Raw genomic sequence first — 72,089 nt, forward strand, 5'->3', positions numbered from 1 at the left:
TGGCGATGATGATGTCATAAGGGTCGTCATGGCGACGGTAATGTCATAACGGTCATCATGGCGATGATGATGTCATAATAGTCGTCATGGCGACGATGATGTCATAATGGTCGTCATGGCGATAATGATGTCATAATGGTTGTCATGGCGACGATTATGTCATAATGGTCGTCATGGCAACGATGATGTCATAATGGTCGTCATGGCGATGGTGATGTCATAATGGTCGTCATTGTGAGGATGATGTCATAATGGTCGACATGGCGACGATGATGTCATAAGGGTCGTCATGGCGACGATAATGTCATAACGATCATCATGGCGATGATGTCATAATGTTCGTCATGGCAACGGTGGTGTCATAATGGTCGTCATGGCGATGTTGATGTCATAATGGTTGTCATGGCGACGATTATGTCATAATGGTCGTCATGGCAACGATGATGTCATAATGGTCGTCATGGCAACGTTGATGTCATAATGGTCATCATGGCGATGGTGATGTCATAATGGTCGTCATGGCAACGGTGATGTCATAATGGTCGTCATGCCAACGATGATGTCATGATGTCATAATGGTCGTCATGGCGACGAAGATGTCATAATGGTTGTCATGGCGACTGTGATTTAATAATGGTCATAATGGCTATGATGATGTCATAATGGTCGTCATGGAGAGGGTGATGTCATAATGGTCACCATGGCGACGATGGTGTCATAATGGTTGTCATGGCGACGATGATGTCATAATGGTCATCATGGCGACGATGATATCATATTGGTTGTCATGGCGATGATGATGTCATAATGGTTGCCATGGCGACAATGATGTCATAAGGGTCGTCATGGTGACGATATTGTCATAACGGTCATCATGGCGATGATGATGTCATAATGGTCGCCATGGCGACGATGATGTCATAATGGTCGTCATGGCGATTGTGATGTCATAATGGTTGTCATGGCGACAATGATGTCATAATGGTCGTCATGACGACGATGATGTCATAATGGTCGTCATGGCAACGGTGATGTCATAATGGTCGTCATGGCAACGGTGATGTCATAATGGTCGTCATGGCGATAATGATGTCATAATGGTTGTCAAGGCGACGATTATGTCATAATGGTCGTCATGGCAACGATGATGTCATAATGGTCGTCATGGCGATGGTGATGTCATAATTGTCGTCATTGTAACGATGATGTCATAATGGTCGCCATGGCGACGATGATGTCATAAGGGTCGTCATGGCGACGATAATGTCATAACGGTCATCATGGCGATGATGTCATAATGTTCGTCATGGCAACGGTGGTGTCATAATGGTCGTCATGGCGAAGGTGATGTCATAATGGTTGTCATGGCGACGATTATGTCATAATGGTCGTCATGGCAACGATGATGTTATAATGGTCGTCATGGCAACGTTGATGTCATAATGGTCATCATGGCGATGGTGATGTCATAATGGTCGCCATGGCAACGGTGATGTCATAATGGTCGTCATGGCAACGATGATGTCATGATGTCATAATGGTCATTATGGCGACAAAGATGTCATAATGGTTGTCATGGCGACTGTGATTTAATAATGGTCATAATGGCTATGATGATATGATGATGTCATAATGGTCGTCATGGAGACGGTGATGTCATAATTGTCACCATGGCGATGATGATGTCATAATGGTTGCCATGGCGACGATGATGTCATAAGGGTCGTCATGGCGACAATAATGTCAAAATGGTCATCATGGCGATGATGATGTCATAATGGTCGTCATGGCGTTGATAATGTCATAATGGTCGTCATGGCGACGATGATGTCATAAAGGTCGTCATGGCAACGGTGGTGTCATAATGGTCATCATGGTCGTCATGGCGATGGTGATGTCATAATGGTTGTCATGGCGACGATTATGTCATAATGGTCGTCATGGCAATGATGATGTCATAATAGTCGTCATGGCAACGTTGATGTCATAATGGTCATCATGGCGATGGTGATGTCATAATGGTCATCATGGCAACGGTAATGTCATAATGGTCGTCATGGCAAAGATGATGTCATGATGTCATAATGGTCGTCATGGCGACGAAGATGTCATAATGGTTGTCATGGCGACTGTGATTTAATAATGGTCATGATGATTTCATAATGGTCGTCATGGCGACGCTGATGTCATAATGGTCGCCATGGTGACGACGATGTCAAAATGGTCGTCATGGCGGTTGTGATGTCATAATGGTTGTCATGGCGACGATGATGTCATAATGGTCGTCATGGCGACGATGATGTCATAATGGTCATCATGGCAATGGTGATGTCATAATGGTCGTCATGGCAACGGTGATGTCATGATGTAATAATGGTCATCATGGCGACGAAGATGTCATAATGGTTGTCATGGCGACTGTGATTTAACAATGGTCATAATGGCTATGATGATATGATGATGTCATAATGGTCGTCATGGAGACGGTGATGTCATAATTGTCACCATGGCGATGATGATGTCATAATGGTTGCCATGGCGACGATGATGTCATAAGGGTCGTCATGGCGACAATAATGTCAAAATGGTCATCATGGCGATGATGATGTCATAATGGTCGTCATGGCGTTGATGATGTCATAATGGTCATCATGGCGACGATGATGTCATAAAGGTCGTCATGGCAACGGTGGTGTCATAATGGTCATCATGGTCGTCATGGCGATTGTGATGTCATAATGGTTGTCATGGCGACGATTATGTCATAATGGTCGTCATGGCAATGATGATGTCATAATAGTCGTCATGGCAACGTTGATGTCATAATGGTCATCATGGCGATGGTGATGTCATAATGGTCATCATGGCAACGGTAATGTCATAATGGTCGTCATGGCAAAGATGATGTCATGATGTCATAATGGTCGTCATGGCGACGAAGATGTCATAATGGTTGTCATGGCGACTGTGATTTAATAATGGTCATGATGATTTCATAATGGTCGTCATGGCGACGCTGATGTCATAATGGTCGCCATGGTGACGACGATGTCAAAATGGTCGTCATGGCGGTTGTGATGTCATAATGGTTGTCATGGCGACGATGATGTCATAATGGTCGTCATGGCGACGATGATGTCATAATGGTCATCATGGCATCGGTGATGTCATAATGGTCGTCATGGCAACGGTGATGTCATGATGTAATAATGGTCATCATGGCGACGAAGATGTCATAATGGTTGTCATGGCGACTATGATTTAATAATGGTCGCAATGGCTACGATGATGAAATAATGGTTGTCATGGCGACGGTGATGTCATAATGGTCGCCATGGCGCCGATGATGTCATCATGGTTGTCATGGCGACGATGATGACATAATGGTCATCATGGCGACGATGATATCATATTGGTTGTCATGGCGATGATGATGTCATAATGGTCGCCATGGCGACGATGATGTCTTAAGGGTCGTCATGGCGACGATAATGTCATAACGGTCATCATGGCGATGATGATGTCATAATGTTCGTCATTGCGACGGTGATGTCATAATGGTTGTCATGGCGACGATGATGTTATAATGGTCGTCATGGCGACGAGGATGTCATAATGGTCGTCATGGCAACGGTAATGTCATAATGGTCATCATGGCAACGTTGATGTCATGATGTCATAATGGTCGTCATGGCGACGAAGATGTCATAATGGTTGTCATGGCGACTGTGATTTAATAATGGTCATAATGGCTACGATGATGTCATAATGGTCGTCATGGCGACGGTGATGTCATAATGGTCGCCATGGCGACGATGATGTCATAATGGTTGTCATGTCGACGATGATGTCATAATGGTCATCATGGCGGGGATGATATCACATTGGTTGTCATGGCGATGATGATGTCATAATGGTTGCCATGGCGATGTCAAAAGGGTCGTCATGGCGACGATAATGTCATATCGGTCATCATGGCGATGATGATGTCATAATGGTCATCATGGCGACGATGATGTCATAATGGTAGTCATGGCGACGAAGATGTCATAATGGTCATCATGGCAACCGTGGTGTCATAATGGTCGCCATGGCGACGATGATGTCATAAGGGTCGTCATGGCGACGGTAATGTCATAACGGTCATCATGGCGATGATGATGTCATAATGGTCGTCATGGCGACGATGATGTCATAATGGTCGTCATGGCGATAATGATGTCATAATGGTTGTCAATGCGACGATTATGTCATAATGGTCGTCATGGCAACGATGATGTCATAATGGTCGTCATGGCGATGGTCATGTCATAATTGTCGTCATTGTGACGATGATGTCATAATGGTCGCCATGGTGACGATGATGTCATAAGGGTCGTCATGGCGACGATAATGTCATAACGGTCATCATGGCGATGATGTCATAATGTTCGTCATGGCAACGGTGGTGTCATAATGGTCGTCATGGCGAAGGTGATGTCATAATGGTTGTCATGGCGACGATTATGTCATAATGGTCGTCATGGCAACGATGATGTTATAATGGTCGTCATGGCAACGTTGATGTCATAAGGGTCTTCATGGTGACGATATTGTCATAATGGTCGCCATGGCGATGATGATGTCATAATGGTTGCCATGGCGACGATGATGTCATAAGGGTCTTCATGGTGACGATATTGTCATAATGGTCGCCATGGCGACGATGATGTCATAATGGTCGTCATGGCGATTGTGATGTCATAATGGTTGTCATTGCGACAATGATGTCATAAAGGTCGTCATGACGACGATGATGTCATAATGGTCGTCATGGAAACGGTGATGTCATAATGGTCGTCATTTCAACGGTGATGTCATGATGTCATGATGGTCATCATGGCGACGGTGATGCCATGATGGTTGTCATGGCGACGATGAAGACTTAATGGTCATCATGGCAACGATGATATCATATTGGTTGTCATGGCGATGATGATGTCATAATCGTCGCCATGGTGACGATGATGTCATAAGGGTCGTCATGGCAACGATATTGTCATAACGGTCATCATGGCAATGATGATGTCATAATGGTCGTCATGGCGACGGTGATGTCATAATGGTTGTCATGGCGACGGTGATGTCATAATGATCGCCATGGGGACGATGATGTCATAAGGGTCGTCATGGCGACGATAATGTCATAACGATCATCATGGCGATGATGATGTCATAATGGTCGTCATGGCGACGGTGATGTCATAATGGTTGTCATGGCGACTATGATGTCATAATGGTCGTCATGGCGACGATGATGTCATAAGGGTCGTCATGGCAACGGTGATGTCATAATGGTCGTCATGGCAACGGTGATGTCATGATGTCATAATGGTCGTCATGGCGACGAAGATGTCATAATGGTTGTCATGGCGACTGTGATTTAATAATGGTCGTAATGGCTACGATGATGTCATAATGGTCGTCATGGCAACGGTGGTGTCATAATGGTTGCCATGGCGACAATGATGTCATAATGGTTGTCATGGAGACGATGATAACATAATGGTCATCATGGCGATGATGATGTCATAATGGTCGTCATGGCGACGATGATGTCATAATGGTCATCATGGCAACGGTGGTGTCATAATAGTCGCCATGGCGACGATGATGTCATAAGGGTCGTCATGGCGACGGTAATGTCATAACGGTCATCATGGCGATGATGATGTCATAATGGTCGTCATGGCGACGATGATGTCATAATGGTCGTCATGGCGATAATGATGTCATAATGGTTGTCATGGCGACGATTATGTCATATTGGTCGTCATGGCAACGATGATGTCATAATGGTAGTCATGGCGATGGTGATGTCATAATGGTCGTCATTGTGAGGATGATGTCATAATGGTCGACATGGCGACGATGATGTCATAAAGGTCGTCATGGCGACGATAATGTCATAACGATCATCATGGCGATGATGTCATAATGTTCGTCATGGCAACGGTGGTGTCATAATGGTCTTCATGGCGATGTTGATGTCATAATGGTTGTCATGGCGACGATTATGTCATAATGGTCGTCATGGCGACGATTATGTCATAATAGTCGTCATGGCAACGATGATGTCATAATGGTCGTCATGGCAACGTTGATGTCATAATGGTCATCATGGCGATGGTGATGTCATAATGGTCGTCATGGCAACGGTGATGTCATAATGGTCGTCATGGCAACGATGATGTCATGATGTCATAATGGTCGTCACGGCGACGAAGATGTCATAATGGTTGTCATGGCGACTGTGATTTAATAATGGTCATAATGGCTATGATGATGTCATAATGGTTGTCATGGAGACGGTGATGTGATAATGGTCACTATGGCGACGATGGTGTCATAATGGTTGTCATGGCGACGATGATGTCATAATGGTCATCATGGCGACGATATCATATTGGTTGTCATGGCGATGATGATGTCATAATGGTTGCCATGGCGACAATGATGTCATAAGGGTCGTCATGGTGACGATATTGTCATAACGGTCATCATGGCGATGATGATGTCATAATGGTCGCCATGGCGACGATGATGTCATAATGGTCGTCATGGCGATTGTGATGTCATAATGGTTGTCATGGTGACAATGATGTCATAATGGTCGTCATGACGACGATGATGTCATAATGGTCGTCATGGCAACGGTGATGTCATAATGGTCGTCATGGCAACGGTGATGTCATAATGGTCGTCATGGCGATAATGATGTCATAATGGTTGTCAAGGCGACGATTATGTCATAATGGTCGTCATGGCAACGATGATGTCATAATGGTAGTCATGGCGATGGTGATGTCATAATTGTCGTCATTGTAACGATGATGTCATAATGGTCGCCATGGCAACGATGATGTCATAAGGGTCGTCATGGCGACGATAATGTCATAACGGTCCTCATGGCGATGATGTCATAATGTTCGTCATGGCAACGGTGGTGTCATAATGGTCGTCATGGCGAAGGTGATGTCATAATAGTTGTCATGGCGATGATTATGTCATAATGGTCGTCATGGCAACGATGATGTTATAATGGTCGTCATGGCAACGTTGATGTCATAATGGTCATCATGGCGATGGTGATGTCATAATGGTCGTCATGGCAACGGTGATGTCATAATGGTCGTCATGGCAACGATGATGTCATGATGTCATAATGGTCATCATGGCGACGAAGATGTCATAATGGTTGTCATGGCGACTGTGATTTAATAATGGTCATAATGGCTATGATGATATGATGATGTCATAATGGTCGTCATGGAGACGGTGATGTCATAATGGTCACCATGGCGACGATGATGTCATAATGGTTGTCATGGCGACGATGATGTCATAATGGTCATCATGGCGACGATGATATCATATTGGTTGTCATGGCGATGATGATGTCATAATGGTTGCCATGGCGACGATGATGTCATAAGGGTCGTCATGGTGACGATATTGTCATAATGGTCGCCATGGCGACGATGATGTCATAATGGTCGTCATGGCGATTGTGATGTCATAATGATTGTCATGGCAACGGTGATGTCATAATGGTCGTCATTTCAACGGTGATGTCATGATGTCATGATGGTCATCATGGCGACGGTGATGCCATAATAGTTGTCATGGCGACGATGAAGACTTAATGGTCATCATGGCAACTATGATATCATATTGGTTGTCATGGCGATGATGATGTCATTATCGTCGCCATGGTGACGATGATGTCATAAGGGTCGTCATGGCAACGATATTGTCATAACGGACATCATGGCAATGATGATGTCATAATGGTCGTCAAGGCGACGGTGATGTCATAATGGTTGTCATGGCGACGGTGATGTCATAATGATCGCCATGGGGACGATGATGTCATAAGGGTCGTCATGGCGACGATAATGTCATAACGCTCATCATGGCGATGATGATGTCATAATGGTCGTCATGGCGACGGTGATGTCATAATGGTTGTCATGGCGACAATGATGTCATAATGGTCGTCATGGCGACGATGATGTCATAATGGTCGTCATGGCAACGGTGATGTCATGATGTCATAATGGTCGTCATGGCGACGAAGATGTCATAATGGTTGTCATGGCGACTGTGATTTAATAATGGTCGTAATGGCTACGATGATGTCATAATGGTCGTCATGGCAACGGTGGTGTCATAATGGTTGCCATGGCGACAATGATTTCATAATGGTTGTCATGGAGACGATCATAACATAATGGTCATCATGGCGATGATGATGTCATAATGGTCGCCATGGCGACGATGATGTCATAAGGGTCGTCATGGCAACGATATTGTCATAACGGTCATCATGGCAATGATGATGTCATAATGGTCGTCATGGCGACGGTGATGTCATAATGGTTGTCATGGCGACGGTGATGTCATAATGATCGCCATGGGGACGATGATGTCATAAGGGTCGTCATGGCGACGATAATGTCATAACGCTCATCATGGCGATGATGATGTCATAATGGTCGTCATGGCGACGGTGATGTCATAATGGTTGTCATGGCGACGATGATGTCATAAGGGTCGTCATGGCAACGGTAATGTCATAACGGTCATGATGGTGATGATGATGTCATAATGGTCGTCATGGCGACGATGATGTCATAATGGTCGTCATGGCGATAATGATGTCATAATGGTTGTCATGGCGACGATTATGTCATAATGGTCGTCATGGCGACGGTGATGTCATAATGGTTGTCATGGCGACGGTGATGTCATAATGATCGCCATGGGGACGATGATGTCATAAGGGTCGTCATGGCGACGATAATGTCATAACGATCATCATGGCGATGATGATGTCATAATGGTCGTCATGGCGACGGTGATGTCATAATGGTTGTCATGGCGACAATGATGTCATAATGGTCATCATGGCGACGATGATGTCATAATGGTCGTCATGGCAACGGTGATGTCATGATGTCATAATGGTCGTCATAGCGACAAAGATGTCATAATGGTTGTCATGGCGACTGTGATTTAATAATGGTCGTAATGGCTACGATGATGTCATAATGGTCGTCATGGCAACGGTGGTGTCATAATGGTTGCCATGGCGACAATGATTTCATAATGGTTGTCATGGAGACGATGATAACATAATGGTCATCATGGCGATGATGATGTCATAATGGTCGTCATGGCAACGGTGGTGTCATTATGGTCGCCATGGCGACGATGATGTCATAAGGGTCGTCATGGCAACGGTAATGTCATAACGGTCATGATGGCGATGATGATGTCATAATGGTCATCATGGCGACGATGATGTCATAATGGTCGTCATGGCGATAATGATGTCATAATGGTTGCCATGGCGACGATTATGTCATAATGGTCGTCATGGCAACGATGATGTCATAATGGTCGCCATGGCGATGGGGATGTCATAATGGTCGTCATTGTGAGGATGATGTCATAATGGTCGACATGGCGACGATGTTGTCATAAGGGTCGTCATGGCGACGATGATCACATAATGGTTGTCATGGCGACGATGATGACATAATGGTCATCATGGCGACGATGATATCATATTGGTTATCGTGTCGATGTTGATGTCATAATGGTCGTCATGGCGACGATGATGTCATAATGGTCGTCATGGCAACGGTAATGTCATAATGGTCATCATGGCAACGTTGATGTCATGATGTCATAATGGTTGTCATGGCGACTGTGATTTAATAATCGTCGTAATGGCTACGATGATGTCATAATGGTCGTCATGGCGACGATGATGTCATAATGGTCGCCATGGCGACGATGATGTCATAATGGTTGTCATGTCGACGATGATTTCATAATGGTCATCATGGCGGCGATGATATCACATTGGTTGTCATGGCGATGATGATGTCATAATGGTTGCCATGGCGACGGTGATGTCATAATGGCCATCATGGCAACGGTGATGTCATAATGGTCGTCATGACGACGATGATGTCATAATGGTCGTCATGGCAACGGTGATGTCATAATGGTCGTCATGGCAACGGTGATGTCATGATGTCATAATGGTCATCATGGCGACGATGATGCCATAATGGTTGTCATGGCGACGATGAAGACTTAATGGTCATCATGGCAACGATGATATCATATTGGATGTCATGGCGATGATGATGTCATAATCGTCGCAATGGTGACTATGATGTCATATGGGTCGTCATGGCAACGATATTGTCATAACGGTCATCATGGCGATGATGATGTCATAATGGTCGTCATGGCAACGGTGATGTCATAATGGTTGTCATGGCGACAGTGATGTCATAATGGTCGCCATGGGGACGATGATGTCATAAGAGTCGTCATGGCGACGATAATGTCATAACGGTCATCATGGCGATGATGATGTCATAATGTTCGTCATGGCGACGGTGATGTCATAATGGTCGCCATGGTGACGATGATGTCATAATGGTCGTCATGGCGATTGTGACTTCATAATGGTTGTCATGGCGATGATGATGTCATAATGGTCGTCATGGCAACGTTGATGTCATGATGTCATAATGGTCGTCATGGCAACGAAGATGTCATAATGATTGTCATACCGACTGTGATTTAATAATGGTCGTAATGGCTACGATGATGTCATAATGGTCGTCATGGCGACGGTGATGTCATAATGGTCGCCATGGCGACGATGATGTCATAATGGTTGTCATGTCGACGATGATGTCATAATGGTCATCATGGCGGCGATGATATCACATTGGTTGTCATGGCGATGATGATGTCATAATGGTTGCCATGGCGATGATGATGTCAAAAGGGTCGTCATGGCGACGATAATGTCATATCGGTCATCATGGCGATGATGATGTCATAATGGTCGTCATGGCGATGATGATGTCATAATGGTAGTCATGGCGACGATGATGTCATAATGGTCATCATGGCAACGGTGGTGTCAAAATGGTTGCCATGGCGACAATGATGTCATAATGGTTGTCATGGCGACGATGATAACATAATGGTCATCATGGCGATGATGATGTCATAATGGTTGTCATGGCGACTATGATGTCATAATGGTCATCATGGCAACGGTGGTGTCATAATGGTCGCCATGGCGACGATGATGTCATAAGGGTTGTCATGGCGACGGTAATGTCATAACGGTCATCATGGCGATGATGATGTCATAATGGTCGTCATGGCGACGATGATGTCATAATGGTCGTCATGGCGATAATGATGTCATAATGGTTGTCATGGCGACGATTATGTCATAATGGTCGTCATGGCAACGATGATGTCATAACGGTTGTCATAGCGATGGTGATGTCATAATGGTCGTCATTGTGACGATGATGTCATAATGGTCACCATGGCGACGATGATGTCATAAGGGTCGTCATGGCGACGATAATGTCATAACGGTCATCATGGCGATGATGTCATAATGTTCGTCATGGCAACGGTGGTGTCATAATGGTCGTCATGGCGATGGTGATGTCATAATGGTTGTCATGGCGACGATTATGTCATAATGGTCGTCATGGCAACGATGATGTCATAGTGGTCGTCATGGCAACTTTGATGTGATAATGGTCATCATGGCGATGATGATGTCATAATGGTCGTCATGGTGACGATGATGTCATAATTGTCGTCATGGCGATGGTGATGTCATAATGGTTGTCATGGCGACGATTATGTCATAATGGTTGTCATGGCAACGATGATGTCATAGTGGTCGTCATGGCAACTTTGATGTGATAATGGTCATCATGGCGATGGTGATGTCATAATGGTCGTCATGGCAACAGTGATGTCATAATGGTCATCATGTCAATGATAATGTAATGATGTCATAATGGTCGTCATGGCGACAAAGATGTCAATATTGTCACCATGGCGACGATGATGTCATAATGTTTGTCATGGCGACGATGATGTCATAATGGTCATCATGGCGACGATGATGTCATATTGGTTGTCATGGCGATGATGTCATAATGGTTGCCATGGCGACGATGATGTCATAAGGGTCGTCATGGTGACGATATTGTCATAACGGTCATCATGGTGATGATGTCATAATGGTCGCCATGGCGACGATGATGTCATAATGGTCGTCATGGCGATTGTGATGTCATAATGGTTGTCATGGCGACAATGATGTCATAATGGTCGTCATGGCGACAATGATGTCATAACGGTCGTCATAGCGATGGTGATGTTATAATGGTCGTCATTGTGACGATGATGTCATAATGGTCACCATGGCGACGATGATGTCATAAGGGTCGTCATGGCGACGATAATGTCATAACGGTCATCATGGCGATGATGTCATAATGTTCGTCATGGCAACGGTGGTGTCATAATGGTCGTCATGGCGATGGTGATGTCATAATGGTTGTCATGGCGACGATTATGTCATAATGGTCGTCATGGCAACGATGATGTCATAGTGGTCGTCATGGCAACTTTGATGTGATAATGGTCATCATGGCGATGATGATGTCATAATGGTCGTCATGGTGACGATGATGTCATAATTGTCGTCATGGCGATGGTGATGTCATAATGGTTGTCATGGCGACGATTATGTCATAATGGTCGTCATGGCAACGATGATATCATAACGGTCGTCATAGCGATGGTGATGTCATAATGGTCGTCATTGTGACGATGATGTCATAATGGTCGTCATGGCGACAATGATGTCATAATGGTCGTCATGGCGATAATGATGTCATAATGGTTGTCATGGCGACGATTATGTCATAATGGTCGTCATGGCAACGATGATGTGATAATGGTCGTCATGGCGATGGTGTTGTCATAATGGTCGTCATTGTGAGGATGATGTCATAATGTTCGTCAGGGCAACGGTGGTGTCATAATGGTCGTCATGGCGATGGTGATGTCATAATGGTTGTCATGGCGACGATTATGTCATAATGGTCGTCATGGCAACGGTAATGTCATAATGGTCATCATGGCAACGTTGATGTCATGATGTCATAATGGTTGTCATGGCGACTGTGATTTAATAATTGTCGTAATGGCTACGATGATGTCATAATGGTCGTCATGGCGACGATGATGTCATAATGGTCGCCATGGCGACGATGATGTCATAATGGTTGTCATGTCGACGATGATTTCATAATGGTCATCATGGCGGCGATGATATCACATTGGTTGTCATGGCGATGATGATGTCATAATGGTTGCCATGGCGACGGTGATGTCATAATGGCCGTCATGGCAACGGTGATGTCATAATGGTCGTCATGACGACGATGATGTCATAATGGTCGTCATGGCAACGGTGATGTCATAATGGTCGTCATGGCAACGGTGATGTCATGATGTCATAATGGTCATCATGGCGACGATGATATCATATTGGATGTCATGGCGATGATGAAGACTTAATGGTCATCATGGCAACGATGATATCATATTGGATGTCATGGCGATGATGATGTCATAATCGTCGCCATGGTGACTATGATGTCATATGGGTCGTCATGGCAACGATATTGTCATAACGGTCATCATGGCGATGATGATGTCATAATGGTCGTCATGGCGACGGTGATGTCATAATGGTTGTCATGGCGACGGTGATGTCATAATGGTCGCCATGGGGACGATGATGTCATAAGGGTCAACATGGCGACGATAATGTCATAACGGTCATCATGGCGATGATGATGTCATAATGTTCGTCATGGCGACGGTGAAGTCATAATGGTCGCCATGGTGACGATGATGTCATAATGGTCGACATGGCGATTGTGACTTCATAATGGTTGTCATGGCGATGATGATGTCATAATGGTCATCATGGGAACGTTGATGTCATGATGTCATAATGGTCGTCATGGCGACGAAGATGTCATAATGATTGTCATACCGACTGTGATTTAATAATGGTCGTAATGGCTACGATGATGTCATAATGGTCGTCATGGCGACGGTGATGTCATAATGGTCGCCATGGCGACGATGATGTCATAATGGTTGTCATGTCGACGATGATGTCATAATGGTCATCATGGCGGTGATGATATCACATTGGTTGTCATGGCGATGATGATGTCATAATGGTTGCCATGGCGATGATGATGTCAAAAGGGTCGTCATGGCGACGATAATGTCATATCGGTCATCATGGCGATGATGATGTCATAATGGTCGTCATGGCGATGATGATGTCATAATGGTAGTCATGGCGACGATGATGTCATAATGGTCATCATGGCAACGGTGGTGTCAAAATGGTTGCCATGGCGACAATGATGTCATAATGGTTGTCATGGCGACGATGATAACATAATGGTCATCATGGCGATGATGATGTCATAATGGTTGTCATGGCGACTATGATGTCATAATGGTCATCATGGCAACGGTGGTGTCATAATGGTCGTCATGGCGATGATGATGTCATAAGGGTCGTCATGGCGATAATGATGTCATAATGGTTGTCATGGCGACGATTATGTCATAATGGTCGTCATGGCAACGATGATGTCATAACGGTCGTCATAGCGATGGTGATGTCATAATGGTCGTCATTGTGACGATGATGTCATAATGGTCGCCATGGCGACGATGATGTCATAAGGGTCGCCATGGTGACGATAATGTCATAAGGGTCATCATGGCGATGATGTCATAATGTTCGTCATGGCAACGGTGGTGTCATAATGGTCGTCATGGCGATGGTGATGTCATAATGGTTGTCATGGCGACGATTATGTCATAATGGTCGTCATGGCAACGATGATGTCATAGTGGTCGTCATGGCAACTTTGATGTGATAATGGTCATCATGGCGATGATGATGTCATAATGGTCGTCATGGTGACGATGATGTCATAATTGTCGTCATGGCGATGGTGATGTCATAATGGTTGTCATGGCGACAATTATGTCATAATGGTCGTCATGGCAACGATGATGTCATAACGGTCGTCATAGCGATGGTGATGTCATAATGGTCGTCATTGTGACGATGATGTCATAATGGTCGCCATGGCGACGATGATGTCATAAGGGTCGTCATGGCGACGATAATGTCATAAAGGTCATCATGGCGATGATGTCATAATGTTCGTCATGGCAACGGTGGTGTCATAATGGTCGTCATGGCGATGGTGATGTCATAATGGTTGTCATGGCGACGATTATGTCATAATGGTCGTCATGGCAACAATGATGTCATAGTGGTCGTCATGGCAACTTTGATGTGATAATGGTCATCATGGCGATGGTGATGTCATAATGGTCGTCATGGCAACAGTGATGTCCTAATGGTCATCATGTCAATGATAATGTAATGATGTCATAATGGTCGTCATGGCGACAAAGATGTCAATATGGTCACCATGGCGACGATGATGTCATAATGTTTGTCATGGCGACGATGATGTCATAATGGTCATCATGGCGACGATGATATCATATTGGTTGTCATGGCGATGATGTCATAATGGTTGCCATGGCGACGATGATGTCATAAGGGTCGTCATGGTGACGATATTGTCATAACGGTCATCATGGTGATGATGTCATAATGGTCGCCATGGCGACGATGATGTCATAATGGTCGTCATGGCGATTGTGATGTCATAATGGTTGTCATGGCGACAATGATGTCATAATGGTCGTCATGGCGACAATGATGTCATAATGGTCGTCATGGCAACGGTGATGTCATAATGGTCGTCATGGCAACGGTGATGTCATAATGGTCGTCAATGCAATGGTGATGTCATGATGTCATAATGGTCATCATGGCGACGATGATGTCATAATGGTCGCCATGGCAACGATGATGCCATAATGGTTGTCATGGCGACGATGATGACATTATGGTCATCATGGCAACGATGATATCATATTGGTTGTCATGGCGATGATGATGTCATAATCGTCGCCATGGTGACGATGATGTCATAAGGGTCGTCATGGCAACGATAATGTCATAACGGTCTTCATGGCGATGATGATGTCATAATGGTCGTCATGGCGACGATGATGTCATAATGGTCATCATGGCAACGGTGGTGTCATAATGGTCGCCATGGCGACGATGATGTCATAAGGGTCGTCATGGCGACGATAATGTCATAACGGTCATCATGGCGATGATGATGTCATAATAGTCGTCATGGCGACAATGATGTCATAATAGTCGTCATGGCGATAATGATGTCATAATGGTTGTCATGGCGACGATTATGTCATAATGGTCATCATGGCAACGTTGATGTCATAATGGTCATCATGGCGATGGTGATGTCATAATGGTCGTCATGGCAACGGTGATGTCATAATGGTCGTCATGGCAACGATAATGTCATGATGTCATAATGGTCGTCATGGCGACGAAGACGTCATAATGGTTGTCATGGCGACTGTGATTTAATAATGGTCATAATGGCTATGATGATGTCATAATGGTCGTCATGGCAACGATGATATCATAACGGTCGTCATAGCGATGGTGATGTCATAATGGTCGTCATTGTGACGATGATGTCATAATGGTCGCCATGGCGACGATGATGTCATAAGGGTCGTCATGGCGACGATAATGTCATAACGGTCATCATGGCGATGATGTCATAATGTTCGTCATGGCAACGGTGGTGTCATAATGGTCGTCATGGCGATGGTGATGTCATAATGGTTGTCATGGCGACGATTATGTCATAATGGTTGTCATGGCAACGATGATGTCATAGTGGTCGTCATGGCAACTTTGATGTGATAATGGTCATCATGGCGATGGTGATGTCATAATGGTCGTCATGGCAACAGTGATGTCATAATGGTCATCATGTCAATGATAATGTAATGATGTCATAATGGTCGTCATGGCGACAAAGATGTCAATATGGTCACCATGGCGACGATGATGTCATAATGTTTGTCATGGCGACGATGATGTCATAATGGTCATCATGGCGACGATGATATCATATTGGTTGTCATGGCGATGATGTCATAATGGTTGCCATGGCGACGATGATGTCATAAGGGTCGTCATGGTGACGATATTGTCATAACGGTCATCATGGTGATGATGTCATAATGTTCGCCATGGCGACGATGATGTCATAATGGTCGTCATGGCGATTGTGATGTCATAATGGTTGTCATGGCGACAATGATGTCATAATGGTCGTCATGGCGACAATGATGTCATAACGGTCGTCATAGCGATGGTGATGTCATAATGGTCGTCATTGTGACGATGAAGTCATAATGGTCACCATGGCGACGATGATGTCATAAGGGTCGTCATGGCGACGATAATGTCATAACGGTCATCATGGCGATGATGTCATAATGTTCGTCATGGCAACGGTGGTGTCATAATGGTCGTCATGGCGATGGTGATGTCATAATGGTTGTCATGGCGACGATTATGTCATAATGGTCGTCATGGCAACGATGATGTCATAGTGGTCGTCATGGCAACTTTGATGTGATAATGGTCATCATGGCGATGATGATGTCATAATGGTCGTCATGGTGACGATGATGTCATAATTGTCGTCATGGCGATGGTGATGTCATAATGGTTGTCATGGCGACGATTATGTCATAATGGTCGTCATGGCAACGATGATATCATAACGGTCGTCATAGCGATGGTGATGTCATAATGGTCGTCATTGTGACGATGATGTCATAATGGTCGCCATGGCGACGATGATGTCATAAGGGTCGTCATGGCGACGATAATGTCATAACGGTCATCATGGCGATGATGTCATAATGTTCGTCATGGCAACGGTGGTGTCATAATGGTCGTCATGGCGATGGTGATGTCATAATGGTTGTCATGGCGACGATTATGTCATAATGGTTGTCATGGCAACGATGATGTCATAGTGGTCGTCATGGCAACTTTGATGTGATAATGGTCATCATGGCGATGGTGATGTCATAATGGTCGTCATGGCAACAGTGATGTCATAATGGTCATCATGTCAATGATAATGTAATGATGTCATAATGGTCGTCATGGCGACAAAGATGTCAATATGGTCACCATGGCGACGATGATGTCATAATGTTTGTCATGGCGACGATGATGTCATAATGGTCATCATGGCGACGATGATATCATATTGGTTGTCATGGCGATGATGTCATAATGGTTGCCATGGCGACGATGATGTCATAAGGGTGGTCATGGTGACGATATTGTCATAACGGTCATCATGGTGATGATGTCATAATGGTCGCCATGGCGACGATGATGTCATAATGGTCGTCATGGCGATTGTGATGTCATAATGGTTGTCATGGCGACAATGATGTCATAATGGTCGTCATGGCGACAATGATGTCATAATGGTCGTCATGGCAACGGTGATGTCATAATGGTCGTCATGGCAACGGTGATGTCATAATGGTCGTCATGGCAATGGTGATGTCATGATGTCATAATGGTCATCATGGCGACGATGATGTCATAATGGTCGCCATGGCAACGATGATGCCATAATGGTTGTCATGGCAACGATGATGACATTATGGTCATCATGGCAACGATGATATCATATTGGTTGTCATGGCGATGATGATGTCATAATCGTCGCCATGGTGACGATGATGTCATAAGGGTCGTCATGGCAACGATAATGTCATAACGGTCTTCATGGCGATGATGATGTCATAATGGTCGTCATGGCGACGATGATGTCATAATGGTCATCATGGCAACGGTGGTGTCATAATGGTCGCCATGGCGACGATGATGTCATAAGGGTTGTCATGGCGACGGTAATGTCATAACGGTCATCATGGCGATGATGATGTCATAATGGTCGTCATGGCGACAATGATGTCATAATGGTCGTCATGGCGATAATGATGTCATAATGGTTGTCATGGCGACGATTATGTCATAATGGTCGTCATGGCAACGATGATGTCATAATGGTCGTCATGGCGATGGTGTTGTCATAATGGTCGTCATTGTGAGGATGATGTCATAATGTTCGTCAGGGCAACGGTGGTGTCATAATGGTCGTCATGGCGATGGTGATGTCATAATGGTTGTCATGGCAACGATGATGTCATAATGGTCGTCATGGCAACGTTGATGTCATAATGGTCATCATGGCGATGGTGATGTGATAATGGTCGTCATGGCAACGGTAATGTCATAATGCTCGTCATGGCAACGATGATGTCATGATGTCATAATGGTCATCATGGCGACGAAGATGTCATAATGGTTGTCATGGCGACTGTGATTTAATAATGGTCATAATGGCTATGATGATGTCATAATGGTCGTCATGGAGACGGTGATGTCATAATGGTCACCATGGCGACGATGGTGTCATAATGGTTGTCATGGCGACGATGATGTCATAATGGTTGCCATGGCGACAATGATGTCATAAGGGTCGTCATGGTGACGATATTGTCATAACGGTCATCATGGCGATGATGATGTCATAATGGTCGCCATGGCGACGATGATGTCATAATGGTCGTCATGGCGATTGTGATGTCATAATGGTTGTCATGGCGACAATGATGTCATAATGGTCGTCATGACGACGATGAAGTCATAATGGTCGTCATGGCAACGGTGATGTCATAATGGTCGTCATGGCAACGGCGATGTCATAATGGTCGTCATGGCGATAATGATGTCATAATGGTTGTCAAGGCGACGATTATGTCATAATGGTCGTCATGGCAACGATGATGTCATAATGGTCGTCATGGCGACGGTGATGTCATAATGGTTGTCATGGCGACAATGATGTCATAATGGTCGTCATGGCGACGATGATGTCATAAGGGTCGTCATGGCAACGGTGATGTCATAATGGTCGTCATGGCAACGGTGATGTCATGATGTCATAATGGTCGTCATGGCGACGAAGATGTCATAATGGTTGTCATGGCGACTGTGATTTAATAATGGTCGTAATGGCTACGATGATGTCATAATGGTCGTCATGGCAACGGTGGTGTCATAATGGTTGCCATGGCGACAATGATGTCATAATGGTTGTCATGGAGACGATGATAACATAATGGTCATCATGGCGATGATGTCATAATGTTCGTCATGGCAACGGTGGTGTCATAATGGTCGTCATGGCGATGTTGATGTCATAATGGTTGTCATGGCGACGATTATGTCATAATGGTCGTCATGGCAACGATGATGTCATAATGGTCGTCATGGCAACGTTGATGTCATAATGGTCATCATGGCGATGGTGATGTCATAATGGTCGTCATGGCAACGGTGATGTCATAATGGTCGTCATGGCAACGATGATGTCATGATGTCATAATGGTCATCATGGCGACGAAGATGTCATAATGGTTGTCATGGCGACTGTGATTTAATAATGGTCATAATGGCTATGATGATATGAAGATGTCATAATGGTCGTCATGGCGACTGTGATTTAATAATGGTCATAATGGCTATGATGATGTCATAATGGTCGTCATGGAGAGGGTGATGTCATAATGGTCACCATGGCGACGATGGTGTCATAATGGTTGTCATGGCGACGATGATGTCATAATGGTCATCATGGCGACGATGATATCATATTGGTTGTCATGGCGATGATGATGTCATAATGGTTGCCATGGCGACAATGATGTCATAAGGGTCGTCATGGTGACGATATTGTCATAACGGTCATCATGGCGATGATGATGTCATAATGGTCGCCATGGCGACGATGATGTCATAATGGTCGTCATGGCGATTGTGATGTCATAATGGTTGTCATGGCGACAATGATGTCATAATGGTCGTCATGACGACGATGATGTCATAATGGTCGTCATGGCAACGGTGATGTCATAATGGTCGTCATGGCAACGGTGATGTCATAATGGTCGTCATGGCGATAATGATGTCATAATGTTTGTCAAGGCGACGATTATGTCATAATGGTCGTCATGGCAACGATGATGTCATAATGGTCGTCATGGCGATGGTGATGTCATAATTGTCGTCATTGTAACGATGATGTCATAAGGGTCGTCATGGCGACGATAATGTCATAACGGTCATCATGGCGATGATGTCATAATGTTCGTCATGGCAACGGTGGTGTCATAATGGTCGTCATGGCGAAAGTGATGTCATAATGGTCATCATGGCGACGATGATGTCATAATGGTCGCCATGGCAACGATGATGCCATAATGGTTGTCATGGCAACGATGATGACATTATGGTCATCATGGCAACGATGATATCATATTGGTTGTCATGGCGATGATGATGTCATAATCGTCGCCATGGTGACGATGATGTCATAAGGGTCGTCATGGCAACGATAATGTCATAACGGTCTTCATGGCGATGATGATGTCATAATGGTCGTCATGGCGACGATGATGTCATAATGGTCATCACGGCAACGGTGGTGTCATAATGGTCGCCATGGCGACGATGATGTCATAAGGGTTGTCATGGCGACGGTAATGTCATAACGGTCATCATGGCGATGATGAAGTCATAATGGTCGTCATGGCAACGGTGATGTCATAATGGTCGTCATGGCAACGGCGATGTCATAATGGTCGTCATGGCGATAATGATGTCATAATGGTTGTCAAGGCGACGATTATGTCATAATGGTCGTCATGGCAACGATGATGTCATAATGGTCGTCATGGCGACGGTGAAGTCATAATGGTTGTCATGGCGACAATGATGTCATAATGGTCGTCATGGCGACGATGATGTCATAAGGGTCGTCATGGCAACGGTGATGTCATAATGGTCGTCATGGCAACGGTGATGTCATGATGTCATAATGGTCGTCATGGCGACGAAGATGTCATATTGGTTGTCATGGCGACTGTGATTTAATAATGGTCGCAATGGCTACGTTGATGTCATAATGGTCGTCATGGCAACGGTGGTGTCATAATGGTTGCCATGGCGACAATGATGTCATGATGGTTGTCATGGAGACGATGATAACATAATGGTCATCATGGCGATGATGTCATAATGTTCGTCATGGCAACGGTGGTGTCATAATGGTCGTCATGGCGATGGTGATGTCATAATGGTTGTCATGGCGACGATTATGTCATAATGGTTGTCATGGCAACGATGATGTCATAGTGGTCGTCATGGCAACTTTGATGTGATAATGGTCATCATGGCGATGGTGATGTCATAATGGTCGTCATGGCAACAGTGATGTCATAATGGTCATCATGTCAATGATAATGTAATGATGTCATAATGGTCGTCATGGCGACAAAGATGTCAATATGGTCACCATGGCGACGATGATGTCATAATGTTTGTCATGGCGACTATGATGTCATAATGGTCATGATGGCGACGATGATATCATATTGGTTGTCATGGCGATGATGTCATAATGGTTGCCATGGCGACGATGATGTCATAAGGGTCGTCATGGTGACGATATTGTCATAACGGTCATCATGGTGATGATGTCATAATGGTCGCCATGGCGACGATGATGTCATAATGGTCGTCATGGCGATTGTGATGTCATAATGGTTGTCATGGCGACAATGATGTCATAATGGTCGTCATGGCGACAATGATGTCATAACGGTCGTCATAGCGATGGTGATGTCATAATGGTCGTCATTGTGACGATGATGTCATAATGGTCACCATGGCGACGATGATGTCATAAGGGTCGTCATGGCGACGATAATGTCATAACGGTCATCATAGCGATGATGTCATAATGTTCGTCATGGCAACGGTGGTGTCATAATGGTCGTCATGGCGATGGTGATGTCATAATGGTTGTCATGGCGACGATTATGTCATAATGGTCGTCATGGCAACGATGATGTCATAGTGGTCGTCATGGCAACTTTGATGTGATAATGGTCATCATGGCGATGATGATGTCATAATGGTCGTCATGGTGACGATGATGTCATAATTGTCGTCATGGCGATGGTGATGTCATAATGGTTGTCATGGCGACGATTATGTCATAATGGTCGTCATGGCAACGATGATATCATAACGGTCGTCATAGCGATGGTGATGTCATAATGGTCGTCATTGTGACGATGATGTCATAATGGTCGCCATGGCGACGATGATGTCATAAGGGTCGTCATGGCGACGATAATGTCATAACGGTCATCATGGCGATGATGTCATAATGTTCGTCATGGCAACGGTGGTGTCATAATGGTCGTCATGGCGATGGTGATGTCATAATGGTTGTCATGGCGACGATTATGTCATAATGGTCGTCATGGCAACGATGATGTCATAGTGGTCGTCATGGCAACTTTGATGTGATAATGGTCATCATGGCGATGGTGATGTCATAATGGTCGTCATGGCAACAGTGATGTCATAATGGTCATCATGTCAATGATAATGTAATGATGTCATAATGGTCGTCATGGCGACAAAGATGTCAATATGGTCACCATGGCGACGATGATGTCATAATGTTTGTCATGGCGACGATGATGTCATAATGGTCATCATGGCGACGATGATATCATATTGGTTGTCATGGCGATGATGTCATAATGGTTGCCATGGCGACGATGATGTCATAAGGGTGGTCATGGTGACGATATTGTCATAACGGTCATCATGGTGATGATGTCATAATGGTCGCCATGGCGACGATGATGTCATAATGGTCGTCATGGCGATTGTGATGTCATAATGGTTGTCATGGCGACAATGATGTCATAATGGTCGTCATGGCGACAATGATGTCATAATGGTCGTCATGGCAACGGTGATGTCATAATGGTCGTCATGGCAACGGTGATGTCATAATGGTCGTCATGGCAATGGTGATGTCATGATGTCATAATGGTCATCATGGCGACGATGATGTCATAATGGTCGCCATGGCAACGATGATGCCATAATGGTCGTCATGGCAACGGTGATGTCATAATGGTCGTCATGGCGATAATGATGTCATAATGTTTGTCAAGGCGACGATTATGTCATAATGGTCGTCATGGCAACGATGATGTCATAATGGTCGTCATGGCGATGGTGATGTCATAATTGTCGTCATTGTAACGATGATGTCATAATGGTCGCCATGGCGACGATGATGTCATAAGGGTCGTCATGGCGACGATAATGTCATAACGGTCATCATGGCGATGATGTCATAATGTTCGTCATGGCAACGGTGGTGTCATAATGGTCGTCATGGCGAAGGTGATGTCATAATGGTTGTCATGGCGACGATTATGTCATAATGGTCGTCATGGCAACGATGATGTTATAATGGTCGTCATGGCAACGTTGATGTCATAATGGTCATCATGGCGATGGTGATGTCATAATGGTCGTCATGGCAACGGTGATGTCATAATGGTCGTCATGGCAACGATGATGTCATGATGTCATAATGGTCATCATGGCGACGAAGATGTCATAATGGTTGTCATGGCGACTGTGATTTAATAATGGTCATAATGGCTATGATGATATGATGATGTCATAATGGTCGTCATGGAGACGGTGATGTCATAATTGTCACCATGGCGATGATGATGTCATAATGGTTGCCATGGCGACGATGATGTCATAAGGGTCGTCATGGCGACAATAATGTCAAAATGGTCATCATGGCGATGATGATGTCATAATGGTCGTCATGGCGTTGATGATGTCATAATGGTCGTCATGGCGACGATGATGTCATAAAGGTCGTTATGGCAACGGTGGTGTCATAATGGTCATCATGGTCGTCATGGCGATGGTGATGTCATAATGGTTGTCATGGCGACGATTATGTCATAATGGTCGTCATGGCAATGATGATGTCATAATAGTCGTCATGGCAACGTTGATGTCATAATGGTCATCATGGCGATGGTGATGTCATAATGGTCATCATGGCGACGATGATGTCATAATGGTCGACATGGCAACGATGATGCCATAATGGTTGTCATGGCAACGATGATGACATTATGGTCATCATGGCAACGATGATATCATATTGGTTGTCATGGCGATGATGATGTCATAATCGTCGCCATGGTGACGATGATGTCATAAGGGTCGTCATGGCAACGATAATGTCATAACGGTCTTCATGGCGATGATGATGTCATAATGGTCGTCATGGCGACGATGATGTCATAATGGTCATCATGGCAACGGTGGTGTCATAATGGTCGCCATGGCGACGATGATGTCATAAGGGTTGTCATGGCGACGGTAATGTCATAACGGTCATCATGGCGATGATGATGTCATAATGGTCGTCATGGCGACAATGATGTCATAATGGTCGTCATGGCGATAATGATGTCATAATGGTTGTCATGGCGACGATTATGTCATAATGGTCGTCATGGCAACGATGATGTCATAATGGTCGTCATGGCGATGGTGTTGTCATAATGGTCGTCATTGTGAGGATGATGTCATAATGTTCGTCAGGGCAACGGTGGTGTCATAATGGTCGTCATGGCGATGGTGATGTCATAATGGTTGTCATGGCAACGATGATGTCATAATGGTCGTCATGGCAACGTTGATGTCATAATGGTCATCATGGCGATGGTGATGTGATAATGGTCGTCATGGCAACGGTAATGTCATAATGCTCGTCATGGCAACGATGATGTCATGATGTCATAATGGTCATCATGGCGACGAAGATGTCATAATGGTTGTCATGGCGACTGTGATTTAATAATGGTCATAATGGCTATGATGATGTCATAATGGTCGTCATGGAGACGGTGATGTCATAATGGTCACCATGGCGACGATGGTGTCATAATGGTTGTCATGGCGACGATGATGTCATAATGGTTGCCATGGCGACAATGATGTCATAAGGGTCGTCATGGTGACGATATTGTCATAACGGTCATCATGGCGATGATGATGTCATAATGGTCGCCATGGCGACGATGATGTCATAATGGTCGTCATGGCGATTGTGATGTCATAATGGTTGTCATGGCGACAATGATGTCATAATGGTCGTCATGACGACGATGATGTCATAATGGTCGTCATGGCAACGGTGATGTCATAATGGTCGTCATGGCAACGGCGATGTCATAATGGTCGTCATGGCGATAATGATGTCATAATGGTTGTCAAGGCGACGATTATGTCATAATGGTCGTCATGGCAACGATGATGTCATAATGGTCGTCATGGCGACGGTGATGTCATAATGGTTGTCATGGCGACAATGATGTCATAATGGTCGTCATGGCGACGATGATGTCATAAGGGTCGTCATGGCAACGGTGATGTCATAATGGTCGTCATGGCAACGGTGATGTCATGATGTCATAATGGTCGTCATGGCGACGAAGATGTCATAATGGTTGTCATGGCGACTGTGATTTAATAATGGTCGTAATGGCTACGATGATGTCATAATGGTCGTCATGGCAACGGTGGTGTCATAATGGTTGCCATGGCGACAATGATGTCATAATGGTTGTCATGGAGACGATGATAACATAATGGTCATCATGGCGATGATGATGTCATAAGGGTCGTCATGGCGACGGTAATGTCATAACGGTCATCATGGCGATGATGATGTCTTAATAGTCGTCATGGCGACGATGATGTCATAATGGTCGTCATGGCGATGGTGATGTCATAATGGTCGTCATTGTGAGGATGATGTCATAATGGTCGACATGGCGACGATGATGTCATAAGGGTCGTCATGGCGACGATAATGTCATAACGATCATCATGGCGATGATGTCATAATGTTCGTCATGGCAACGGTGGTGTCATAATGGTCGTCATGGCGATGTTGATGTCATAATGGTTGTCATGGCGACGATTATGTCATAATGGTCGTCATGGCAACGATGATGTCATAATGGTCGTCATGGCAACGTTGATGTCATAATGGTCATCATGGCGATGGTGATGTCATAATGGTCGTCATGGCAACGGTGATGTCATAATGGTCGTCATGCCAACGATGATGTCATGATTTCATAATGGCCGTCATGGCGACGAAGATGTCATAATGGTTGTCATGGCGACTGTGATTTAATAATGGTCATAATGGCTATGATGATGTCATAATGGTCGTCATGGAGAGGGTGATGTCATAATGGTCACCATGGCGACGATGGTATCATAATGGTTGTCATGGCGACGATGATGTCATAATGGTCATCATGGCGACGATGATATCATATTGGTTGTCATGGCGATGATGATGTCATAATGGTTGCCATGGCGACAATGATGTCATAAGGGTCGTCATGGTGACGATATTGTCATAACGGTCATCATGGCGATGATGATGTCATAATGGTCGCCATGGCGACGATGATGTCATAATGGTCGTCATGGCGATTGTGATGTCATAATGGTTGTCATGGCGACAATGATGTCATAATGGTCGTCATGACGACGATGATGTCATAATGGTCGTCATGGCAACGGTGAAGTCATAATGGTCGTCATGGCAACGGTGATGTCATAATGGTCGTCATGGCGATAATTATGTCATAATGGTTGTCAAGGCGACGATTATGTCATAATGGTCGTCATGGCAACGATGATGTCATAATGGTCGTCATGGCGATGGTGATGTCATAATTGTCGTCATTGTAACGATGATGTCATAATGGTCGCCATGGCGACGATGATGTCATAAGGGTCGTCATGGCGACGATAATGTCATAACGGTCATCATGGCGATGATGTCATAATGTTCATCATGGCAACGGTGGTGTCATAATGGTCGTCATGGTGAAGGTGATGTCATAATGGTTGTCATGGCGACGATTATGTCATAATGGTCGTCATGGCAACGATGATGTTATAATGGTCGTCATGGCAACGTTGATGTCATAATGGTCATCATGGCGATGGTGATGTCATAATGGTCGTCATGGCAACGGTGATGTCATAATGGTCGTCATGGCAACGATGATGTCATGATGTCATAATGGTCATCATGGCGACGAAGATGTCATAATGGTTGTCATGGCGACTGTGATTTAATAATGGTCATAATGGCTATGATGATATGATGATGTCATAATGGTCGTCATGGAGACGGTGATGTCATAATTGTCACCATGGCGATGATGATGTCATAATGGTTGCCATGGCGACGATGATGTCATAAGGGTCGTCATGGCGACAATAATGTCAAAATGGTCATCATGGCGATGATGATGTCATAATGGTCGTCATGGCGTTGATGATGTCATAATGGTCGTCATGGCGACGATGATGTCATAAAGGTCGTTATGGCAACGGTGGTGTCATAATGGTCATCATGGTCGTCATGGCGATGGTGATGTCATAATGGTTGTCATGGCGACGATTATGTCATAATGGTCGTCATGGCAATGATGATGTCATAATAGTCCTCATGGCAACGTTGATGTCATAATGGTCATCATGGCGATGGTGATGTCATAATGGTCATCATGGCAACGGTAATGTCATAATGGTCGTCATGGCAAAGATGATGTCATGATGTCATAATGGTCGTCATGGCGACGAAGATGTCATAATGGTTGTCATGGCGACTGTGATTTAATAATGGTCATGATGATTTCATAATGGTCGTCATGGCGACGCTGATGTCATAATGGTCGCCATGGTGACGACGATGTCAAAATGGTCGTCATGGCGATTGTGATGTCATAATGGTTGTCATGGCGACGATGATGTTATAATGGTCGTCATGGCGACGATGATGTCATAATGGTCATCATGGCAATGGTGATGTCATAATGGTCGTCATGGCAACGGTGATGTCATGATGTAATAATGGTCATCATGGCGACGAAGATGTCATAATGGTTGTCATGGCGACTATGATTTAATAATGGTCGCAATGGCTACGATGATGAAATAATGGTTGTCATGGCGACGGTGATGTCATAATGGTCGCCATGGCGCCGATGATGTCATCATGGTTGTCATGGCGACGATGATGACATAATGGTCATCATGGCGACGATGATATCATATTGGTTGTCATGGCGATGATGATGTCATAATGGTCGCCATGGCGACGATGATGTCTTAAGGGTCGTCATGGCGACGATAATGTCATAACGGTCATCATGGCGATGATGATGTCATAATGTTCGTCATTGCGACGGTGATGTCATAATGGTTGTCATGGCGACGATGATGTTATAATGGTCGTCATGGCGACGAGGATGTCATAATGGTCGTCATGGCAATGGTAATGTCATAATGGTCATCATGGCAACGTTGATGTCATGATGTCATAATGGTCGTCATGGCGACGAAGATGCCATAATGGTTGTCATGGCGACTGTGATTTAATAATGGTCGTAATGGCTACGATGATGTCATAATGGTCGTCATGGCGACGGTGATGTCATAATGGTCGCCATGGCGACGATGATGTCATAATGGTTGTCATGTCGACGATGATGTCATAATGGTCATCATGGCGGCGATGATATCACATTGGTTGTCATGGCGATGATGATGTCATAATGGTTGCCATGGCGATGTCAAAAGGGTCGTCATGGCGACGATAATGTCATATCGGTCATCATGGCGATGATGATGTCATAATGGTCGTCATGGCGACGATGATGTCATAATGATAGTCATGGCGACGAAGATGTCATAATGGTCATCATGGCAACCGTGGTGTCATAATGGTCGCCATGGCGACGATGATGTCATAAGGGTCGTCATGGCGACGGTAATGTCATAACGGTCATCATGGCGATGATGATGTCATAATGGTCGTCATGGCGACGATGATGTCATAATGGTCGTCATGGCGATAATGATGTCATAATGGTTGTCAATGCGACGATTATGTCATAATGGTCGTCATGGCAACGATGATGTCATAATGGTCGTCATGGCGATGGTCATGTCATAATTGTCGTCATTGTGACGATGATGTCATAATGGTCGCAATGGTGACGATGATGTCATAAGGGTCGTCATGGCGACGATAATGTCATAACGGTCATCATGGCGATGATGTCATAATGTTCGTCATGGCAACGGTGGTGTCATAATGGTCGTCATGGCGAAGGTGATGTCATAATGGTTGTCATGGCGACGATTATGTCATAATGGTCGTCATGGCAACGATGATGTTATAATGGTCGTCATGGCAACGTTGATGTCATAAGGGTCTTCATGGTGACGATATTGTCATAATGGTCGCCATGGCGACGATGATGTCATAATGGTTGTCATGGCGACGATGATGTCATAATGGTCATCATGGCGACGATGATATCATATTGGTTGTCATGGCGATGATGATGTCATAATGGTTGCCATGGCGACGATGATGTCATAAGGGTCTTCATGGTGACGATATTGTCATAATGGTCGCCATGGCGACGATGATGTCATAATGGTCGTCATGGCGATTGTGATGTCATAATGGTTGTCATGGAGACAATGATGTCATAATGGTCGTCATGACGACGATGATGTCATAATGGTCGTTATGGCAACGGTGATGTCATAATGGTCGTCATTTCAACGGTGATGTCATGATGTCATGATGGTCATCATGGCGACGGTGATGCCATGATGGTTGTCATGGCGACGATGAAGACTTAATGGTCATCATGGCAACGATGATATCATATTGGTTGTCATGGCGATGATGATGTCATAATCGTCGCCATGGTGAAGATGATGTCATAAGGGTCGTCATGGCAACGATATTGTCATAACGGTCATCATGGCAATGATGATGTCATAATGGTCGTCATGGCGACGGTGATGTCATAATGGTTGTCATGGCGACGGTGATGTCATAATGATCGCCATGGGGACGATGATGTCATAAGGGTCGTCATGGCGACGATAATGTCATAACGATCATCATGGCGATGATGATGTCATAATGTTCGTCATGGCGACGGTGATGTCATAATGGTCGCCATGGTGACGATGATGTCATAATGGTCGTCATGGCGATTGTGACTTCATAATGGTTGTCATGGCGATGATGATGTCATAATGGTCATCATGGCAATGTTGATGTCATGATGTCATAATGGTCGTCATGGCGACGAAGATGTCATAATGATTGTCATACCAACTGTGATTTAATAATGGTCGTAATGGCTACGATGATGTCATAATGGTCGTCATGGCGACGGTGATGTCATAATGGTCGCCATGGCGACGATGATGTCATAATGGTTGTCATGTCGACGATGATGTCATAATGGTCATCATGGCGGCGATGATATCACATTGGTTGTCATGGCGATGATGATGTCATAATGGTTGCCATGGCGATGATGATGTCAAAAGGGTCGTCATGGCGAAGATAATGTCATATCGGTCATCATGGCGATGATGATGTCATAATGGTCGTCATGGCGATGATGATGTCATAATGGTAGTCATGGCGACGATGATGTCATAATGGTCATCATGGCAACGGTGGTGTCAAAATGGTTGCCATGGCGACAATAATGTCATAATGGTTGTCATGGCGACGATGATAACATAATGGTCATCATGGCGATGATGATGTCATAATGGTTGTCATGGCGACTATGATGTCATAATGGTCATCATGGCAACGGTGGTGTCATAATGGTCGCCATGGCGACGATGATGTCATAAGGGTCGTCATGGCGACGGTAATGTCATAACGGTCATCATGGCGATGATGATGTCATAATGGTCGTCATGGCGACGATGATGTCATAATGGTCGTCATGGCGATAATGATGTCATAATGGTTGTCATGGCGACGATTATGTCATAATGGTCGTCATGGCAACGATGATGTCATAACGGTCGTCATAGCGATGGTGATGTCATAATGGTCGTCATTGTGACGATGATGTCATAATGGTCACCATGGCGACGATGATGTCATAAGGGTCGTCATGGCGACGATAATGTCATAACGGTCATCATGGCGATGATGTCATAATGTTCGTCATGGCAACGGTGGTGTCATAATGGTCGTCATGGCGATGGTGATGTCATAATGGTTGTCATGGCGACGATTATGTCATAATGGTCGTCATGGCAACGATGATGTCATAGTGGTCGTCATGGCAACTTTGATGTGATAATGGTCATCATGGCGATGATGATGTCATAATGGTCGTCATGGCGATGGTGATGTCATAATGGTTGTCATGGCGACGATTATGTCATAATGGTCGTCATGGCAACGATGATATCATAACGGTCGTCATAGCGATGGTGATGTCATAATGGTCGTCATTGTGACGATGATGTCATAATGGTCGCCATGGCGACGATGATGTCATAAGGGTCGTCATGGCGACGATAATGTCATAACGGTCATCATGGCGATGATGTCATAATGTTCGTCATGGCAACGGTGGTGTCATAATGGTCGTCATGGCGATGGTGATGTCATAATGGTTGTCATGGCGACGATTATGTCATAATGGTCGTCATGGCAACGATGATGTCATAGTGGTCGTCATGGCAACTTTGATGTGATAATGGTCATCATGGCGATGGTGATGTCATAATGGTCGTCATGGCAACAGTGATGTCATAATGGTCATCATGTCAATGATAATGTAATGATGTCATAATGGTCGTCATGGCGACAAAGATGTCAATATGGTCACCATGGCGACGATGATGTCATAATGTTTGTCATGGCGACGATGATGTCATAATGGTCATCATGGCGACGATGATATCATATTGGTTGTCATGGCGATGATGTCATAATGGTTGCCATGGCGACGATGATGTCATAAGGGTCGTCATGGTGACGATATTGTCATAACGGTCATCATGGTGATGATGTCATAATGGTCGCCATGGCGACGATGATGTCATAATGGTCGTCATGGCGATTGTGATGTCATAATGGTTGACATGGCGACAATGATGTCATAATGGTCGTCATGGCGACAATGATGTCATAATGGTCGTCATGGCAACGGTGATGTCATAATGGTCGTCATGGCAACGGTGATGTCATAATGGTCGTCATGGCAATGGTGATGTCATGATGTCATAATGGTCATCATGGCGACGATGATGTCATAATGGTCGCCATGGCAACGATGATGCCATAATGGTTGTCATGGCGACGATGATGACATTATGGTCATCATGGCAACGATGATATCATATTGGTTGTCATGGCGATGATGATGTCATAATCGTCGCCATGGTGACGATGATGTCATAAGGGTCGTCATGGCAACGATAATGTCATAACGGTCTTCATGGCGATGATGATGTCATAATGGTCGTCATGGCGATGATGATGTCATAATGGTCATCATGGCAACGGTGGTGTCATAATGGTCGCCATGGCGACGATGATGTCATAAGGGTTGTCATGGCGACGGTAATGTCATAACGGTCATCATGGCGATGATGATGTCATAATGGTCGTCATGGCGACAATGATGTCATAATGGTCGTCATGGCAACGATGATATCATAACGGTCGTCATAGCGATGGTGATGTCATAATGGTCGTCATTGTGACGATGATGTCATAATGGTCGCCATGGCGACGATGATGTCATAAGGGTCGTCATGGCGACGATAATGTCATAACGGTCATCATGGCGATGATGTCATAATGTTCGTCATGGCAACGGTGGTGTCATAATGGTCGTCATGGCGATGGTGATGTCATAATGGTTGTCATGGCGACGATTATGTCATAATGGTCATCATGGCAACGATGATGTCATAGTGGTCGTCATGGCAACTTTGATGTGATAATGGTCATCATGGCGATGGTGATGTCATAATGGTCGTCATGGCAACAGTGATGTCATAATGGTCATCATGTCAATGATAATGTAATGATGTCATAATGGTCGTCATGGCGACAAAGATGTCAATATGGTCACCATGGCGACGATGATGTCATAATGTTTGTCATGGCGACGATGATGTCATAATGGTCATCATGGCGACGATGATATCATATTGGTTGTCATGGCGATGATGTCATAATGGTTGCCATGGCGACGATGATGTCATAAGGGTCGTCATGGTGACGATATTGTCATAACGGTCATCATGGTGATGATGTCATAATGGTCGCCATGGCGACGATGATGTCATAATGGTCGTCATGGCGATTGTGATGTCATAATGGTTGACATGGCGACAATGATGTCATAATGGTCGTCATGGCGACAATGATGTCATAATGGTCGTCATGGCAACGGTGATGTCATAATGGTCGTCATGGCAACGATGATGTCATAATGGTCGTCATGGCAATGGTGATGTCATGATGTCATAATGGTCATCATGGCGACGATGATGTCATAATGGTCGCCATGGCAACGATGATGCCATAATGGTTGTCATGGCGACGATGATGACATTATGGTCATCATGGCAACGATGATATCATATTGGTTGTCATGGCGATGATGATGTCATAATCGTCGCCATGGTGACGATGATGTCATAAGGGTCGTCATGGCAACGATAATGTCATAACGGTCTTCATGGCGATGATGATGTCATAATGGTCGTCATGGCGATGATGATGTCATAATGGTCATCATGGCAACGGTGGTGTCATAATGGTCGCCATGGCGACGATGATGTCATAAGGGTTGTCATGGCGACGGTAATGTCATAACGGTCATCATGGCGATGATGATGTCATAATGGTCGTCATGGCGACAATGATGTCATAATGGTCGTCATGGCGATAATGATGTCATAATGGTTGTCATGGCGACGATTATGTCATAATGGTCGTCATGGCAACGATGATGTCATAATGGTCGTCATGGCGATGGTGTTGTCATAATGGTCGTCATTTTGAGGATGATGTCATAATGTTCGTCAGGGCAACGGTGGTGTCATAATGGTCGTCATGGCGATGGTGAAGTCATAATTGTTGTCATGGCAACGATGATGTCATAATGGTCGTCATGGCAACGTTGATGTCATAATGGTCATCATGGCGATGGTGATGTGATAATGGTCGTCATGGCAACGGTAATGTCATAATGCTCGTCATGGCAACGATGATGTCATGATGTCATAATGGTCGTCATGGCGACGAAGATGTCATAATGGTTGTCATGGCGACTGTGATTTAATAATGGTCATAATGGCTATGATGATGTCATAATGGTCGTCATGGAGACGGTGATGTCATAATGGTCACCATGGCGACGATGGTGTCATAATGGTTGTCATGGCGACGATGATGTCATAATGGTTGCCATGGCGACAATGATGTCATAAGGGTCGTCATGGTGACGATATTGTCATAACGGTCATCATGGCGATGATGATGTCATAATGGTCGCCATGGCGACGATGATGTCGTAATGGTCGTCATGGCGATTGTGATGTCATAATGGTTGTCATGGCGACAATGATGTCATAATGGTCGTCATGACGACGATGATGTCATAATGGTCGTCATGGCAACGGTGATGTCATAATGGTCGTCATGGCAACGGCGATGTCATAATGGTCGTCATGGCGATAATGATGTCATAATGGTTGTCAAGGCGACGATTATGTCATAATGGTCGTCATGGCAACGATGATGTCATAATGGTCGTCATGGCGACGGTGATGTCATAATGGTTGTCATGGCGACAATGATGTCATAATGGTCGTCATGGCGACGATGATGTCATAAGGGTCGTCATGGCAACGGTGATGTCATAATGGTCGTCATGGCAACGGTGATGTTATGATGTCATAATGGTCGTCATGGCGACGAAGATGTCATAATGGTTGTCATGGCGACTGTGATTTAATAATGGTCGTAATGGCTACGATGATGTCATAATGGTCGTCATGGCAACGGTGGTGTCATAATGGTTGCCATGGCGACAATGATGTCATAATGGTTGTCATGGAGACGATGATAACATAATGGTCATCATGGCGATGATGATGTCATAAGGGTCGTCATGGCGACGGTAATGTCATAACGGTCATCATGGCGATGATGATGTCATAATAGTCGTCATGGCGACGATGATGTCATAATGGTCGTCATGGCGATAATGATGTCATAATGGTTGTCATGGCGACGATTATGTCATAATGGTCGTCATGGCAACGATGATGTCATAATGGTCGTCATGGCGATGGTGATGTCATAATGGTCGTCATTGTGAGGATGATGTCATAATGGTCGACATGGCGACGATGATGTCATAAGGGTCGTCATGGCGACGATAATGTCATAACGATCATCATGGCGATGATGTCATAATGTTCGTCATGGCAACGGTGGTGTCATAATGGTCGTCATGGCGATGTTGATGTCATAATGGTTGTCATGGCGACGATTATGTCATAATGGTCGTCATGGCAACGATGATGTCATAATGGTCGTCATGGCAACGTTGATGTCATAATGGTCATCATGGCGATGGTGATGTCATAATGGTCGTCATGGCAACGGTGATGTCATAATGGTCGTCATGCCAACGATGATGTCATGATGTCATAATGGTCGTCATGGCGACGAAGATGTCATAATGGTTGTCATGGCGACTGTGATTTAATAATGGTCATAATGGCTATGATGATGTCATAATGGTCGTCATGGAGAGGGTGATGTCATAATGGTCACCATGGCGACGATGGTGTCATAATGGTTGTCATGGCGACGATGATGTCATAATGGTCATCATGGCGACGATGATATCATATTGGTTGTCATGGCGATGATGATGTCATAATGGTTGCCATGGCGACAATGATGTCATAAGGGTCGTCATGGTGACGATATTGTCATAACGGTCATCATGGCGATGATGATGTCATAATGGTCGCCATGGCGACGATGATGTCATAATGGTCGTCATGGCGATTGTGATGTCATAATGGTTGTCATGGCGACAATGATGTCATAATGGTCGTCATGACGACGATGATGTCATAATGGTCGTCATGGCAACGGTGATGTCATAATGGTCGTCATGGCAACGGTGATGTCATAATGGTCGTCATGGCGATAATGATGTCATAATGGTTGTCAAGGCGACGATTATGTCATAATGGTCGTCATGGCAACGATGATGTCATAATGGTCGTCATGGCGATGGTGATGTCATAATTGTCGTCATTGTAACGATGATGTCATAATGGTCGCCATGGCGACGATGATGTCATAAGGGTCGTCATGGCGACGATAATGTCATAACGGTCATCATGGCGATGATGTCATAATGTTCGTCATGGCAACGGTGGTGTCATAATGGTCGTCATGGCGAAGGTGATGTCATAATGGTTGTCATGGCGACGATTATGTCATAATGGTCGTCATGGCAACGATGATGTTATAATGGTCGTCATGGCAACGTTGATGTCATAATGGTCATCATGGCGATGGTGATGTCATAATGGTCGCCATGGCAACGGTGATGTCATAATGGTCGTCATGGCAACGATGATGTCATGATGTCATAATGGTCATTATGGCGACGAAGATGTCATAATGGTTGTCATGGCGACTGTGATTTAATAATGGTCATAATGGCTATGATGATATGATGATGTCATAATGGTCGTCATGGAGACGGTGATGTCATAATTGTCACCATGGCGATGATGATGTCATAATGGTTGCCATGGCGATGATGATGTCATAAGGGTCGTCATGGCGACAATAATGTCAAAATGGTCATCATGGCGATGATGATGTCATAATGGTCGTCATGGCGTTGATAATGTCATAATGGTCGTCATGGCGACGATGATGTCATAAAGGTCGTCATGGCAACGGTGGTGTCATAATGGTCATCATGGTCGTCATGGCGATGGTGATGTCATAATGGTTGTCATGGCGACGATTATGTCATAATGGTCGTCATGGCAATGATGATGTCATAATAGTCGTCATGGCAACGTTGATGTCATAATGGTCATCATGGCGATGGTGATGTCATAATGGTCATCATGGCAACGGTAATGTCATAATGGTCGTCATGGCAAAGATGATGTCATGATGTCATAATGGTCGTCATGGCGACGAAGATGTCATAATGGTTGTCATGGCGACTGTGATTTAATAATGGTCATGATGATTTCATAATGGTCGTCATGGCGACGCTGATGTCATAATGGTCGCCATGGTGACGACGATGTCAAAATGGTCGTCATGGCGGTTGTGATGTCATAATGGTTGTCATGGCGACGATGATGTCATAATGGTCGTCATGGCGACGATGATGTCATAATGGTCATCATGGCAATGGTGATGTCATAATGGTCGTCATGGCAACGGTGATGTCATGATGTAATAATGGTCATCATGGCGACGAAGATGTCATAATGGTTGTCATGGCGACTGTGATTTAATAATGGTCATAATGGCTATGATGATATGATGATGTCATAATGGTCGTCATGGAGACGGTGATGTCATAATTGTCACCATGGCGATGATGATGTCATAATGGTTGCCATGGCGACGATGATGTCATAAGGGTCGTCATGGCGACAATAATGTCAAAATGGTCATCATGGCGATGATGATGTCATAATGGTCGTCATGGCGTTGATGATGTCATAATGGTCGTCATGGCGACGATGATGTCATAAAGGTCGTCATGGCAACGGTGGTGTCATAATGGTCATCATGGTCGTCATGGCGATTGTGATGTCATAATGGTTGTCATGGCGACGATTATGTCATAATGGTCGTCATGGCAATGATGATGTCATAATAGTCGTCATGGCAACGTTGATGTCATAATGGTCATCATGGCGATGGTGATGTCATAATGGTCATCATGGCAACGGTAATGTCATAATGGTCGTCATGGCAAAGATGATGTCATGATGTCATAATGGTCGTCATGGCGACGAAGATGTCATAATGGTTGTCATGGCGACTGTGATTTAATAATGGTCATGATGATTTCATAATGGTCGTCATGGCGACGCTGATGTCATAATGGTCGCCATGGTGACGACGATGTCAAAATGGTCGTCATGGCGGTTGTGATGTCATAATGGTTGTCATGGCGACGATGATGTCATAATGGTCGTCATGGCGACGATGATGTCATAATGGTCATCATGGCATCGGTGATGTCATAATGGTCGTCATGGCAACGGTGATGTCATGATGTAATAATGGTCATCATGGCGACGAAGATGTCATAATGGTTGTCATGGCGACTATGATTTAATAATGGTCGCAATGGCTACGATGATGAAATAATGGTTGTCATGGCGACGGTGATGTCATAATGGTCGCCATGGCGCCGATGATGTCATCATGGTTGTCATGGCGACGATGATGACATAATGGTCATCATGGCGACGATGATATCATATTGGTTGTCATGGCGATGATGATGTCATAATGGTCGCCATGGCGACGATGATGTCTTAAGGGTCGTCATGGCGACGATAATGTCATAACGGTCATCATGGCGATGATGATGTCATAATGTTCGTCATTGCGACGGTGATGTCATAATGGTTGTCATGGCGACGATGATGTTATAATGGTCGTCATGGCGACGAGGATGTCATAATGGTCGTCATGGCAACGGTAATGTCATAATGGTCATCATGGCAACGTTGATGTCATGATGTCATAATGGTCGTCATGGCGACGAAGATGTCATAATGGTTGTCATGGCGACTGTGATTTAATAATGGTCATAATGGCTACGATGATGTCATAATGGTCGTCATGGCGACGGTGATGTCATAATGGTCGCCATGGCGACGATGATGTCATAATGGTTGTCATGTCGACGATGATGTCATAATGGTCATCATGGCGGCGATGATATCACATTGGTTGTCATGGCGATGATGATGTCATATTGGTTGCCATGGCGATGTCAAAAGGGTCGTCATGGCGACGATAATGTCATATCGGTCATCATGGCGATGATGATGTCATAATGGTCATCATGGCGACGATGATGTCATAATGGTAGTCATGGCGACGAAGATGTCATAATGGTCATCATGGCAACCGTGGTGTCATAATGGTCGCCATGGCGACGATGATGTCATAAGGGTCGTCATGGCGACGGTAATGTCATAACGGTCATCATGGCGATGATGATGTCATAATGGTCGTCATGGCGACGATGATGTCATAATGGTCGTCATGGCGATAATGATGTCATAATGGTTGTCAATGCGACGATTATGTCATAATGGTCGTCATGGCAACGATGATGTCATAATGGTCGTCATGGCGATGGTCATGTCATAATTGTCGTCATTGTGACGATGATGTCATAATGGTCGCCATGGTGACGATGATGTCATAAGGGTCGTCATGGCGACGATAATGTCATAACGGTCATCATGGCGATGATGTCATAATGTTCGTCATGGCAACGGTGGTGTCATAATGGTCGTCATGGCAACGATGATGTTATAATGGTCGTCATGGCAACGTTGATGTCATAAGGGTCTTCATGGTGACGATATTGTCATAATGGTCGCCATGGCGATGATGATGTCATAATGGTTGCCATGGCGACGATGATGTCATAAGGGTCTTCATGGTGACGATATTGTCATAATGGTCGCCATGGCGACGATGATGTCATAATGGTCGTCATGGCGATTGTGATGTCATAATGGTTGTCATTGCGACAATGATGTCATAATGGTCGTCATGACGACGATGATGTCATAATGGTCGTCATGGAAACGGTGATGTCATAATGGTCGTCATTTCAACGGTGATGTCATGATGTCATGATGGTCATCATGGCGACGGTGATGCCATGATGGTTGTCATGGCGACGATGAAGACTTAATGGTCATCATGGCAACGATGATATCATATTGGTTGTCATGGCGATGATGATGTCATAATCGTCGCCATGGTGACGATGATGTCATAAGGGTCGTCATGGCAACGATATTGTCATAACGGTCATCATGGCAATGATGATGTCATAATGGTCGTCATGGCGACGGTGATGTCATAATGGTTGTCATGGCGACGGTGATGTCATAATGATCGCCATGGGGACGATGATGTCATAAGGGTCGTCATGGCGACGATAATGTCATAACGATCATCATGGCGATGATGATGTCATAATGGTCGTCATGGCGACGGTGATGTCATAATGGTTGTCATGGCGACTATGATGTCATAATGGTCGTCATGGCGACGATGATGTCATAAGGGTCGTCATGGCAACGGTGATGTCATAATGGTCGTCATGGCAACGGTGATGTCATGATGTCATAATGGTCGTCATGGCGACGAAGATGTCATAATGGTTGTCATGGCGACTGTGATTTAATAATGGTCGTAATGGCTACGATGATGTCATAATGGTCGTCATGGCAACGGTGGTGTCATAATGGTTGCCATGGCGACAATGATGTCATAATGGTTGTCATGGAGACGATGATAACATAATGGTCATCATGGCGATGATGATGTCATAATGGTCGTCATGGCGACGATGATGTCATAATGGTCATCATGGCAACGGTGGTGTCATAATAGTCGCCATGGCGACGATGATGTCATAAGGGTCGTCATGGCGACGGTAATGTCATAACGGTCATCATGGCGATGATGATGTCATAATGGTCGTCATGGCGACGATGATGTCATAATGGTCGTCATGGCGATAATGATGTCATAATGGTTGTCATGGCGACGATTATGTCATATTGGTCGTCATGGCAACGATGATGTCATAATGGTAGTCATGGCGATGGTGATGTCATAATGGTCGTCATTGTGAGGATGATGTCATAATGGTCGACATGGCGACGATGATGTCATAAAGGTCGTCATGGCGACGATAATGTCATAACGATCATCATGGCGATGATGTCATAATGTTCGTCATGGCAACGGTGGTGTCATAATGGTCTTCATGGCGATGTTGATGTCATAATGGTTGTCATGGCGACGATTATGTCATAATGGTCGTCATGGCGACGATTATGTCATAATAGTCGTCATGGCAACGATGATGTCATAATGGTCGTCATGGCAACGTTGATGTCATAATGGTCATCATGGCGATGGTGATGTCATAATGGTCGTCATGGCAACGGTGATGTCATAATGGTCGTCATGGCAACGATGATGTCATGATGTCATAATGGTCGTCACGGCGACGAAGATGTCATAATGGTTGTCATGGCGACTGTGATTTAATAATGGTCATAATGGCTATGATGATGTCATAATGGTTGTCATGGAGACGGTGATGTGATAATGGTCACTATGGCGACGATGGTGTCATAATGGTTGTCATGGCGACGATGATGTCATAATGGTCATCATGGCGACGATATCATATTGGTTGTCATGGCGATGATGATGTCATAATGGTTGCCATGGCGACAATGATGTCATAAGGGTCGTCATGGTGACGATATTGTCATAACGGTCATCATGGCGATGATGATGTCATAATGGTCGCCATGGCGACGATGATGTCATAATGGTCGTCATGGCGATTGTGATGTCATAATGGTTGTCATGGTGACAATGATGTCATAATGGTCGTCATGACGACGATGATGTCATAATGATCGTCATGGCAACGGTGATGTCATAATGGTCGTCATGGCAACGGTGATGTCATAATGGTCGTCATGGCGATAATGATGTCATAATGGTTGTCAAGGCGACGATTATGTCATAATGGTCGTCATGGCAACGATGATGTCATAATGGTAGTCATGGCGATGGTGATGTCATAATTGTCGTCATTGTAACGATGATGTCATAATGGTCGCCATGGCAACGATGATGTCATAAGGGTCGTCATGGCGACGATAATGTCATAACGGTCCTCATGGCGATGATGTCATAATGTTCGTCATGGCAACGGTGGTGTCATAATGGTCGTCATGGCGAAGGTGATGTCATAATAGTTGTCATGGCGATGATTATGTCATAATGGTCGTCATGGCAACGATGATGTTATAATGGTCGTCATGGCAACGTTGATGTCATAATGGTCATCATGGCGATGGTGATGTCATAATGGTCGTCATGGCAACGGTGATGTCATAATGGTCGTCATGGCAACGATGATGTCATGATGTCATAATGGTCATCATGGCGACGAAGATGTCATAATGGTTGTCATGGCGACTGTGATTTAATAATGGTCATAATGGCTATGATGATATGATGATGTCATAATGGTCGTCATGGAGACGGTGATGTCATAATGGTCACCATGGCGACGATGATGTCATAATGGTTGTCATGGCGACGATGATGTCATAATGGTCATCATGGCGACGATGATATCATATTGGTTGTCATGGCGATGATGATGTCATAATGGTTGCCATGGCGACGATGATGTCATAAGGGTCGTCATGGTGACGATATTGTCATAATGGTCGCCATGGCGACGATGATGTCATAATGGTCGTCATGGCGATTGTGATGTCATAATGATTGTCATGGCGATTGTGATGTCATAATGGTCGTCATGACGACGATGATGTCATAATGGTCGTCATGGCAACGGTGATGTCATAATGGTCGTCATTTCAACGGTGATGTCATGATGTCATGATGGTCATCATGGCGACGGTGATGCCATAATGGTTGTCATGGCGACGATGAAGACTTAATGGTCATCATGGCAACTATGATATCATATTGGTTGTCATGGCGATGATGATGTCATTATCGTCGCCATGGTGACGATGATGTCATAAGGGTCGTCATGGCAACGATATTGTCATAACGGACATCATGGCAATGATGATGTCATAATGGTCGTCAAGGCGACGGTGATGTCATAATGGTTGTCATGGCGACGGTGATGTCATAATGATCGCCATGGGGACGATGATGTCATAAGGGTCGTCATGGCGACGATAATGTCATAACGCTCATCATGGCGATGATGATGTCATAATGGTCGTCATGGCGACGGTGATGTCATAATGGTTGTCATGGCGACAATGATGTCATAATGGTCGTCATGGCGACGATGATGTCATAATGGTCGTCATGGCAACGGTGATGTCATGATGTCATAATGGTCGTCATGGCGACGAAGATGTCATAATGGTTGTCATGGCGACTGTGATTTAATAATGGTCGTAATGGCTACGATGATGTCATAATGGTCGTCATGGCAACGGTGGTGTCATAATGGTTGCCATGGCGACAATGATTTCATAATGGTGGTCATGGAGACGATCATAACATAATGGTCATCATGGCGATGATGATGTCATAATGGTCGCCATGGCGACGATGATGTCATAAGGGTCGTCATGGCAACGATATTGTCATAACGGTCATCATGGCAATGATGATGTCATAATGGTCGTCATGGCGACGGTGATGTCATAATGGTTGTCATGGCGACGGTGATGTCATAATGATCGCCATGGGGACGATGATGTCATAAGGGTCGTCATGGCGACGATAATGTCATAACGCTCATCATGGCGATGATGATGTCATAATGGTCGTCATGGCGACGGTGATGTCATAATGGTTGTCATGGCGACGATGATGTCATAAGGGTCGTCATGGCAACGGTAATGTCATAACGGTCATGATGGTGATGATGATGTCATAATGGTCGTCATGGCGACGATGATGTCATAATGGTCGTCATGGCGATAATGATGTCATAATGGTTGTCATGGCGACGATTATGTCATAATGGTCGTCATGGCGACGGTGATGTCATAATGGTTGTCATGGCGACGGTGATGTCATAATGATCGCCATGGGGACGATGATGTCATAAGGGTCGTCATGGCGACGATAATGTCATAACGATCATCATGGCGATGATGATGTCATAATGGTCGTCATGGCGACGGTGATGTCATAATGGTTGTCATGGCGACAATGATGTCATAATGGTCATCATGGCGACGATGATGTCATAATGGTCGTCATGGCAACGGTGATGTCATGATGTCATAATGGTCGTCATGGCGACAAAGATGTCATAATGGTTGTCATGGCGACTGTGATTTAATAATGGTCGTAATGGCTACGATGATGTCATAATGGTCGTCATGGCAACGGTGGTGTCATAATGGTTGCCATGGCGACAATGATTTCATAATGGTTGTCATGGAGACGATGATAACATAATGGTCATCATGGCGATGATGATGTCATAATGGTCGTCATGGCAACGGTGGTGTCATTATGGTCGCCATGGCGACGATGATGTCATAAGGGTCGTCATGGCAACGGTAATGTCATAACGGTCATGATGGCGATGATGATGTCATAATGGTCATCATGGCGACGATGATGTCATAATGGTCGTCATGGCGATAATGATGTCATAATGGTTGTCATGGCGACGATTATGTCATAATGGTCGTCATGGCAACGATGATGTCATAATGGTCGCCATGGCGATGGGGATGTCATAATGGTCGTCATTGTGAGGATGATGTCATAATGGTCGACATGGCGACGATGTTGTCATAAGGGTCGTCATGGCGACGATGATCACATAATGGTTGTCATGGCGACGATGATGACATAATGGTCATCATGGCGACGATGATATCATATTGGTTATCGTGTCGATGTTGATGTCATAATGGTCGTCATGGCGACGATGATGTCATAATGGTCGTCATGGCAACGGTAATGTCATAATGGTCATCATGGCAACGTTGATGTCATGATGTCATAATGGTTGTCATGGCGACTGTGATTTAATAATCGTCGTAATGGCTACGATGATGTCATAATGGTCGTCATGGCGACGATGATGTCATAATGGTCGCCATGGCGACGATGATGTCATAATGGTTGTCATGTCGACGATGATTTCATAATGGTCATCATGGCGGCGATGATATCACATTGGTTGTCATGGCGATGATGATGTCATAATGGTTGCCATGGCGACGGTGATGTCATAATTGCCATCATGGCAACGGTGATGTCATAATGGTCGTCATGACGACGATGATGTCATAATGGTCGTCATGGCAACGGTGATGTCATAATGGTCGTCATGGCAACGGTGATGTCATGATGTCATAATGGTCATCATGGCGACGATGATGCCATAATGGTTGTCATGGCGACGATGAAGACTTAATGGTCATCATGGCAACGATGATATCATATTGGATGTCATGGCGATGATGATGTCATAATCGTCGCAATGGTGACTATGATGTCATATGGGTCGTCATGGCAACGATATTGTCATAACGGTCATCATGGCGATGATGATGTCATAATGGTCGTCATGGCAACGGTGATGTCATAATGGTTGTCATGGCGACAGTGATGTCATAATGGTCGCCATGGGGACGATGATGTCATAAGAGTCGTCATGGCGACGATAATGTCATAACGGTCATCATGGCGATGATGATGTCATAATGTTCGTCATGGCGACGGTGATGTCATAATGGTCGCCATGGTGACGATGATGTCATAATGGTCGTCATGGCGATTGTGACTTCATAATGGTTGTCATGGCGATGATGATGTCATAATGGTCGTCATGGCAACGTTGATGTCATGATGTCATAATGGTCGTCATGGCAACGAAGATGTCATAATGATTGTCATACCGACTGTTATTTAATAATGGTCGTAATGGCTACGATGATGTCATAATGGTCGTCATGGCGACGGTGATGTCATAATGGTCGCCATGGCGACGATGATGTCATAATGGTTGTCATGTCGACGATGATGTCATAATGGTCATCATGGCGGCGATGATATCACATTGGTTGTCATGGCGATGATGATGTCATAATGGTTGCCATGGCGATGATGATGTCAAAAGGGTCGTCATGGCGACGATAATGTCATATCGGTCATCATGGCGATGATGATGTCATAATGGTCGTCATGGCGATGATGATGTCATAATGGTAGTCATGGCGACGATGATGTCATAATGGTCATCATGGCAACGGTGGTGTCAAAATGGTTGCCATGGCGACAATGATGTCATAATGGTTGTCATGGCGACGATGATAACATAATGGTCATCATGGCGATGATGATGTCATAATGGTTGTCATGGCGACTATGATGTCATAATGGTCATCATGGCAACGGTGGTGTCATAATGGTCGCCATGGCGACGATGATGTCATAAGGGTTGTCATGGCGACGGTAATGTCATAACGGTCATCATGGCGATGATGATGTCATAATGGTCGTCATGGCGACGATGATGTCATAATGGTCGTCATGGCGATAATGATGTCATAATGGTTGTCATGGCGACGATTATGTCATAATGGTCGTCATGGCAACGATGATGTCATAACGGTTGTCATAGCGATGGTGATGTCATAATGGTCGTCATTGTGACGATGATGTCATAATGGTCACCATGGCGACGATGATGTCATAAGGGTCGTCATGGCGACGATAATGTCATAACGGTCATCATGGCGATGATGTCATAATGTTCGTCATGGCAACGGTGGTGTCATAATGGTCGTCATGGCGATGGTGATGTCATAATGGTTGTCATGGCGACGATTATGTCATAATGGTCGTCATGGCAACGATGATGTCATAGTGGTCGTCATGGCAACTTTGATGTGATAATGGTCATCATGGCGATGATGATGTCATAATGGTCGTCATGGTGACGATGATGTCATAATTGTCGTCATGGCGATGGTGATGTCATAATGGTTGTCATGGCGACGATTATGTCATAATGGTTGTCATGGCAACGATGATGTCATAGTGGTCGTCATGGCAACTTTGATGTGATAATGGTCATCATGGCGATGGTGATGTCATAATGGTCGTCATGGCAACAGTGATGTCATAATGGTCATCATGTCAATGATAATGTAATGATGTCATAATGGTCGTCATGGCGACAAAGATGTCAATATGGTCACCATGGCGACGATGATGTCATAATGTTTGTCATGGCGACGATGATGTCATAATGGTCATCATGGCGACGATGATGTCATATTGGTTGTCATGGCGATGATGTCATAATGGTTGCCATGGCGACGATGATGTCATAAGGGTCGTCATGGTGACGATATTGTCATAACGGTCATCATGGTGATGATGTCATAATGGTCGCCATGGCGACGATGATGTCATAATGGTCGTCATGGCGATTGTGATGTCATAATGGTTGTCATGGCGACAATGATGTCATAATGGTCGTCATGGCGACAATGATGTCATAACGGTCGTCATAGCGATGGTGATGTTATAATGGTCGTCATTGTGACGATGATGTCATAATGGTCACCATGGCGACGATGATGTCATAAGGGTCGTCATGGCGACGATAATGTCATAACGGTCATCATGGCGATGATGTCATAATGTTCGTCATGGCAACGGTGGTGTCATAATGGTCGTCATGGCGATGGTGATGTCATAATGGTTGTCATGGCGACGATTATGTCATAATGGTCGTCATGGCAACGATGATGTCATAGTGGTCGTCATGGCAACTTTGATGTGATAATGGTCATCATGGCGATGATGATGTCATAATGGTCGTCATGGTGACGATGATGTCATAATTGTTGTCATGGCGATGGTGATGTCATAATGGTTGTCATGGCGACGATTATGTCATAATGGTCGTCATGGCAACGATGATATCATAACGGTCGTCATAGCGATGGTGATGTCATAATGGTCGTCATTGTGACGATGATGTCATAATGGTCGTCATGGCGACAATGATGTCATAATGGTCGTCATGGCGATAATGATGTCATAATGGTTGTCATGGCGACGATTATGTCATAATGGTCGTCATGGCAACGATGATGTGATAATGGTCGTCATGGCGATGGTGTTGTCATAATGGTCGTCATTGTGAGGATGATGTCATAATGTTCGTCAGGGCAACGGTGGTGTCATAATGGTCGTCATGGCGATGGTGATGTCATAATGGTTGTCATGGCGACGATTATGTCATAATGGTCGTCATGGCAACGGTAATGTCATAATGGTCATCATGGCAACGTTGATGTCATGATGTCATAATGGTTGTCATGGCGACTGTGATTTAATAATTGTCGTAATGGCTACGATGATGTCATAATGGTCGTCATGGCGACGATGATGTCATAATGGTCGCCATGGCGACGATGATGTCATAATGGTTGTCATGTCGACGATGATTTCATAATGGTCATCATGGCGGCGATGATATCACATTGGTTGTCATGGCGATGATGATGTCATAATGGTTGCCATGGCGACGGTGATGTCATAATGGCCGTCATGGCAACGGTGATGTCATAATGGTCGTCATGACGACGATGATGTCATAATGGTCGTCATGGCAACGGTGATGTCATAATGGTCGTCATGGCAACGGTGATGTCATGATGTCATAATGGTCATCATGGCGACGATGATGCCATAATGGTTGTCATGGCGACGATGAAGACTTAATGGTCATCATGGCAACGATGATATCATATTGGATGTCATGGCGATGATGATGTCATAATCGTCGCCATGGTGACTATGATGTCATATGGGTCGTCATGGCAACGATATTGTCATAACGGTCATCATGGCGATGATGATGTCATAATGGTCGTCATGGCGACGGTGATGTCATAATGGTTGTCATGGCGACGGTGATGTCATAATGGTCGCCATGGGGACGATGATGTCATAAGGGTCAACATGGCGACGATAATGTCATAACGGTCATCATGGCGATGATGATGTCATAATGTTCGTCATGGCGACGGTGAAGTCATAATGGTCGCCATGGTGACGATGATGTCATAATGGTCGACATGGCGATTGTGACTTCATAATGGTTGTCATGGCGATGATGATGTCATAATGGTCATCATGGGAACGTTGATGTCATGATGTCATAATGGTCGTCATGGCGACGAAGATGTCATAATGATTGTCATACCGACTGTGATTTAATAATGGTCGTAATGGCTACGATGATGTCATAATGGTCGTCATGGCGACGGTGATGTCATAATGGTCGCCATGGCGACGATGATGTCATAATGGTTGTCATGTCGACGATGATGTCATAATGGTCATCATGGCGGTGATGATATCACATTGGTTGTCATGGCGATGATGATGTCATAATGGTTGCCATGGCGATGATGATGTCAAAAGGGTCGTCATGGCGACGATAATGTCATATCGGTCATCATGGCGATGATGATGTCATAATGGTCGTCATGGCGATGATGATGTCATAATGGTAGTCATGGCGACGATGATGTCATAATGGTCATCATGGCAACGGTGGTGTCAAAATGGTTGCCATGGCGACAATGATGTCATAATGGTTGTCATGGCGACGATGATAACATAATGGTCATCATGGCGATGATGATGTCATAATGGTTGTCATGGCGACTATGATGTCATAATGGTCATCATGGCAACGGTGGTGTCATAATGGTCGTCATGGCGACGATGATGTCATAAGGGTCGTCATGGCGATAATGATGTCATAATGGTTGTCATGGCGACGATTATGTCATAATGGTCGTCATGGCAACGATGATGTCATAACGGTCGTCATAGCGATGGTGATGTCATAATGGTCGTCGTTGTGACGATGATGTCATAATGGTCGCCATGGCGACGATGATGTCATAAGGGTCGCCATGGTGACGATAATGTCATAAGGGTCATCATGGCGATGATGTCATAATGTTCGTCATGGCAACGGTGGTGTCATAATGGTCGTCATGGCGATGGTGATGTCATAATGGTTGTCATGGCGACGATTATGTCATAATGGTCGTCATGGCAACGATGATGTCATAGTGGTCGTCATGGCAACTTTGATGTGATAATGGTCATCATGGCGATGATGATGTCATAATGGTCGTCATGGTGACGATGATGTCATAATTGTCGTCATGGCGATGGTGATGTCATAATGGTTGTCATGGCGACAATTATGTCATAATGGTCGTCATGGCAACGATGATGTCATAACGGTCGTCATAGCGATGGTGATGTCATAATGGTCGTCATTGTGACGATGATGTCATAATGGTCGCCATGGCGACGATGATGTCATAAGGGTCGTCATGGCGACGATAATGTCATGAAGGTCATCATGGCGATGATGTCATAATGTTCGTCATGGCAACGGTGGTGTCATAATGGTCGTCATGGCGATGGTGATGTCATAATGGTTGTCATGGCGACGATTATGTCATAATGGTCGTCATGGCAACAATGATGTCATAGTGGTCGTCATGGCAACTTTGATGTGATAATGGTCATCATGGCGATGGTGATGTCATAATGGTCGTCATGGCAACAGTGATGTCCTAATGGTCATCATGTCAATGATAATGTAATGATGTCATAATGGTCGTCATGGCGACAAAGATGTCAATATGGTCACCATGGCGACGATGATGTCATAATGTTTGTCATGGCGACGATGATGTCATAATGGTCATCATGGCGACGATGATATCATATTGGTTGTCATGGCGATGATGTCATAATGGTTGCCATGGCGACGATGATGTCATAAGGGTCGTCATGGTGACGATATTGTCATAACGGTCATCATGGTGATGATGTCATAATGGTCGCCATGGCGACGATGATGTCATAATGGTCGTCATGGCGATTGTGATGTCATAATGGTTGTCATGGCGACAATGATGTCATAATGGTCGTCATGGCGACAATGATGTCATAATGGTCGTCATGGCAACGGTGATGTCATAATGGTCGTCATGGCAACGGTGATGTCATAATGGTCGTCAATGCAATGGTGATGTCATGATGTCATAATGGTCATCATGGCGACGATGATGTCATAATGGTCGCCATGGCAACGATGATGCCATAATGGTTGTCATGGCGACGATGATGACATTATGGTCATCATGGCAACGATGATATCATATTGGTTGTCATGGCGATGATGATGTCATAATCGTCGCCATGGTGACGATGATGTCATAAGGGTCGTCATGGCAACGATAATGTCATAACGGTCTTCATGGCGATGATGATGTCATAATGGTCGTCATGGCGACGATGATGTCATAATGGTCATCATGGCAACGGTGGTGTCATAATGGTCGCCATGGCGACGATGATGTCATAAGGGTTGTCATGGCGACGGTAATGTCATAACGGTCATCATGGCGATGATGATGTCATAATAGTCGTCATGGCGACAATGATGTCATAATAGTCGTCATGGCGATAATGATGTCATAATGGTTGTCATGGCGACGATTATGTCATAATGGTCATCATGGCAACGTTGATGTCATAATGGTCATCATGGCGATGGTGATGTCATAATGGTCGTCATGGCAACGGTGATGTCATAATGGTCGTCATGGCAACGATAATGTCATGATGTCATAATGGTCGTCCTGGCGACGAAGACGTCATAATGGTTGTCATGGCGACTGTGATTTAATAATGGTCATAATGGCTATGATGATGTCATAATGGTCGTCATGGAGACGGTGTTGTCATAATGGTCACCATGGCGACGATGATGTCATAATGGTTGTCATGGCGACGATGATGTCATAATGGTTGCCATGGCGATGATGATGTCAAAAGGGTCGTCATGGCGACGATAATGTCATATCGGTCATCATGGCGATGATGATGTCATAATGGTCGTCATGGCGATGATGATGTCATAATGGTCGTCATGGCGACGATGATGTCATAATAGTCATCAAAGCAACGGTGGTGTCACAATGGTTGCCATGGCGACAATGATGTCATAATGGTTGTCATGGCGACGATGATAACATAATGGTCATCATGGCGATGATGATGTAATGATGTCATAATGGTCGTCATGGCGACGAAGATGTCAATATGGTCACCATGGCGACGATGATGTCATAATGTTTGTCATGGCGACGATGATGTCATAATGATCATCATGGCGACGATGATATCATATTGGTTGTCATGGCGATGATGATGTCATAATGGTTGCCATGGCGACGATGATGTCATAAGGGTCGTCATGGTGACGATATTGTCATAACGGTCATCATGGTGATGATGTCATAATGGTCGCCATGGCGACGATGATGTCATAATGGTCGTCATGGCGATTGTGATGTCATAATGGTTGTCATGGCGACAATGATGTCATAATGGTCGTCATGGCGACAATGATGTCATAATGGTCGTCATGGCAACGGTTATGTCATAATGGTCGTCATGGCAACGGTGATGTCATAATGGTCGTCATGGCAACGGTGATGTCATGATGTCATAATGGTCATCATGGCGACGGTGATGTCATAATGGTTGTCATGGCGACGATGATGTCATAATGGTTGCCATGGCGATGATGATGTCAAAAGGGTCGTCATGGCGACGATAATGTCATATCGGTCATCATGGCGATGATGATGTCATAATGGTCGTCATGGCGATGATGATGTCATAATGGTCGTCATGGCGAAGATGATGTCATAATGGTCATCAAAGCAACGGTGGTGTCATAATGGTTGCCATGGCGACAACGATGTCATAATGGTTGTCATGGCGACGATGATAACATAATGGTCATCATGGCGATGATGATGTCATTATTGTCATCATGGCGACGATGATGTCATAATGGTCATCATTGCAGCGGTGGTGTCATAATGGACGCCATGCGACGATGAAAGCATAAGGGTCGTCATGGCGACGGTAATGTCATAACGGTCATCATGGCGATGATGATGTCATAATGGTCGTCATGGTGACGATGATGTCATAATTGTCATCATGGCGATGGTGATGTCATAATGGTTGTCATGGCGACGATTATGTCATAATGGTCGTCATGGCAACGATGATGTCATAACGGTCGTCATAGCGATGGTGATGTCATAATGGTCGTCATTGTGACGATGATGTCATAATGGTCGTCATGGCGATGGTGATGTCATAATGGTTGTCATGGCGACGATTATGTCATAATGGTCGTCATGGCAACGATGATGTCATAATGGTCGTCATGGCAACGTTGATGTGATAATGGTCATCATGGCGATGGTGATGTCATAATGGTCGTCATGGCAACAGTGATGTCATAATGGTCGTCATGGCAATGATGATGTAATGATGTCATAATGGTCGTCATGGCGACGAAGATGTCAATATGGTCACCATGGCGACGATGATGTCATAATGTTTGTCATGGCGACGATGATGTCATAATGGTCATCATGGCGACGATGATATCATATTGGTTGTCATGGCGATGATGATGTCATAATGGTTGCCATGGCGACGATGATGTCATAAGGATCGTCATGGTGACGATATTGTCATAACGGTCATCATGGTGATGATGTCATAATGGTCGACATGGCGACGATGATGTCATAATGGTCGTCATGGCGATTGTGATGTCATAATGGTTGTCATGGCGACAATGATGTCATAATGGTCGTCATGGCGACAATGATGTCATAATGGTCGTCATGGCAACGGTGATGTCATAATGGTCGTCATGGCAAAGGTGATGTCATAATGGTCGTCATGGCAATGGTGATGTCATGATGTCATAATGGTCATCATGGCGACGATGATGTCATAATGGTTGTCATGGCGACGATGATGACATTATGGTCATCATGGCAACGATGATATCATATTGGTTGTCATGGCGATGATGATGTCATAATCGTCGCCATGGTGACGATGATGTCATAAGGGTCGTCATGGCAACGATAATGTCATAACGGTCTTCATGGCGATGATGATGTCATAATGGTCGTCATGGCGATGGTGATCTCATAATGGTTGTCATGGCGACGGTGATGTCATAATGGTCGCCATGGCGACGTTGATGTCATAATGGTCGCCATGGCGACGATGATGTCATAATGGTTGTCATTGCGACGATGATGACATAATGGTCATCATGGCGACGATGATATCATATTGGTTGTCGTGGCGATGATGATGTCATAATGGTCGCCATGTGGATGATGATGTCATAAGGGTCGTCATGGCGACGATAATGTCATAATGGTCGTCATGGCGACGGTGATGTCATAATGGTTGTCATGGCGACAATGATGTCATAATGGTCGTCATGGTGACGATGATGTCATAAGGGTCGTCATGGCGACGGTGATGTCATAATGGTTGTCATGGCGACAATGATGTCATAATGGTCGTCATGGTGACGATGATGTCATAAGGGTCGTCATGGCAACGTTGATGTCATGATGTCATAATGGTCGTCGTGGCGACGAAGATGTCATAATGGTTGTCATGGCGACTGTGATTTAATAATGGTCGTAATTGCTACGATGATGTCATAATGGTCGCCATGGCGACGGTGATGTCATAATGGTCGCCATGGCGACGTTGATGTCATAATGGTAGCCATGACGACGATGATGTCATCATGGTTGTCATGGCGACGATGATGACATAATGGTCATCATGGCGACGATGATATCATATTGGTTGTCATGTAGATGATGATGTCATAATGGTCACCATGGCGACGATGATGTCATAACGGTCATCATGGCGATGATGATGTCATAATGTTCGTCATGGCGACAGTGATGTCATAATGGTCGCCATGGTGATGATGATGTCATAATGGTCGTCATGGCGATTGTGAGGTCATAATGGTTGTCATGGCGACGATGATGTCATAATGGTCGTCAAGGCGACGATGATGTCATAATGGTCGTCATGGCAATGGTGATGTCATAATGATTGTCATGGCGACGATGATGTCATAATGGTCGTCATGGCAACGGTGATGTCATAATGGTCGTCAAGGCAACGGTGATGTCATAATGGTCGTCATGGCAATGGTGATGTCATGATGTCATAATGGTCATCATGGCGACGATGATGTCATAATGGTCGCCATGGCAACGATGATGCCATAATGGTTGTCATGGCGACGGTGATGACATTATGGTCATCATGGCAACGATGATATCATATTGGTTGTCATGGCGATGATGATGTCATAATCGTCGCCATGGTGACGATGATGTCATAAGGGTCGTCATGGCAACGATAATGTCATAACGGTCTTCATGGCGATGATGATGTCATAATGGTCGTCATGGCGACGATGATGTCATAATGGTCATCATGGCAACGGTGGTGTCATAATGGTCGCCATGGCGATGATGATGTCATAAGGGTTGTCATGGCGACGGTAATGTCATAACGGTCATCATGGCGATGATGATGTCATAATGGTCGTCATGGCGACAATGATGTCATAAAGGTCGTCATGGCGATAATGATGTCATAATGGTTGTCATGGCGACGATTATGTCATAATGGTCGTCATGGCAACGATGATGTCATAATGGTCGTCATGGCGATGGTATTGTCATAATGGTCGTCATTGTGAGGATGATGTCATAATGTTCGTCAGGGCAACAGTGGTGTCATAATGGTCGTCATGGCGATGGTGATGTCATAATGGTTGTCATGGCGACGATTATGTCATAATGGTCGTCATGGGAACGATGATGTCATAATGGTCATCATGGCAACGTTGATGTCATAATGGTCATCATGGCGATGGTGATGTCATAATGGTCGTCATGGCAACGGTGATGTCATAATGGTCGTCATGGCAACGATGATGTCATGATGTCATAATGGTCATCAAAGCAACGGTGGTGTCATAATGGTTGCCATGGCGACAACGATGTCATAATGGTTGTCATGGCGACGATGATAACATAATGGTCATCATGGCGATGATGATGTCATAATGGTCGTCATGGCGACGATGATGTCATAATGGTCATCATTGCAGCGGTTGTGTCATAATGGACGCCATGGCGACGATGAAGGCATAAGGGTCGTCATGGCGACGGTAATGTCATAACGGTCATCATGGCGATGATGATGTCATAATAGTCGTCATGGTGACGATGATGTCATAATTGTCGTCATGGCGATGGTGATGTCATAATGGTTGTCATGGCGACGATTATGTCATAATGGTCGTCATGGCAACGATGATGTCATAACGGTCGTCATAGCGATGGTGATGTCATAATGGTCGTCATTGTGACGATGATGTCATAATGGTCGTCATGGCGATGGTGATGTCATAATGGTTGTCATGGCGACGATTATGTCATAATGGTCGTCATGGCGACGATTATGTCATAATGGTCGTCATGGCAACGATGATGTCATAATGGTCGTCATGGCAACGTTGATGTGATAATGGTCATCATGGCGATGGTGACGTCATAATGGTCGTCATGGCAACAGTGATGTCATAATGGTCGTCATGGCAATGATGATGTAATGATGTCATAATGGTCGTCATGGCGACGAAGATGTCAATATGGTCACCATGGCGACGATGATGTCATAATGTTTGTCATGGCGACGATGATGTCATAATGGTCATCATGGCGACGATGATATCATATTGGTTGTCATGGCGATGATGATGTCATAATGGTTGCCATGGCGACGATGATGTCATAATGGTTGTCATGTCGACGATGATGTCATAATGGTCATCATGGCGGTGATGATATCACATTGGTTGTCATGGCGATGATGATGTCATAATGGTTGCCATGGCGATGATGATGTCAAAAGGGTCGTCATGGCGACGATAATGTCATATCGGTCATCATGGCGATGATGATGTCATAATGGTCGTCATGGCGATGATGATGTCATAATGGTAGTCATGGCGACGATGATGTCATAATGGTCATCATGGCAACGGTGGTGTCAAAATGGTTGCCATGGCGACAATGATGTCATAATGGTTGTCATGGCGACGATGATAACATAATGGTCATCATGGCGATGATGATGTCATAATGGTTGTCATGGCGACTATGATGTCATAATGGTCATCATGGCAACGGTGGTGTCATAATGGTCGTCATGGCGACGATGATGTCATAAGGGTCGTCATGGCGATAATGATGTCATAATGGTTGTCATGGCGACGATTATGTCATAATGGTCGTCATGGCAACGATGATGTCATAACGGTCGTCATAGCGATGGTGATGTCATAATGGTCGTCATTGTGACGATGATGTCATAATGGTCGCCATGGCGACGATGATGTCATAAGGGTCGCCATGGTGACGATAATGTCATAAGGGTCATCATGGCGATGATGTCATAATGTTCGTCATGGCAACGGTGGTGTCATAATGGTCGTCATGGCGATGGTGATGTCATAATGGTTGTCATGGCGACGATTATGTCATAATGGTCGTCATGGCAACGATGATGTCATAGTGGTCGTCATGGCAACTTTGATGTGATAATGGTCATCATGGCGATGATGATGTCATAATGGTCGTCATGGTGACGATGATGTCATAATTGTCGTCATGGCGATGGTGATGTCATAATGGTTGTCATGGCGACAATTATGTCATAATGGTCGTCATGGCAACGATGATGTCATAACGGTCGTCATAGCGATGGTGATGTCATAATGGTCGTCATTGTGACGATGATGTCATAATGGTCGCCATGGCGACGATGATGTCATAAGGGTCGTCATGGCGACGATAATGTCATGAAGGTCATCATGGCGATGATGTCATAATGTTCGTCATGGCAACGGTGGTGTCATAATGGTCGTCATGGCGATGGTGATGTCATAATGGTTGTCATGGCGACGATTATGTCATAATGGTCGTCATGGCAACAATGATGTCATAGTGGTCGTCATGGCAACTTTGATGTGATAATGGTCATCATGGCGATGGTGATGTCATAATGGTCGTCATGGCAACAGTGATGTCCTAATGGTCATCATGTCAATGATAATGTAATGATGTCATAATGGTCGTCATGGCGACAAAGATGTCAATATGGTCACCATGGCGACGATGATGTCATAATGTTTGTCATGGCGACGATGATGTCATAATGGTCATCATGGCGACGATGATATCATATTGGTTGTCATGGCGATGATGTCATAATGGTTGCCATGGCGACGATGATGTCATAAGGGTCGTCATGGTGACGATATTGTCATAACGGTCATCATGGTGATGATGTCATAATGGTCGCCATGGCGACGATGATGTCATAATGGTCGTCATGGCGATTGTGATGTCATAATGGTTGTCATGGCGACAATGATGTCATAATGGTCGTCATGGCGACAATGATGTCATAATGGTCGTCATGGCAACGGTGATGTCATAATGGTCGTCATGGCAACGGTGATGTCATAATGGTCGTCAATGCAATGGTGATGTCATGATGTCATAATGGTCATCATGGCGACGATGATGTCATAATGGTCGCCATGGCAACGATGATGCCATAATGGTTGTCATGGCGACGATGATGACATTATGGTCATCATGGCAACGATGATATCATATTGGTTGTCATGGCGATGATGATGTCATAATCGTCGCCATGGTGACGATGATGTCATAAGGGTCGTCATGGCAACGATAATGTCATAACGGTCTTCATGGCGATGATGATGTCATAATGGTCGTCATGGCGACGATGATGTCATAATGGTCATCATGGCAACGGTGGTGTCATAATGGTCGCCATGGCGACGATGATGTCATAAGGGTTGTCATGGCGACGGTAATGTCATAACGGTCATCATGGCGATGATGATGTCATAATAGTCGTCATGGCGACAATGATGTCATAATAGTCGTCATGGCGATAATGATGTCATAATGGTTGTCATGGCGACGATTATGTCATAATGGTCATCATGGCAACGTTGATGTCATAATGGTCATCATGGCGATGGTGATGTCATAATGGTCGTCATGGCAACGGTGATGTCATAATGGTCGTCATGGCAACGATAATGTCATGATGTCATAATGGTCGTCCTGGCGACGAAGACGTCATAATGGTTGTCATGGCGACTGTGATTTAATAATGGTCATAATGGCTATGATGATGTCATAATGGTCGTCATGGAGACGGTGTTGTCATAATGGTCACCATGGCGACGATGATGTCATAATGGTTGTCATGGCGACGATGATGTCATAATGGTTGCCATGGCGATGATGATGTCAAAAGGGTCGTCATGGCGACGATAATGTCATATCGGTCATCATGGCGATGATGATGTCATAATGGTCGTCATGGCGATGATGATGTCATAATGGTCGTCATGGCGACGATGATGTCATAATAGTCATCAAAGCAACGGTGGTGTCACAATGGTTGCCATGGCGACAATGATGTCATAATGGTTGTCATGGCGACGATGATAACATAATGGTCATCATGGCGATGATGATGTAATGATGTCATAATGGTCGTCATGGCGACGAAGATGTCAATATGGTCACCATGGCGACGATGATGTCATAATGTTTGTCATGGCGACGATGATGTCATAATGATCATCATGGCGACGATGATATCATATTGGTTGTCATGGCGATGATGATGTCATAATGGTTGCCATGGCGACGATGATGTCATAAGGGTCGTCATGGTGACGATATTGTCATAACGGTCATCATGGTGATGATGTCATAATGGTCGCCATGGCGACGATGATGTCATAATGGTCGTCATGGCGATTGTGATGTCATAATGGTTGTCATGGCGACAATGATGTCATAATGGTCGTCATGGCGACAATGATGTCATAATGGTCGTCATGGCAACGGTTATGTCATAATGGTCGTCATGGCAACGGTGATGTCATAATGGTCGTCATGGCAACGGTGATGTCATGATGTCATAATGGTCATCATGGCGACGGTGATGTCATAATGGTTGTCATGGCGACGATGATGTCATAATGGTTGCCATGGCGATGATGATGTCAAAAGGGTCGTCATGGCGACGATAATGTCATATCGGTCATCATGGCGATGATGATGTCATAATGGTCGTCATGGCGATGATGATGTCATAATGGTCGTCATGGCGAAGATGATGTCATAATGGTCATCAAAGCAACGGTGGTGTCATAATGGTTGCCATGGCGACAACGATGTCATAATGGTTGTCATGGCGACGATGATAACATAATGGTCATCATGGCGATGATGATGTCATTATTGTCATCATGGCGACGATGATGTCATAATGGTCATCATTGCAGCGGTGGTGTCATAATGGACGCCATGCGACGATGAAAGCATAAGGGTCGTCATGGCGACGGTAATGTCATAACGGTCATCATGGCGATGATGATGTCATAATGGTCGTCATGGTGACGATGATGTCATAATTGTCATCATGGCGATGGTGATGTCATAATGGTTGTCATGGCGACGATTATGTCATAATGGTCGTCATGGCAACGATGATGTCATAACGGTCGTCATAGCGATGGTGATGTCATAATGGTCGTCATTGTGACGATGATGTCATAATGGTCGTCATGGCGATGGTGATGTCATAATGGTTGTCATGGCGACGATTATGTCATAATGGTCGTCATGGCAACGATGATGTCATAATGGTCGTCATGGCAACGTTGATGTGATAATGGTCATCATGGCGATGGTGATGTCATAATGGTCGTCATGGCAACAGTGATGTCATAATGGTCGTCATGGCAATGATGATGTAATGATGTCATAATGGTCGTCATGGCGACGAAGATGTCAATATGGTCACCATGGCGACGATGATGTCATAATGTTTGTCATGGCGACGATGATGTCATAATGGTCATCATGGCGACGATGATATCATATTGGTTGTCATGGCGATGATGATGTCATAATGGTTGCCATGGCGACGATGATGTCATAAGGATCGTCATGGTGACGATATTGTCATAACGGTCATCATGGTGATGATGTCATAATGGTCGACATGGCGACGATGATGTCATAATGGTCGTCATGGCGATTGTGATGTCATAATGGTTGTCATGGCGACAATGATGTCATAATGGTCGTCATGGCGACAATGATGTCATAATGGTCGTCATGGCAACGGTGATGTCATAATGGTCGTCATGGCAAAGGTGATGTCATAATGGTCGTCATGGCAATGGTGATGTCATGATGTCATAATGGTCATCATGGCGACGATGATGTCATAATGGTTGTCATGGCGACGATGATGACATTATGGTCATCATGGCAACGATGATATCATATTGGTTGTCATGGCGATGATGATGTCATAATCGTCGCCATGGTGACGATGATGTCATAAGGGTCGTCATGGCAACGATAATGTCATAACGGTCTTCATGGCGATGATGATGTCATAATGGTCGTCATGGCGATGGTGATCTCATAATGGTTGTCATGGCGACGGTGATGTCATAATGGTCGCCATGGCGACGTTGATGTCATAATGGTCGCCATGGCGACGATGATGTCATAATGGTTGTCATTGCGACGATGATGACATAATGGTCATCATGGCGACGATGATATCATATTGGTTGTCGTGGCGATGATGATGTCATAATGGTCGCCATGTGGATGATGATGTCATAAGGGTCGTCATGGCGACGATAATGTCATAATGGTCGTCATGGCGACGGTGATGTCATAATGGTTGTCATGGCGACAATGATGTCATAATGGTCGTCATGGTGACGATGATGTCATAAGGGTCGTCATGGCGACGGTGATGTCATAATGGTTGTCATGGCGACAATGATGTCATAATGGTCGTCATGGTGACGATGATGTCATAAGGGTCGTCATGGCAACGTTGATGTCATGATGTCATAATGGTCGTCGTGGCGACGAAGATGTCATAATGGTTGTCATGGCGACTGTGATTTAATAATGGTCGTAATTGCTACGATGATGTCATAATGGTCGCCATGGCGACGGTGATGTCATAATGGTCGCCATGGCGACGTTGATGTCATAATGGTAGCCATGACGACGATGATGTCATCATGGTTGTCATGGCGACGATGATGACATAATGGTCATCATGGCGACGATGATATCATATTGGTTGTCATGTAGATGATGATGTCATAATGGTCACCATGGCGACGATGATGTCATAACGGTCATCATGGCGATGATGATGTCATAATGTTCGTCATGGCGACAGTGATGTCATAATGGTCGCCATGGTGATGATGATGTCATAATGGTCGTCATGGCGATTGTGAGGTCATAATGGTTGTCATGGCGACGATGATGTCATAATGGTCGTCAAGGCGACGATGATGTCATAATGGTCGTCATGGCAATGGTGATGTCATAATGATTGTCATGGCGACGATGATGTCATAATGGTCGTCATGGCAACGGTGATGTCATAATGGTCGTCAAGGCAACGGTGATGTCATAATGGTCGTCATGGCAATGGTGATGTCATGATGTCATAATGGTCATCATGGCGACGATGATGTCATAATGGTCGCCATGGCAACGATGATGCCATAATGGTTGTCATGGCGACGGTGATGACATTATGGTCATCATGGCAACGATGATATCATATTGGTTGTCATGGCGATGATGATGTCATAATCGTCGCCATGGTGACGATGATGTCATAAGGGTCGTCATGGCAACGATAATGTCATAACGGTCTTCATGGCGATGATGATGTCATAATGGTCGTCATGGCGACGATGATGTCATAATGGTCATCATGGCAACGGTGGTGTCATAATGGTCGCCATGGCGATGATGATGTCATAAGGGTTGTCATGGCGACGGTAATGTCATAACGGTCATCATGGCGATGATGATGTCATAATGGTCGTCATGGCGACAATGATGTCATAAAGGTCGTCATGGCGATAATGATGTCATAATGGTTGTCATGGCGACGATTATGTCATAATGGTCGTCATGGCAACGATGATGTCATAATGGTCGTCATGGCGATGGTATTGTCATAATGGTCGTCATTGTGAGGATGATGTCATAATGTTCGTCAGGGCAACAGTGGTGTCATAATGGTCGTCATGGCGATGGTGATGTCATAATGGTTGTCATGGCGACGATTATGTCATAATGGTCGTCATGGGAACGATGATGTCATAATGGTCATCATGGCAACGTTGATGTCATAATGGTCATCATGGCGATGGTGATGTCATAATGGTCGTCATGGCAACGGTGATGTCATAATGGTCGTCATGGCAACGATGATGTCATGATGTCATAATGGTCATCAAAGCAACGGTGGTGTCATAATGGTTGCCATGGCGACAACGATGTCATAATGGTTGTCATGGCGACGATGATAACATAATGGTCATCATGGCGATGATGATGTCATAATGGTCGTCATGGCGACGATGATGTCATAATGGTCATCATTGCAGCGGTTGTGTCATAATGGACGCCATGGCGACGATGAAGGCATAAGGGTCGTCATGGCGACGGTAATGTCATAACGGTCATCATGGCGATGATGATGTCATAATAGTCGTCATGGTGACGATGATGTCATAATTGTCGTCATGGCGATGGTGATGTCATAATGGTTGTCATGGCGACGATTATGTCATAATGGTCGTCATGGCAACGATGATGTCATAACGGTCGTCATAGCGATGGTGATGTCATAATGGTCGTCATTGTGACGATGATGTCATAATGGTCGTCATGGCGATGGTGATGTCATAATGGTTGTCATGGCGACGATTATGTCATAATGGTCGTCATGGCGACGATTATGTCATAATGGTCGTCATGGCAACGATGATGTCATAATGGTCGTCATGGCAACGTTGATGTGATAATGGTCATCATGGCGATGGTGACGTCATAATGGTCGTCATGGCAACAGTGATGTCATAATGGTCGTCATGGCAATGATGATGTAATGATGTCATAATGGTCGTCATGGCGACGAAGATGTCAATATGGTCACCATGGCGACGATGATGTCATAATGTTTGTCATGGCGACGATGATGTCATAATGGTCATCATGGCGACGATGATATCATATTGGTTGTCATGGCGATGATGATGTCATAATGGTTGCCATGGCGACGATGATGTCATAAGGATCGTCATGGTGACGATATTGTCATAACGGTCATCATGGTGATGATGTCATAATGGTCGTCATGGCAACGGTGATGTCATAAGGGTCGTCATGGCAACGGTGATGTCATAATGGTCGTCATGGCAATGGTGATGTCATGATGTCATAATGGTCATCATGGCGACGATGATGTCATAATGGTCGCCATGGCAACGATGATGCCATAATGGTTGTCATGGCGACGATGATGACATTATGGTCATCATGGCAACGATGATATCATATTGGTTGTCATGGCGATGATGATGTCATAATCGTCACCATGGTGACGATGATGTCATAAGGGTCGTCATGGCAACGATAATGTCATAACGGTCTTCATGGCGATGATGATGTCATAATGGTCGTCATAGCGATGGTGATCTCATAATGGTTGTCATGGCGACGGTGATGTCATAATGGTCGCCATGGCGACGTTGATGTCATAATGGTCGCCATGGCGACGATGATGTCATCATGGTTGTCATTGCGACGATGATGACATAATGGTCATCATGGCGACGATGATATCATATTGGTTGTCGTGGCGATGATGATGTCATAATGGTCGCCATGTGGACGATGATGTCATAAGGGTCGTCATGGCGACGATAATGTCATAATGGTCGTCATGGCGACGGTGATGTCATAATGGTTGTCATGGTGACAATGATGTCATAATGGTCGTCATGGTGACGATGATGTCATAAGGGTCGTCATGGCGACGGTGATGTCATAATGGTTGTCATGGCGACAATGATGTCATAAAGGTCGTCATGGTGACGATGATGTCATAAGGGTCGTCATGGCAACGTTGATGTCATGATGTCATAATGGTCGTCATGGCGACGAAGATGTCATAATGGTTGTCATGGCGACTGTGATTTAATAATGGTCGTAATTGCTACGATGATGTCATAATGGTCGCCATGGCGACGGTGATGTCATAATGGTCGCCATGGCGACGTTGATGTCATAATGGTAGCCATGACGACGATGATGTCATCATGGTTGTCATGGCGACGATGATGACATAATGGTCATCATGGCGACGATGATATCATATTGGTTGTCATGTCGATGATGATGTCATAATGGTCGCCATGGCGACGATGATGTCATAACGGTCATCATGGCGATGATGATGTCATAATGTTCGTCATGGCGACGGTGATGTCATAATGTTCGCCATGGTGATGATGATGTCATAATGGTCGTCATGGCGATTGTGAGGTCATAATGGTTGTCATGGCGACGATGATGTCATAATGGTCGTCAAGGCGACGATGATGTCATAATGGTCGTCATGGCAATGGTGATGTCATAATGGTCGTCATGGCAACGGTGATGTCATGATGTCATAATGGTCATCATGGCGACGAAGATGTCATAATGGTCGCCATGGCGACGATGATGCCATAATGGTTGTCATGGCGACGATGATGACATAATGGTCATCATGGCAACGATGATATCATATTGGTTGTCATGGCGATGATGATGTCATAATCGTCGCCATGGTGACGATGATGTCATAAGGGTCATCATGGCAACGATAATGTCATAACGGTCTTCATGGCAATGATGATGTCATAATGGTCGTCATGGCGACGGTGATGTCATAATGGTTGTCATGGCGACGGTGATGTCATAGTCGTCGCCATGGCGACGTTGATGTCATAATGGTCGCCATGGCGACGATGATGTCATAATGTTTGTCATTGCGACGATGATGACATAATGGTCATCATGGCGACGATGATATCATATTGGTTGTCGTGGCAATGATGATGTCATAATGGTCACCATGTGGACGATGATGTCATAAGGGTCGTCATGGCGACGATAATGTCATAACGGTCATCATGGCGATGATGATGTCATAATGGTCGTCATGGCGACGGTGATGTCATAATGGTTGTCATGGCGACAATGATGTCATAATGGTCGTCATTGTGAGGATGATGTCATAATGGTCGACATGGCGACGATGATGTCATAAAGGTCGTCATGGCGACGATAATGTCATAACGATCATCATGGCGATGATGTCATAATGTTCGTCATGGCAACGGTGGTGTCATAATGGTCGTCATGGCGATGTTGATGTCATAATGGTTGTCATGGTGACGATTATGTCATAATGGTCGTCATGGCGACGATTATGTCATAATAGTCGTCATGGCAACGATGATGTCATAATGGTCGTCATGGCAACGGTGATGTCATAATGGTCGTCATGGCGATAATGATGTCATAATGGTTGTCAAGGCGACGATTATGTCATAATGGTCGTCATGGCAACGATGATGTCATAATGGTAGTCATGGCGATGGTGATGTCATAATTGTCGTCATTGTAACGATGATGTCATAATGGTCGCCATGGCAACGATGATGTCATAAGAGTCGTCATGGCGACGATAATGTCATAACGGTCCTCATGGCGATGATGTCATAATGTTCGTCATGGCAACGGTGGTGTCATAATGGTCGTCATGGCGAAGGTGATGTCATAATGGTTGTCATGGCGACGATTATGTCATAATGGTCGTCATGTCAACGATGATGTTATAATGGTCGTCATGGCAACGTTGATGTCATAATGGTCATCATGGCGATGGTGATGTCATAATGGTCGTCATGGCAACGGTGATGTCATAATGGTCGTCATGGCAACGATGATGTCATGATGTCATAATGGTCATCATGGCGACGAAGATGTCATAATGGTTGTCATGGCGACTGTGATTTAATAATGGTCATAATGGCTATGATGATATGATGATGTCATAATGGTCGTCATGGAGACGGTGATGTCATAATGGTCACCATGGCGACGATGATGTCATAATGGTTGTCATGGCGACGATGATGTCATAATGGTCATCATGGCGACGATGATATCATATTGGTTGTCATGGCGATGATGATGTCATAATGGTTGCCATGGCGACGATGATGTCATAAGGGTCGTCATGGTGACGATATTGTCATAATGGTCGCCATGGCGACGATGATGTCATAATGGTCGTCATGGCGATTGTGATGTCATAATGATTGTCATGGTGATTGTGATGTCATAATGGTCGTCATGACGACGATGATGTCATAATGGTCGTCATGGCAACGGTGATGTCATAATGGTCGTCATTTCAACGGTGATGTCATGATGTCATGATGGTCATCATGGCGACGGTGATGCCATAATGGTTGTCATGGCGACGATGAAGACTTAATGGTCATCATGGCAACTATGATATCATATTGGTTGTCATGGCGATGATGATGTCATTATCGTCGCCATGGTGACGATGATGTCATAAGGGTCGCCATGGCAACGATATTGTCATAACGGACATCATGGCAATGATGATGTCATAATGGTCGTCATGGCGACGGTGATGTCATAAGGGTCGTCATGGCAACGGTAATGTCATAACGGTCATGATGGCGATGATGATGTCATAATGGTCGTCATGGCGACGATGATGTCATAATGGTCGTCATGGCGATAATGATGTCGTAATGGTTGTCAAGGCGACGATTATGTCATAATGGTCGTCATGGCGACGGTGATGTCATAATGGTTGTCATGGCGACGGTGATGTCATAATGATCGCCATGGGGACGATGATGTCATAAGGGTCGTCATGGCGACGATAATGTCATAACGATCATCATGGCGATGATGATGTCATAATGGTCGTCATGGCGACGGTGATGTCATAATGGTTGTCATGGCGACAATGATGTCATAATGGTCGTCATGGCGACGATGATGTCATAATGGTCGTCATGGCAACGGTGATGTCATGATGTCATAATGGTCGTCATGGCGACGAAGATGTCATAATGGTCGTCATGGCGACTGTGATTTAATAATGGTCGTAATGGCTACGATGATGTCATAATGGTCGTCATGGCAACGGTGGTGTCATAATGGTTGCCATGGCGACAATGATTTCATAATGGTTGTCATGGAGACGATGATAACATAATGGTCATCATGGCGATGATGATGTCATAATGGTCGTCATGGCAACGGTGGTGTCATTATGGTCGCCATGGCGACGATGATGTCATAAGGGTCGTCATGGCAACGGTAATGTCATAACGGTCATGATGGCGATGATGATGTCATAATGGTCGTCATGGCGACGATGATGTCATAATGGTCTTCATGGCGATAATGATGTCATAATGGTTGTCATGGCGACGATTATGTCATAATGGTCGTCATGGCAACGATGATGTCATAATGGTCGCCATGGCGATGGTGATGTCATAATGGTCGTCATTGTGAGGATGATGTCATAATGGTCGACATGGCGACGATGATGTCATAAGGGTCGTCATGGCGACGATGATCACATAATGGTTGTCATGGCGACGATGATGACATAATGGTCATCATGGCGACGATGATATCATATTGGTTATCGTGTCGATGTTGATGTCATAATGGTCGTCATGGCGACGATGATGTCATAATGGTCGTCATGGCAACGGTAATGTCATAATGGTCATCATGGCAACGTTGATGTCATGATGTCATAATGGTTGTCATGGCGACTGTGATTTAATAATCGTCGTAATGGCTACGATGATGTCATAATGGTCGTCATGGCGACGATGATGTCATAATGGTCGCCATGGCGACGATGATGTCATAATGGTTGTCATGTCGACGATGATTTCATAATGGTCATCATGGCGGCGATGATATCACATTGGTTGTCATGGCGATGATGATGTCATAATGGTTGCCATGGCGACGGTGATGTCATAATGGCCATCATGGCAACGGTGATGTCATAATGGTCGTCATGACGACGATGATGTCATAATGGTCGTCATGGCAACGGTGATGTCATAATGGTCGTCATGGCAACGGTGATGTCATGATGTCATAATGGTCATCATGGCGACGATGATGCCATAATGGTTGTCATGGCGACGATGAAGACTTAATGGTCATCATGGCAACGATGATATCATATTGGATGTCATGGCGATGATGATGTCATAATCGTCGCAATGGTGACTATGATGTCATATGGGTCGTCATGGCAATGATATTGTCATAACGGACATCATGGCAATGATGATGTCATAATGGTCGTCATGGCGACGGTGATGTCATAATGGTTGTCATGGCGACGGTGATGTCATAATGATCGCCATGGGGACGATGATGTCATAAGGGTCGTCATGGCGACGATAATGTCATAACGATCATCATGGCGATGATGATGTCATAATGGTCGTCATGGCGACGGTGATGTCATAATGGTTGTCATGGCGACAATGATGTCATAATGGTCGTCATGGCGACGATGATGTCATAATGGTCGTCATGGCAACGGTGATGTCATGATGTCATAATGGTCGTCATGGCGACGAAGATGTCATAATGGTCGTCATGGCGACTGTGATTTAATAATGGTCGTAATGGCTACGATGATGTCATAATGGTCGTCATGGCAACGGTGGTGTCATAATGGTTGCCATGGCGACAATGATTTCATAATGGTTGTCATGGAGACGATGATAACATAATGGTCATCATGGCGATGATGATGTCATAATGGTCGTCATGGCAACGGTGGTGTCATTATGGTCGCCATGGCGACGATGATGTCATAAGGGTCGTCATGGCAACGGTAATGTCATAACGGTCATGATGGCGATGATGATGTCATAATGGTCGTCATGGCGACGATGATGTCATAATGGTCGTCATGGCGATAATGATGTCATAATGGTTGTCATGGCGACGATTATGTCATAATGGTCGTCATGGCAACGATGATGTCATAAGGGTCGCCATGGCGATGGTGATGTCATAATGGTCGTCATTGTGAGGATGATGTCATAATGGTCGACATGGCGACGATGATGTCATAAGGGTCGTCATGGCGACGATGATCACATAATGGTTGTCATGGCGACGATGATGACATAATGGTCGTCATGGCGACGATGATATCATATTGGTTATCGTGTCGATGTTGATGTCATAATGGTCGTCATGGCGACGATGATGTCATAATGGTCGTCATGGCAACGGTAATGTCATAATGGTCATCATGGCAACGTTGATGTCATGATGTCATAATGGTTGTCATGGCGACTGTGATTTAATAATCGTCGTAATGGCTACGATGATGTCATAATGGTCGTCATGGCGACGATGATGTCATAATGGTCGCCATGGCGACGATGATGTCATAATGGTTGTCATGTCGACGATGATTTCATAATGGTCATCATGGCGGCGATGATATCACATTGGTTGTCATGGCGATGATGATGTCATAATGGTTGCCATGGCGACGGTGATGTCATAATGGCCATCATGGCAACGGTGATGTCATAATGGTCGTCATGACGACGATGATGTCATAATGGTCGTCATGGCAACGGTGATGTCATAATGGTCGTCATGGCAACGGTGATGTCATGATGTCATCATGGCGACGATGATGCCATAATGGTTGTCATGGCGACGATGAAGACTTAATGGTCATCATGGCAACGATGATGTCATATTGGATGTCATGGCGATGATGATGTCATAATCGTCGCAATGGTGACTATGATGTCATATGGGTCGTAATGGCAACGATATTGTCATAACGGTCATCATGGCGATGATGATGTCATAATGGTCGTCATGGCAACGGTGATGTCATAATGGTTGTCATGGCGACGGTGATGTCATAATGGTCGCCATGGGGACGATGATGTCATAAGGGTCGTCATGGCGACGATAATGTCATAACGGTCATCATGGCGATGATGATGTCATAATGTTCGTCATGGCGACGGTGATGTCATAATGGTCGCCATGGTGACGATGATGTCATAATGGTCGTCATGGCGATTGTGACTTCATAATGGTTGTCATGGCGATGATGATGTCATAATGGTCATCATGGCAACGTTGATGTCATGATGTCATAATGGTCGTCATGGCGACGAAGATGTCATAATGATTGTCATACCGACTGTGATTTAATAATGGTCGTAATGGCTACGATGATGTCATAATGGTCGTCATGGCGACGGTGATGTCATAATGGTCGCCATGGCGACGATGATGTCAT

The sequence above is a fragment of the Phyllobates terribilis genome, unplaced genomic scaffold, assembly GCF_046119375.1.
Source record: "Phyllobates terribilis strain yellow unplaced genomic scaffold, ASM4611937v1 Scaffold_2__4_contigs__length_985480577, whole genome shotgun sequence".
In the NCBI taxonomy this organism is placed as follows: domain Eukaryota; kingdom Metazoa; phylum Chordata; class Amphibia; order Anura; family Dendrobatidae; genus Phyllobates; species Phyllobates terribilis.